General features: G+C 37.7%; 1 protein-coding gene across 1 annotated transcript; it reads left to right on the top strand.

Annotated features, from left to right (window-relative positions):
• Positions 1 to 17,258: 17,258 nt before the first annotated feature.
• Positions 17,259 to 62,278, top strand: LURAP1L (leucine rich adaptor protein 1 like). Its single transcript, XM_004313750.4, has 2 exons — positions 17,259 to 18,263; positions 61,535 to 62,278. The coding sequence occupies exons 1-2, from the start codon at positions 17,958 to 17,960 to the stop codon at positions 61,907 to 61,909; spliced, it is 681 nt and encodes a 226-aa protein (XP_004313798.1). The 5' UTR covers positions 17,259 to 17,957; the 3' UTR covers positions 61,910 to 62,278.
• Positions 62,279 to 72,089: the final 9,811 nt, after the last annotated feature.

Genomic DNA, 72,089 nt, shown 5'->3' with positions numbered 1-72,089 from the left:
AGTCTACCCCACAGTTCTGTTCTCAAAGCATTTAACATGCTTTTTAGCTTCAGATCCACGCCTGGCTCAGGAGTGAGCACAAGAATTCATATACATTTTATGGGATCATTTTCTCAGGCTGTCTCCTCCCAACTAATTTGCTCATTTAAAAAAATTTAATCTTACCAAATTAGCAAAACATCAACTAACCATTCTTGTTCTTCACTCAAGTTGAGTTCTACTGAAGCTGTCAGATAAAGACACCCAAACTTTTATATCACTGCTTCAGGGTCTTCTACTCAACTCCACCCTAAATGACTCTTAGGGATTTATTCAATATTTCCTTAGTCAACTTTCTTTTTTTTTCTTTCTCTCTCTCTCTCTCAGTGGAAATGTCCACCAGAACACACTCTCTCCTGGCCCAGTGACTACCATGTATCTATTATCTACCTCCTGGCAATAGTGAGTTTTGCCTGACTATGTCTTCATCTTACTTTCTCAGATCCAGTTCATGTGAGGAAAAGCACACCAATACCCTGTTGGACAGCCTCCCTCCTTTTCACGAGCAGTGAACTATGTTGATCTTTGTGCACACTGTCACTGGAGAGCCCACCATCTGAACACCAGAACTGGTCCTAAACCAAAGTGCTTAAGTGGGAGATGTGTCTCGAGTTGCCTGCTGCACTCTGTCTCTGCTTGCAGTTCCTTTCTTGTCCTCTCAGCACTTAGCTCAAGCTATTTAACTGGCCAGAATTCCCAGGCTTGCCTGCTCTCTGGTATAAGAGAGAAAATTATTAGGATAAATGAAATCATACTGAACTGTTCAAGTCATACTCCTTCAGGGAGCATTTGCATTTTAAATAAGCTTGTGAAGACAGGTTACTCCCTTCATTCCGGATTTTCTAGCAGGCTGACACTTGGAACAAGGGGTTAGTATGAGGCAGAGGTGCCCCTAATTTTTTTAAAAACCCTTCTGTTAATATCAAGGATTGAAAATGAGAAGAGTATTTTGTTTCATTTACTTGGAGGGAGGAGGTGTCTGTATGAGTATATGAGAAAGATAATTTGTACAATTTGTTGTCCACAATATTCTAAATTTCAAAATACCTATAAAATCAGATGGAGAAATGAGGGACAGAAATGTATTACCTTCCCTTAAAATGCATCTCTTGATTCTCCTACTCAAACTGATTGCATAAAAACTCTTCACAAGCTGTGCGTGGTGATAATGTATAATAATCTGCAATGATATGTAAAATACTTCATATTCCTCAGTCATATTAATAGGCTCACAAGTATAGAGAAAAGACCTGGTTCACCCACAAATAGCTATTATAGCTGACTACATACGTGTGTTACATATTTCTACTGAAACTTTAGAAAAGTATTTCATGAAGCGTTTTATGTAGAACAATTGCCTAACAAATGTTTCTAAGAGAAAGGGAATCCATGTAGCTATAAACCATATCCCCTCTTGGAGATTTAAAATGTATTTGACCATATGAAAGGCTCTAAGTGGCTCTGCAGTAAAGAAATCTAATTTTTTTGGCAAAACTTTTCCTAAATTGATTAGACTACTAACTCTTCTCTTACCATGACACCCATTAACATCGTGAGCCAGTGTATTGCATAGCACATTGTGGGAAACATTCCAGTACATTCTTATCATTTGGGAGAGATATATTCTGCTGCTTTTATAAATCCCCAAATTCATGAACACCACTGCAGCATATAATTTCTATCATAAATTATATGAATGTTGATCTTTATTGAAACAGTTTGTTGAACTATCTTTCCGGTTCCTATGAGGAATACATGGTAGATTCAATAATGTCATAAATCCCACTACCTTCCACTGAATTAGGCATTTATCTCTGGACTTACCCAAAAATACTCTGGTTAGAAATACCACTTCTTTTTTAACTTCTTTACTTTTTCTCCATTTCCATCATAAGGATTAGCAGAGGATAATTTGGGGAACAATTTCTGTCTCTGCCTCTGCCCCCCCCCCACATATACACACACAATTTTCACGCTTTTGTTTTGCTTTGTATTTTGTGGAGTAATAAAAAGTAAATTATGGGGCTTCCCTGGTGGCGCAGTGGTTGAGAGTCCGCCTGCCGATGCAGAGGACACGGGTTCGTGCCCCAGTTTGGGAAGATCCCACATGCTGCAGAGCGGCTGGGCCCATGAGCCATGGCTGCTGAGCCTGCGCGTCCAGAGCCTGTGCTCCACAATGGGAGAGGCCACAACAGTGAGAGACCCGCACAGCGCAAAAAAAAAAAAAAAAAAAAAAAAAAGTAAACTGTGGCCCAAGTTCTCAAGGCACTACATGCACGTAATCAGAAAAAAATACATAAGCAAATATGTATAATCAGCCTATCCCTTAACCCATAATGACCTACCCACAAAACAGGAATTTGGGGGGAATGTTGGTATATCTGAGATGGTTTTGGAGTCAAACAGAACTGGGTGGATTCTAGGTGACACTGAGTAGGTTCCTTTATCTCTCTGGGATGCGCTATCCTCATTTGTTAAATGGGATTATAATAGTTATTTGAAGACTAATTGAGATAAGGTGTAAATGCCTGGCACCTAGTAACTCATCCAAAGGCAGGAGTAATCATGTAAGCAACAGCCTCATGGCCGAAGCGTCATTAAAATCTAAGTCTTTAAAAATTACATGTGTGGGCTTCCCTGGTGGCGCAGTGGTTGGGAGTCTGCCTGCCAATGCAGGGGACGCGGGTTTATGCCCCGGTCCGGGAAGATCCCACATGCCGCGGAGCGGCTGGGCCCATGAGCCATGGCCGCTGAGCCTGCGCGTCCGGAGCCTGTGCTCTGCAACCGGAGAGGCCACAGCAGTGAGAGGCCCGCGTACCGCAAAAAAAAAAAAAAAAAAAGAAATTACATGTGTGCCCATGTGTACAGCAATCAAGGCTAAGAGTGTATTTGATTTTCTCAACAACTTTTGCAAGCTAGTTCAGACTTATGCCACATTACAATTCAATAAACATCTATTGGGACACTCTTTTCCAGCCCTACATAGAAAGAACAATATTCTTTGACCCAAATTCTAGAAGCAGATAAACTTCCTGCACCAGTCTTCTTTTCTGAGTAGAGGCAAATAGGACACTAGTTTTACATACATCTCCATATCTTATATTTCTTCAGGAATTAATAATCTTTTTCTTTGCAAAGATGCCTGGACACCAACTTTCTACCTACTTCTATTTAGGTCAACACTCAGCAATTTTTTTTTTTTTTTAGTAAAAAAAATGAGTATTAGATGAAATTATGAAGAGTAGGTATTTATAGCAATGACTGACATGGAAAGAAAAATAAAATCACACCCATATACCCATTTTCCTAAATACAAGTTATTTTTCTTACTTTTCATATCTTCTATTTGACCTCTCAAATACTCTCTATATGACCTGAAACAAAACAATGTGTGAATAAAACATAATAGTAGAAAACCTTCGTGTTGAATCTTCTTTTGTTCAACTTCCCTTCATGGCAGTGAAATGGGACAAAAATCTCTCAGATGTAATGTCACAGTGGCAGAAATACAATGCACTGTCATTTCTCTATGTCATACACACACACACACACACACACAAATGGAAACCCATAGCACAAGTAGATGGTGTTTTATACGAGGAAAATTAAACAAAACACAAACAATGGCTGGATTACTATGACAACTGAGTATATGCCATGGTTTCTGGAAACACTTGACAGCTGTTTTCAATTTTAACTGTTTGCTCTGGTACCTTATATCATGTTAGCAGCTCCATGGGGCTTACACCGTGTGCCTTGGCCATTTTTTAAAGAGTTTCACTCGTTCTGTGTGCTTCTAAGCATACAGAAATAAGGCCACAAGTGAGTCATGCTCAAGGCTGAGCCACTTCACAAGACTCACTCATAGAGAACCCAGAAGGTCTTCTCATTGTCCTGTAGGCTATGGAGAAACTGCAGTAGTGAGACTGCGCTGGTCAAACTTTTTAAAATTACCACAGAATTCTTAATTTCAGGCCACGTGAGTTTTAAGTGCTATCATCTTTTCTCCCATGGAGAAAAAATTCTGATATGAAATGAGAAGTCACCTTTCTTAAACAAGATTGTTAGGTAAAATTAATTTAACCCTCTGAACAATCCTGTGATGTAAGTACCATCGGCTTTATTTTATGCATGATGCAAGTTGAATTCAGAGAAGTAAAGCAATGCGTACCAAACCCACATTTTGAAAATAGGAAATCCTGGATTAAAACAGTTACTCTGAAATCCTATTCAATTCTTCCCAATTTGCACCTTCCTATGTCTTTTACTGCATTCATGAGCATGGTTCGGGAAATAATGTTTTGGGAACATCTTTGTCTAAGAAATATTTAATGAGGGCAAACAGTACAACTAAGAATAGTGCTATTGTTGTTAGTCTCCACTAGGTCTGTGTGTATATATGAGAAGGTTAAAAAAAAGAAGAAGAAGAAGAAGAAAAGAAAAGAAATTCAGTGAACACTTTTGAAAGTTGATAGATGCATCTGAAAAGCAAATAATTATCTTCTCTCACAGATACCTCCAAAGAATCTTAACGGAAAATGGGAAGATGTGAGTGTTTTAATCCCAGATCACATTGAGGATCTAACTTTACTGAAAGATATTGGATAGATTATTTAATCCCCTTACGCATGGGTTTTACCAACTATAAAATCAAAATTATACAACTTGGGTGAGTTGTAGAAAGAATAAGTAACTTGATGGTGATAAACTTAAATTCACAGTATTATTGCCTGTATAGTTTAATGCTTATTTACAATCAAGAGACAATCCTTTATTGCCCAGATCAGGTCTAGATGCTCTGGGAGATAAAAATAAACATACGAAAACACATGTCCTCCTGGAGGAGCTCACCAGGAAGTTGGTGAGACAGAATTCACAGACATAAAAGCATTAGAATATGCTAGAAGACAATGTAGAATCAAATGGTATAAAGTACGTTGCCCCCATCTAGCAATTACTGTTACTCACATTTATTTTTTTCCGCCCAAACCAACTAAAGACCCATTTACCCTGTAAAGTCTTCCCCGAATTTTCTGGCTCATAGCTTCCTTCCTTGATTACTTTTTATTTGAGCCACTTTTTAATCATCTTTTGTCAATTATTATATGTATCTTTGAATTTTAAATTCTGTTAATATGCAATCTGCTTTCTCTAATAGATCATAAATCTCTTGCTCAAAAGCCACATATGCTTCTTTATTATATCTTCAAAGCCAGGTGCTTTGTTTTGCACAATGGACGTATTGCTGATTATTTTTCTGATTATCATGAAAACGATGACAATTACTAGTCAAGTATGAATTCACAGGATGGAGCCACCACAGGAACAACACTTACATGAATGTGGTTACATTTCAGACACACTAGATTCACCTGACCTTGAGTTCCTTAAGCACGAGGATTGTCTTTTTCACGTGTATCCTTTGTTTTTGTCCTAGCGTGATGCCTGACATAATATCAATAGAAATGGAAGTGTCTGACAAAGGAAGGAAAGTAGGAAGGGAAGAAGAGTTGGAGGGAGAGAAGAAAGAGTCTGTTTACTGAAGAATGGACTTAAATATGAAAAAAAGTAGGAAATCCTAGACAAGAAGGACATTATCGGCAAAGGCAGAGTGGTTGAAATTGGCAGTGTGTGAGCGTGTACACATGTGTGAAACTATGTGGAAGGCATTCCAGCTGGAACAAGCAATTTTCTTTGTGAGGGCATGGGACATTGTGTTGAATAGGTAAGATGTTTTTCATGCATGGAGGTCATACTGTGAAAGTCAGAATGAATAATTTAGAACCGGGGCCACAGGCAATGGAGCCATTACAGGTTCTTAAGATGATGAAAAGCATTTTTAGGAAAAGTACTTAGGAACAGCAGCATACGAAGTAGACAAGAGAGGAAACATTAAAGGAAGAAAATCCGCTTAGACCCAATTGTGCTAATGTAATCATGGGGTGATGAACCTGAACTATAGCAGAGTCACCAAAACAGAAAATCTTTTTATTGAAAAATATCAGTAGGATTTGATGATTAACTGAATATAAGAGTAAAAGAGATAAAGACATAGTAAATATTGCCAAACTGCTAAACGATGAAAGAGGCTGAGCTCACAAACTGTGGCACCATAAATTAAAATAAGGAAGCACAGAAATAGCTGGTTTAAGGAAGATGACAAATTTAATTTTAGACATGATGATTCTATGTAGCATGAGGTAGTAGGAAGAACACTGTATTAGAGATAAATTTGCAAAGCCTCTGGCTCTGTGAAGAGCGTAAAGAAGTTACTTATGCTGTTGGGTTAATATTTTCATTAAGTCACTTAACATCTCTGGGTATTTACGTTTCCTAAGATATTAAAAGGGCACATACATTCCTGCTATAATTACCACACTGTGAGGATAAAATAAGATGGTGATGGTTAGATTTCTTGGTTATTGTCAAATCTTATGTAAGTTAAAAATCAGAGATCCGAGGCAGAGGTACAAGTTGTTGCCTGATCCATATAGAGGCGGTTTATTTGCTCTTTCTAGGATCTTACAGAGGAATGAAACTCTCCCATATCTACTGTCAAAGGGATGGAAGATAAAACTGCAGAGAACACAGGATTTATTTTCTAAGAAAACAAATCCTAGGATTGGCCAAGCTTTCTCCTGTCAACCAAGTACCTCTATTTTCCTAACTATAGAACAAGACATCCCCAACCTATTTAACTGATTTGTTCTACAAGCTTCAGCAAACACAAGAACAGGGACATTGGATGGGTGGAAGAGGGAGAAAGTGGTGCTGGGTGACAGGGATATATGGCTCTCTGAGTTACAGCAGATCTACAGAAAGCTAGAACCAAGTAGAAGGAAGGGACCTTTTGATGAAAAGGGGAGAAAGCATTCAATAATGATTAAGCTAAGTGCATGGACTCTGGAATCAGACAGAAGAGTGTTTATCTTGAGATAAAACACAGCTCCTAGCTGTGTGGCCACACACAGCTTGCTGAAGTTAGCTAAGCCACACATTTTAACATGGGCACAGTAAGAGCACCCACCCCCCAGAGTTGCGAAGCTTAGATGAAATACGAGTAAGTACCCCATAAATGCTAACATTATTAAAAGGAAACAGTGTTAGATCAACCTGAATCAGCATGAGGACACCACTAATTATTTCTAGTCTTTAAATATAAGGATAAAAAGAGACAGAGAGAAAATGGAAGAAATGAGAGCAAAAGAGAGAGAGAGGAGATAGCAGCCAGGATAGGTAAAGGAAAAATGGGATAAAAATGAGGGAAAATGGGGAGAGAAGTTGACAGGGAAGAGCTGAAAAGAGCAATGGCAAAAGGGGACAGGGGAAAGATTCTTAAAGTTAACACTTAACAGTTTGAAATTTCCACATTTTGCTCCTTGGTCATTGAAATAGAAGAACACAATAAAATATGATTATGAATGAAACTGCAAAAAAATGTTAATGAAAGACTCATAGGAAAGCTTAGTGGGAAAGCCAAAGTATAAAGGAGGAAAAAGCCTCCATGTTGTACTTGTGAGAACTGATTAAAAGACAGAGAAAAATAATTTCATCTAATTATTTTCTGTTCTTCTGTTTTACATATTTCTATAGCTACATAAAAATGCTATTTAAGTAACGTGCATTGCAAGCCTTCTGAGTCAAATACGGTTTGGCCTTTATACACTATTTTAAACAAAGTGCACCTATAATTAGGAAGGGTACCATAATACAAAGCAAAGATATTATATTAGACGAGGAAACTTAAGTTCTATAAAACAGAGCATACATTCCAGCAAACTAGCAAATCCTTCTTATAATCCCTATTCATACACAACTCAGAATGATGTAATGCCAGGTTATATATCAACTAAACCATTCTTTCAATGAATCTCTGATCCAAATGCCTAAGGAGTCTGTCTGGAGTTGATGGCCTGTTGAAAAAATGAATAAACCCTGTGGTATGACTATCTATTATGGATTACTCCAGTTCTCACACAAGAACCAAAAATAATTCAATTCACGACACTCACATTATGCTTAGGAAATGAAGATTAATGTGATGAAAATTCATTGAGTTAAGACGTTTTGCAATTTTCTTGTGAGTTGAGAAATCCTTCATATAGACTGAGATTTACAGATTTAGTGACCAAGAGACTTTGAATGTGTAAGACATGTACATTCAGGGGTGGCCATGGGAAAACTGTGTAGCACCTAGCTTCTATTTGATGACCCATCACCTCTCAACCCTCCTTCCCTCCCACACATCCAGATACACGTACCGAGAGACTCATCTATCTCTCCGGACACAGGACACCCAACCAAGTGTCTACACTCTAGTTATGGCTTTGGCTCCTTCCCATAATGTTATCCCATCTCTCAAACCTTCCTACCTAGTTATTTGCTACCCTACAAGGCACAAACAAACCAGGAAAGGGTTACTGAACATTCATAGATTGAACTCCTTTCTAGTTAACATATTTGAATGATAATGTTAAAAAAAAAAAAAGTTCAGTGGGAGTGCTGTGGGATGATAATTTTGCTAGATCATTTATTAAAAATATAGAGCACCCATTATTTTATGTCACATATAGTCTGCTTTTGACTATGATATTCCACGTTGTATCAGGTAATAATCCTACTGAATTTCTAGAGTTATTCTTTGCTCCCTACTTAAAAGTGTTATTCCAAAATCATATGCTATTCCAGAGTAAGCAGCCTCCTTCACTAGGGAAAGGTGTAACACAAGTTTGCCATGAGGTAGCCAGAGAGTGATCATATTATTGCCATTGTATAGAGTTAGGGTTTTAATATTCAGTATTAACAAAGGCTATTTAGAAAATCCCCCCGGATTCCCCTTCAAAATTATTCCACTTCATTTCTTTCTTTAGGGTTAAAAAACCCCACTTGTTTTCAAATGTATGCATAAATATTTAAGAATAAAATAGAAGGCACTAAAAAGAAATTTTAAAAACAATGTTCTGAGGGTTTTTTAATAATTAATTATAGTTAATAAAAATAGAAAAGCACAGAGATTAAATTAAAACTCCCATCATCTCACCACACAGTGATACTTTTGATAAATTTGCATACACATTTTATATGACTTTTATATACATCTAATATGTGAATGTATGTATGTGTATATACATATATGCATGGCAGCTTTTGCTTGCTTGGTTGTTTTTCTTTGGGATTTTGTATTGAACATATTTATAAATAAATTTCTCCACATATTGCTGATTACCGTTTTAGAAATAAATTCCTAGAAAATGAACTGCTGAGTCCAATGGTTTGCCTGATTTAAAACCTTGAACACCAGCTCACTCAAAACGTTATCAATTTACATGTACATCAACAGTATATTTAATTCATCCCAGATATAGTCACAACTCAAGTGTTTTGAAATCTGAGATGGTAAGTAAACAAACAAATACTTTGCCTTCTGTTTTTCTTGTAAAGCAGTTGTAACAACTTGCTTAGGAGAAATCAAAACCTGTCTTTTCAGTATCCCGTTATCCCCCTAAATCATCTCTAGCACAAAACCAAATCTGAGAATGAGAATGAGAGGTGTTTCTGCTCCCAATTTGTACATGGCTGTCTGATGAAAGCGGCTGCTGTTGCAGCAGAGTGACCTTCACCGTCTGCAGGGAACTGTTAGGTTTGCGCTTGTCAGAAGCGCTCTCTGGCTCCCTCTATCTCTCCCCCCACCCCCGACACCCATCCTTTTTTCCTCCTCCTCTCCCTCCCTCTCTCTCTTTCTGAGACCATATCTTGTCCTATGGCACCTCAGATGTTTATGATCACATTTTTCCACTGACCCCTAAGGATCAGCATTGACGCAAACTCAACTCAGATATGAAGTGTTTCTGGTACAGCATACTGAAATTTACCTATCGATAGAATTGAGCAATGTTCTTAAATCAAACCTTGACGTGTTTGAACTACCAAAGTATAGCCTAAGGTAACACGTCAAAGGTTATGGAACGGAGGGTCAGCTACTGCAAAACCAGCTACAACATGTGGGCTGGGTATAGGAAGAGTACAACAAGAGGAGATGGAGCAATGGCAGTCTCAGCTGCCTTTTATCTTCTGGAACGGCAGTGTGCCTTGGGCTTTTTCTTTCCCCTGTGAAGTTGCCTTGCCCTTGGCATTCGCCACATCAGACTGGAAAAGAGCAGTCGCCCTGGTCAAGAGGTCATGAAACCTTCCGCACAGTGCTGATTATTGCCCAAGCTTTCCTACAGCACCCTTTCACGATTGCTCTGCTCCTCCATTTCCATTATTTCTTGCAGAGCTATCTCCCTTTGAATGAAAGGACTAATTCCCACATCTATTCAGATCTGGGCTCCACCGAGTGCCAGATTCAGTCTCAAATACTGGCCCCTTGCGGGAGGAGGGAGTGATAATTCACATGAAACCAAAGGTGGAGAACAGGAACCTCCTCCTGTCCCTTAATGATGCACTGTAAATGAATCTCCCATGAAGGCACTTATTTTTTTCTAATCTATTTCACTTTTTAACTCTACCTCACTTGGAATTCGAGTTTCCCCAATAACATAGGAAGCAACTCAGTGTTGACTTCTTAAAAATATATGTGTAGCAGTGGAACCCCTGAACAGTTGTGAAGGAGGGCTAATGCCCATCTTTCAAAGAAATGGAAACAATAGGAGTTTGGGAGTAAACTCTAACTTAGGGCAAATCCCAGCTCTTCCACTTATGCTAATGAAGCATTAGGTGAGTAGTTTCACCACTTGGAGCTTCAAATTAATCTCAGGAGAGCAGGGTTAATAAAATTTGCTTCTCTGGGTTGTTATGAGGATTAAATGATACAAAATATGTAAAGAATCTGTCATAAAATGATGTTTAATATATAACACCGACCCCTTTAGCCAGTGCTTTTTCAGAGTTTCCTCCACTTTGTCACTGTGATTTGTGTTGCTCTGTTAAAAGTGCTTTTCTACTTCAAAAAATGTTCTTGCTGATTCATCAGATGGGCATTATAACCAGTAACTATCTGCCTGAATATTCTGAGGACATAATTACAGTATTTATCTTTTATATAAGGTGCATATACTCAGTATGTCTCATTATGGTCACAAAAGTATTCTCATTGAATCATACATACTGAAAGAAAATCACATTCTCTCTCTGACTCTCCAGGCAGCAAGCTTACTTAATAGCTTAAGAAGGCTAACTTTCAACTGTTGAGTAATGCTCTTAAGTCCTAAGACTAAGATCTGCAATTCTGCTATGGGGAGTTCTTGAGTTTTCACTTCCAAATAATACTAACTAATTTATGTGTGTCTTTACGTATAATCCTTATGATCTTTTCAAAATTAAAAAATGCATAAAACGTTTATTTCTCTTCCTCCCAAGACTTTTGAAAGGCACTTCTGCTTTCCCTTCTGTACCTATGATGCTAAGCATAAGGAGAAAGTGGAAGCCTCAAATACGGACAGGAATTGAGATATTCATAGGACATTACCAGAAGTGGGCATTGATCCTGAAGCCATGCCATTCAGGTGGGAATTCTATGTCGTGTGCCAAACCTCCAGGTCAAAGCTCTTGTGGAAAATCACAGTTCTCTGTAAACTTCTTGGACACCATCCTCTCTGTGAGCATTCACCATTGCTTTTTTCTACCCTGATTGGGGTTCTAGTTCAATATGCTTAGTTTCTGTGTTCCACAAAATCAGTACTTCAAATAAAATCTGTCAAATAATTTTCAAATCAGTTCATAAGTTTGCCTCTAAGCTAGGACATAGAAATAGGGTATTTCTTTAGGCCTTTTATTTTTATTTGTAATGTTTACACTATATAATGTTAGAGCCAACCTCAAATTCAATTTTAGAAATTGTCAAGGTATTTGGTGAAAGATATCAAAAGTGGATTTATGAATTATGTCCAAGATCATGTAACTGGATTTCAAGATAGGGATGTTTCTGTGATCAAAGTTTTCTAGTCTATAAAAGCATACTTTAAAAAATAAAGCTAATAGCTGTTATTAACTAACTCAGAGGTGATTATTAATAAAGGAATAAATACATTTTTACTGATTAGAAAAGAGACTGTTAACTATTTCTTTTCTGTGGCTTTAAGCCTTCAAGGTGACCTCCATACATCACTGCCAAATATAAAAAAGTACCAAATAAAACGAAGATTCCAGTTCTTTCGTATTATTTGCAGCCTCGTGTCTGAAGTGGACCTGCAAGACCTACCTACATCATTCCACAGTGTTATGGGCTGAATTGTGTCCTCCAAAAAGATATGGTGAAATCCTAACCCTATCATACCTCAGAATGTGACTTTATTTGGGGATGCAGTTGTTGCAGTTTTAATTTGCTAAGTTAAGATATACCGGAATAGGATGGGTCCCTAACCCACAATAACTGACATCCTTACAAGAAGAAAGAAGTTTAGACACAGACACAGAAGGAAGACAGCCACCTGATGATGGAGGCAGAGACTGGAGTTATGCTACCACAAACCAAGGAATGCCTGGGGCTACCAGAAGCTGGAAGAGGTGAGGAAGGATCATTCCCTAAAGTCTCCAGAGGGAGTATGGCCCTGTCAGCATCTTGATTTTGGACTTCTCATCTCCAGAACTGTAAGGCAACAAATTTATTTTGTTATAAGCCACTCCATTTGTGTAACTGTGTTATGGCAGCGCCAGGAAACTAACACAGTCTTATGAGACCCCTCATCTTTCTACTTTGACTTTGGGACTCACTTCCCCAATTATCACTTTACCCAACCTTAGACTTAAAGCTGAACTGCTTTCTCTGGCTTTGAGTTTTTAATCTCTTTTCTTAACTAGAATTAATGATCATCCCCCAAGATTTTATGAAACAGAGGTACACTGGAGCCAGCCCATACCAGTTTACAGCAGCCAACTGTTAAATTTTTAGGAATTTTGTAAGCCAGTTGCTAAACACAGCCATTATTTTTAAAATAACATTGTATAAGTTTTAAATTAGGTAAATTATACTAAGACAAATGTAATAAATATCAAAACTCATCACTTCCTAATTGTTTGACTACTTTTTACCATAATCTGTGCTTTTGAGGTTATTTATGTCAAATGTATCTGTTTGGTGGAAACAGTTGGGGAAAAATGTGCTACTGCTCATTTTTTCCCAGCTTACACTGGTAGCTTGAAATCAGCCATGGTGGGAATACTTACACCATGAAAACTGTCAAAAGCCACAAGCCAGATATTTTTATATTTTCAAAGAATTAATTGTAAACATTTACCAGCACTCCACCGAAATAACCTTTAAGTCCATTCAGTAAGCCAAACTAGGATGACTACAGAGGAAAAGCTCGTGGTTAGCTTCATTAAAGATATCTCTTTTCTGGGCCCTGCTATGCACCTCTCAGTAGAAATTCAGAGCTCAGGACAGCAAGTAAAAGGAAATAAAGGAGTCTATTACAAACAATGAAGACAGAGAGATTTGACAGGGATTATGAAGAGGGGATAAGACAGACTTAGATGCTGGTGACCTATTTTTAGTATTATCTAGAAAATCTCTCAGGAAAGTGTTTAGCTCTGATTATACATATTAATTACACTCCAATCAGAGAACTATTTAAAGGATCTGTGCTCCTTAGGGAAAGGTATTTCAGACAGATAGATAGATAGATGGATAGACAGATAGATAGATAGATGGATGATACAGGGATATATATGGCATACACATGTATAAGTTGTTCAAGTTGGTAATAAACCAGATGATTTTTCTTAGTAAAACAGACCCAACCAAGCTACAAAATTATAATTGAATTAAATGACTCTATAGACAGGCAGGGTAAAATCTTCATAGCTTTAGCAGATATATAATTCCACTATGTATGGATGGGATCAACAGTCTTTAGTTTTGCTATGACACCTTCCTTGTTAAACACATCATCAGCTGAACAAAAATATTTATAGGAACAGTACCTCTACACATTTAAAACAAAGATTTAAAGAACCTGACACCCATTACATAGTTACTTCCTAAAATTCTTAAAGGTAACTTGAGGTTGTTAACTGTTTGAAATTACTCTGCACTGTGGGGATTGGAATCTCAGGTTAGAGACTCTGCCCTAGTCCTTGAACTCTGTGCCAGCGAGAGTTGGGAATGCTGCAGACTTTCAATCCGTGCCAGAGAGAAGGTAGAAGGCCTTTTTTTTTTTCTTTTCACCGTAAGGCCAGCAGCAGATTATGGAGTGGCATTACTCACACCATACAAAGTCTTGCTGAGTCTACTTTTGCTCTAAACACTGTCTCATACCAGGAAGTGTTCTAAGGGTGGAATGTGTAAAGCTTGCACCACATCACTCCGTTTTTGTGACTGAGGCATTCTTTTAAAACCTGTCATCTGGGTCCAACAATGTTCCCACTTCATTAGCTACCAGATTTTTTTTTTTTTTTTAATGATAAATAAGAGTCTCTCTTTCCTTCTTTGTGAACACAATCCAACTGGGGAAGAAACCCAGTCTCTTAAAAGTTCTCCATAGTTTAATACCCATTCTTAGATTCCTTAGGCATTCTAAATGGAACAAAGGCAAATCCAGCTCATACAATAAGGCAGTCAGAAAAGGACGCATATAATAAGGTAGTCTGGGTCTGGAAAATTATATCACAAACACAAATAACAGAGTAACTACTTTTATGATTTTACTTTTCAGTATATTAGTCTTGGGGAAACATCCTGAGTTTAGGTTGTTGCTGGAAGATGCTATCAATTAAGGAAACAAGAGGTGGCTGGAGAGGGACAAGAAAAGCAGGAGCAGGAAGGGAGCACTGCTGAGAGAGGGGGACCAGATAAATATAAAGAATTGCTCTGCCGAGTTTTTCCCTCCTATTTCTTCTCTGTTCTCTCCATGGGCCCTCTTTTTTGCTGATGACCTCACTTCCTCCCCAGGCCTGCTACTGCAGTTCTTGTCAACTAAACCCTCAAATCAACGTATAATATAGGGCTAACAGTTAGCAATTAGTTAAACCTCTCACACATTCTTTTTCATCATAGAAAAATCTTGAAGACAAACAAAATATTCTCAAGACCCAAAAGTAAAAAAGATCCTTATTTTTGAACGTTTTGGGCAAGGAATTTTCTCACATCAGACAACATAAAGCAGTAACTGACAGGGTTAACACAGTCAATTAGAGGCCTAATAAGATTACTGTGATTCTAATATGTTTTGAAAATTATCATTTTGGCATTCAAAACATCTCTATTTTAAACTAAAATGTCATAAAGCATTAAGTTGAAAAATTTTAAAAGGCTTATCATAACTAAGCTTTTCTTAAAAAGCTCACATTTGTTTTATATTGCACCAGCACAAAATACTGATTTACATACAGATCATGTTTTTACCTTCAGAGATGGTTTCTCTGCAGAAATCTGAAATGAAAAAAATAGTTTTCTATTTTTGAATATCTTCGGTATCAAATACAATTTTACTGTCTGTGACTCACAGCAAAGGAGGTGTTCCTTTTTTGTACAGTTACACTGATGATAATTTGACAATAAACTACTTTTATGGACCAAGTTCAAGTTAGATACTGTGTTTACGCGCTACTCTTCTCAGCCAGCCCTATGCTGAACTTTGTAAGGGCTTTATGACAAAAAACAAAACAAACAAACAAAGAAAAGCAAAGTAAAAACCTCTTCTTTACTGAAATTCAGGCTTTCCATAATTACATGTTACAGTGTAATTCTTATCCAATGAGCTTGTGGTTTACCAAATTTAGGACAGAGCATGTAGTTTTATCAGTGATTTGAGATTTAGTTTTGTTCTCCTTTGCTTCCATAAATGGTTGTTCCAACTCTAAAATGGGCCACTTAATTTACAACTATTTTCTTCATTTCTTTTCTTTTTCTTTACAGGTTTTTCACCCACAATAAGCCTTTTTTTTTTTTTTTTTAAGAAGAGGTTGGGGGTAGGAGTTTATAAATTAATTAATTTATTTTTGCTGTGTTGGGTCTTCGTTTCTGTGCGAGGGCTTTTTCTAGTTGTGGCAAGCGGGGGCCACTCTTCATTGTGGTGCGCGGGCCTCTCACTATCGCGGCCTCTCTTGTTGCGGAGCACAGGCTCCAGACGCACAGGCTCAGTAGTTGTGGCTCACGGGCCTAGTTGCTCCGCGGCATGTGGGATCCTCCCAGACCAGGGCTCGAACCCGTGTCCCCTGCATTAGCAGGCAGATTCTCAACCACTGCGCCACCAGGGAAGCCCTCTTCATTTCTTTTTAAGAGAAGAAATAACGTACAATTTCTGACATGTTGACAAGAGAACTTTAGCAACTTTCTCCCTGACATGAAATAGTTCACTCAGAAGGCGTGTTTCCTATCTATCCTTAGGCTTCCTGGATGAGGCTCAGCTAAAAAAGTACTCTGAGATGCATTTGCCCATGTGCTTATAAGTGTAAAACCTGAGTGATGTCTCTGGGAAGGACCAAGAACACAAATACTTACTTGTCCCAGAAAGAGAGGGGTCCCTATTTTGAAATATCGTAATGGAACCCCAAATAGAGCTTATAGATTGAAAATAGTACCCTCTACTTGAAGATTCTTAACACGAATTCAATGTTGAATCAAACCTATAATCCATATAGCTCATAATAACTTACTTGGTAGAAGAATCTCAGATCAATAGATGGCAGGCTTTGGGTTTCTTTCAAATAGTTGAAAAATATAGATAAATTATCAAAGACAACTTTTCACTAGTTTTACCTTAATTATGGAGAAAGAATATTGAGTGTAAGTATCTCAGCAACCTTCTCCTTTTAAAATCCACCACTATCCTCAGTAGTCATAGAGATTATTCTGGCTATTTTTCACATCTGCTTGCGGTGACAATGTAGCATTTGGTAAGACAATTAGCTTTGGTTGCACATTCTCACTGAACTTTTGGTGAATTTATTACACTGTATATTAGTACAAAATTATTAGGAAAGCCTTCTAAAGCTAAATTTTTGTCATTTAGGAAGATGGGGGGTAGGGAATGACACTACATTTAAAGTCATTCTTCTGCCTCTATTGTTACCAGGCCTAAAAGTTGTAGCTACCCGGCAATTTCGTTGGGAAAACTGAAAATCTAATCCCCGTATTAGGCACTCCCAACTAAAACAGGATGTTGAAACTACTACTGGCAGCAGGGGTAGGAAATTTTCTGTTGCTCTTCTTGCCTGTGTTTTACGGTACAGGGGTTGGCCCTGGTTTGGTCCACCTGCCAGCGGAGCTTAAAGTTTCCGAGGCTTGGGGGAACACAATGACTTGGATCTAACAGCCTAAATGAGAAGAAGGGAATTTGTGCTGCCTCGAGGAAGCCGTTAAACTCCTGCTAAGCGAACTCTCTTTTTTATGCATCTATGCACACGACCGACCTCCTCTATCACTGACTAGAAATAATTTCTGACAATCCAGGATATTCCGAAAGCTTGGAGACATATGGCTGGAAAATGAAACTACCCTGGAGTGTGGCCACATCATTATTTTGTGTCGCATGGTACCAGATGGGCAGGTGGTGAATGGCGCTGGGATGTGAACGGACAGTTTAACAATGTGAATTTTTTCCCCCATAGAGCTCAGACAGACTTCATTTCCCTCTTGTCTTTCGGTCTCTAGTACTTGGAATTTCCCCCTCTCTGCAATATCAATTAACTCAACTTTGCAGTGGGGTAGCCAAAAAGAAAGAGGATGAAGGGGGCTCTATAATCTTAACAAGTATCGAGGGAGTCACTGCGCCCCGGGAACCGCGGCGGCGACCCGCCCATCCTGTGCGGATTTCAGGGCTGATACCGCGCGGGCGGTTATGGACCGGACCGTTTGATCCGCCGAGGATAGAGACCTGGGCTCGGTAGGGGTGTGCTGATCTTCAGGCAGACGTGGAGGCCCCTGCTGCCTCTCGTCCGTAGCGTTTTATAACCATTTTCATCGTTCTTCAAAAGTCATGGACGACGGCCCGCTGCCCGACCTCCGAGACATCGAGCTGAAGCTAGGGCGCAAAGTGCCCGATAGCCTAGTGCGCTCGCTCCGTGGGGAGGAGCCGGTGCCCCAGGAAAGGGACAGAGACCCCGCCGGGGGGAGCAGCGGCGGTGGCGGAGTCTGCAGTAGCAGCAGCAGCAGCTGCAGTTTCCCTCTCTCCCTGTCATCCTCCTCTTCGCCCTCCCCAACCTCTGGCTCCCCACAACCTAGCCATTCCAGTAGCGCCCTGGAGAGACTGGAAACCAAGCTTCACCTCCTCAGGCAAGACATGGTGAGTGTGGTTCTCCAGCTGTGGGAGTGGGAGCCCGCGCAGAAGCACCGGGAGATCGGAAGATGCGGTCGGGGGCAGAGAGGGCGGCCGGGGCGGCCGAGCTGAGCCATGGGTGCGTGGGAAACACGGGGAGGGGAGCGTGCAGCGGGTGCGCATCTGGAGGCAGCAGCCGGGAAGCTTGTTTACCCGAGACTTTGCTCGGTCACGGTTTGCTAAGACAGCAGAGCCTGCCCTGCTCTGTGTACTTTCTGACGTCAACTCCCTTTTCCCGGCTCTGACCATTGAGATGCCAGTCTGCAGCCTCCCAGGCACAAGCCCGCGGAGGGGGTCTGCAGTTATTGCACGCATCTGGGGCCTGCTGTGCGCCGTTCACACTTTCAGTTCAAAAGGTGGCTCGGTCCCTTGCACTTACTGCAAAAATACTTCCTGGTTTGCCGAAAGGTGGCGCGGCGGGGTCCCTGCAGCCCTTCTTCCTGGCTCACTCCTCTTCCACCACCACCGCCCCGCCCCTTGGTGCAGCAGCCGAGCAGTTCCTAGGCCACTGTGGAGCTGATTCTTCACTGCTGGTTCTGAAAACAATGGCCCACTCGTCCTTGATGTCCTTATGAATAGCTTGTCTCATGGTTGATCCAAAAGAGCAGGTGATCCCCAGGCCCAGGGATTTGCTAATGACCACTTCCTACCCTCCCCCGTCAGTCCTCAATCTGCAATTGTTTTCCGTGCTGTTTGCAAATGTTAGCCTAAGAATAGGACAATGGGACTAGGAAGGGTCCGAGAATACTTGTTATTCCGGATGTACTTAGAGGGAGACACTTATTTACTTACCATGAACTCAGGCAAGTCACTTAACCTCTGTGGACCTCGGTTTATTCGTACAATGAACTGCTTGGAGGAAATGATTCCTTCCCTAATCCTTTTAAGAAGGTGACCACAAAATAACAGCATTTTTCACCAGCTTGGAAAGGAGGAAAGTTACAACAGGGGCCTCAGCCACTTCTACATAAATGACCCTATCTACTGGGGCTTTGCATAAAAAAGAAGTAACCGGTGGTGTTACTTTAGCTCCTCTCTTTTTGCAGTTGGAACACTGGGAGGGAATAAATTCCAAGCATAAAGTAATCTTGGCAAATATACTAGTGCAAAAAGCCATTCTTCAGAGATCATGTCCTATGCTCAGAATTTTTACCACACTATCAACACAAGGGCTCTAAAAACCTCTCTCAAGATCTTTTAAGCTGGTTTACTTAAGAACTTTAGTTTTTATGTCTCAAGAATCCATTTTCCTCCCAGTTTGAATGCAAATATATAGAGACATACATATATAGGTCTATGTATGTGTGCGTATATATATGTGTGTGTGTATTCATACAACATGTGTAATGCAAATGATTTTATTACTCTATTCACGTTTCACTAAATACACACACACACCACAGGTTATACATGTTAGTTATTCAACAAGTATTGACTAAGCATTGACTATACCTGGTAATTAACTGGGTGCTCAAAATACAAAACAAAAAGTTCAAGGAGCCTATTTAGGGCTCTCAAATCTCTTGCACTCATTTGCCATTTATTATTTGTAGTATATAAAGCCTAGTGTGCTGAAGAATTTTGTAGGGTAAAAAAAGTGTGGTTATTTTCAACAAAAGACATTTTCCAGCCTTGTCTATTTTTCTTAATGAAAATGTCACAGAGTTAATAAAAATCTGTTTCCCCAAGCCAGATCTTGTTATGCATAACGATTATGGTATATACATAAATACATTTTAAAAAAGCAAGCAGAAACAACAACAGGTGGGGTAGATTATTAAACTGACTATTCATTATGTTTTCTACGTGAAGCATAGTTATCTATGAACCTAGGAGAATTTATGTCAGAACAGATGTTTTGTGTTCAACTCTGTACTCTAATAAAGGTCTCCTTTATTGAGCAAATGATAACATTGGCTATGGGAGTTTAGAGGGAAAGGATTGAAAACAGGTATATTCCCCTGCCAATGAGACAGTTTTCCCCCATTTTAACATAACTCTTACGGGTACTAAAAACCCCAGCTTCAGCATAATTGCAAAGCAACAGATTTGTTTTTATGCAGACTTGGCAGTTTAGTTATAAACATGGAACAGATGCAGTTGTGCAGTTCTTCCTGTCTCCTGGCATCCCCATGTCGAGAAGTTGGGCGATGCCCCTGTGAGTTTTATGTTCTTTTCTGCTCTCTTCTACGAGCACTGAGTCAGCCTCCTTGGTCTAACGCTTGACCACACATTTCATGCTCCTTACTTTGAGTTGTTCACAGATTTTTCTTCTGGATGGTCTGGAATTATCAGGCTTCGTTCAGTCCTGTCCTCAGAACTCCTTCGTAAGAAACACCTTAGCCATGTACAGGATTTTCTAGAGACTTTCAGGAATTAAGCCTTCCTTCTTTTCCTATTAGGATGGATGTACTTACCACTGACACAAGGCACCTTAGACTTGCAGGGACTGAGTCTCAAAACTTAAACTTATTTACATGCACCTGATCTTCTCATTGTCTCTCTCATCTCCTTTTATGAGATGAATCATTTCCTTAACTCTTCTCTGTAAATATTACAATCAATGCTCTTGAAGTCTGTGAGATACAGGTGGAAAGGAAGCAAGATGAAAGAGATTGAAGTTGGGGATGGGCGGGGGACTGTTTCTGTGGCCAGACTTCTTCACCTTGAAACCCTTATTAACAACATAAATAGCACAATACATAATAAAGGGTGTGGGAAGGAAAATATTGGAAAAGAAAACTTGCAGGCATATATTTGATACAGTAGGCCAATTCAGGAGGTTCTGGAGAGAGAGCACATTTTCCCAATGTGTAAAATATTTTTTATTTTTAATTTAAAGATAAGGAAATTTGACAATAAGCAAATGCAGGGATACACATAGGAAGTTTATAATGAAATCAGAAATAGATGTCAGACTTCTGGTACGAAGTCTGCCCAATTATATTTGTTCACTACTTTTCAATTCACAGTGTTTTACGATCTGTCATATTATTTGAGCATAAGGTCATACTGGGAAAGAAGTATCTTCATCCACATTTTGCACATGAGATCACTGTGGCTTAGAGATGGTTGAGAAATCAGGCCAAGGTCACATAGCTAATCAGTCAACAGAATCACAATTTGAACTCATATCATCTGACTCCATGTACTGTGCTTTTCCCCCATTCTCGTCTGCATCCTAATAATTTCTCTTCAAAATAGTTTTTATAAATCTGTGGTAAGTCAGCAATCCCTAGAGTACTAAGGGACCAACAAACAGAAGCCATCAGGATGCATGTCAAGGGCTGTTTCAGATATGGGTTCATTCAATAATCAGCAAATATTTATTGAGTGCCAACAATGTGCCAGGCCAGCCTGGAGACCTTGGGAATATAGTACAAAATGGCTACTTTAAAAAGTCAGTCTTCGGAAGAGGTCCTGTCCTATGATTGGACTTTTCATTCCACTGTCTATGCAGACTCCTTTTGCAAAATTTTCTTAAGACTTTAAGCATTACTTATCAACTGCTGCTCTAAGTTTTAGAACGCCTCATAACATCTGAAATATTTTTCCAGTAAATGTAAATAATCTCTGTCAAAGTCAATGTTTACCACTTAGTAATACATTTTATACTGCACTTTTCTTTTACAAGATGTTCAAAGGATTTTAGTGCTATCTCAATAATGTCCATATCATACCTCCAGTTTAAGAGTGAAAATTATTTTCATCGATTTACTCTGGAAAAAATTTGAAATGCATAAGTTTATAAAGGCAATCACTAATGAATCAGAGCCTGGAATTAGAAGGGATCTAATGGACGCTCCCAAGTTTGCCTTCCTAGATAATTACTGTTCAGTCATGAAAGTATAGTTTGAAATGAAGTATATACTACCTATTGATGCCGTATTCCAGATTTTAGTCAATTCTGTGTCACGCTGGAATGGTTAATGCGGTACCATTATGAATAACTAATTTGAAGATATTGTGTCCGGATCCCATATTTTTAGCAAGTACATATTGGCACAGCAGCTGTGTAATAGTGAGAGAGAAACAATTTCAAGCTAGTTACTTGTCTTACTATTAAAGCATTCAAATACCCTACCTGATTCCTCAACTCTTGCTTTAATAAAGTTTTCTAGGCAATACACAGGGCTAGACACAAACACACATAAATGATACCAGAAGAACATGAATCAAAATGTCAAAATTTTTGAGAAGGATACAATTGTACTTGGTTTTTATCAATATTTTCTCTTATTGATCTTTTTCATGTCCCCGCACCCCCATAATAAATGGCTTGCCTATTTTGTAATAAAAAATATACTTTATATTTCCTCAAAAAGAGATCATAATTTCATTACATTAACTTCACAACTGCTTTGGAAAAGATTCAGAGTAGGCTAGGAGCTTTCTATCATTTGTTCCATAATACTTTCAATAGTATCTTTACTATTTTATCATTTAGGTTTTTTTTTTTAATTGAACAAAACTTTAAGGAAAACCCTTAAGGAAGGCGTCTTCCTTGATGAGTTCACAAGATAGCTGAAAAGATAAAATGGGGATATAATTTTGCCAGAGAAAGATTACAAACCAGCACGTCAGCATGTACAAGATGCCATAGTGGAAATCAGACATAAGTGTTGAGATTAAAAGATAAAGCTGAGGAGATCTGTCATGGCGAATGTGCCTTGTACAAGGAATTAAAAGTGCTGATAGGGCTTCCCTGGTGGCGCAGTGGTTGAGAGTCCGCCTGCCGATGCAGGGGACATGGGTTCGTGCCCCGGTCCGGGAAGATCCCACATGCCACGGAGCGGCTGGGCCCGTGAGCCATGGCCGCTGGGCCTGCGCGTCCGGAGCCTGTGCTCCGCAACGGGAGAGGCCACAACAGTGAGAGACCCGCGTACCGCAAAAAAAAAATAAAATAAATAGAAAATAAATAAATAAATAAATAAATAAAACCCGAATAACTCTCCTTTTTAAGAAGGGGCTAAACACCGTGCTGGATGTTTATATATAGCTATTATGTTCATTTTACAGATAAGGAAACTATGGCTTACAGGGGTTAAATAATTTGAGTAGGTCACCGTAAGTGGTTTCCCAGCCATTCATTCAAACAAGAACCACTGGCAATCCGCTGGATCCAAATTACTCCCAAACCATACTATATCTCAGCACCATGAAGTGTGCCTATGTATTGTGACTGAATATTTCTACAGTGATTTCATCCCACAACTACCAGTGGATCTTTTGGTATTCTTTTAAAACTGTTATTGTTTCCTTTTCAAAATTAAATATATGCTCTCATTATAAAACTTCCAGAAATATGATATAAAGAGAAACAAAAGTCCCTTTTTACCTACTCCCAATACATCTTCCCCATATTACTCTTTACCCGAAAAGAAACCACTGCTGACAGTTTGGTGTGAATCCTCTCAGGTCTTTTTCTACGTCTTTGCCTGCATATATAGGCACATACACATTTACATAATTTTAAAATGTCTGGATTTCACTTTTCTTATTTTACATAATAATATTTTATTATGTCACCTGACATTTATTGGATGATTACAATATGTCAGTTGGCACTGTAAACAGTTTTCATGTATTATGTCATTTCATTCTCACTCCTCACCCACTTGTGAGGTAAGCACTGTGGGTTGTTAGGTAATATAAACAGATTCCTGATAGAATTTAAGAAATGTTTAGTTAATATTTATTCTGTCAATTCTCTTATATGAACCTCAGCTAGTTACTAATTAAAATGAAAATATCATTACTTTGCTTTTTATAATAAATGATTATCCAAATATTCAATAGTTCTTCTAGAATCAAATTCCATCCACAGAAATCTGACTTAATCAGAACACTTCATTCCTCTATTGAAGAAATAACCAAGTCTTCAAATTGGAATGTACTTCTCCTCCATCACATACCATTTTAACATAACCTTTTTGTTGAGTTTTTTTTTTTTCTTTTTTGATAATAATAATATCAGTAAAACCTCTAAAAGTTGGATCAGAATGCTAACATGGCACGAGATGATCCCTACCACATGGAGAAGGCAGAATGGCCACCAAGAAACTATGGCTCAAAACCATCTTAGGTTTGTTCAGACTTTAGAAGGCCCATGATGACCAAACAGATTCTGCTCCTAGAGATCTGGCATAATCAGAACACTGGATTCTTTAGTTGAAGATATAATTAATATCCTTCAAATCAACTCATAACAAAGTGATGTATAACACTGGAACTAGGGACTTCCCTGGTGGCGCAGTGGTTAAGAATCTGCCTGCCAGTGCAGGGGACACAGGTTTGATCCCTGGTCCGGGAAGATCCCACATGCCACGGAGCAACTAAGTCCGTGTGCCACAACTACTGAGCCTGCGCTCTACAGCCCTCGAGCCAGAAATACTGAGCCCAAGTGCCGCAACTACTGAAGCCCGCGTGCCTAGAGCCCATGCTCCGCAACAAGAGAAGCCACCGCAATGAGAAGCCCACGCACTGCAGCAAAGAGTAGCCCCTGCTTACCACAACTAGAGAAAGCCCGCATGTAGCAATGAAGACCCAACACGGCCAAAATAAATAAATAAATAAATTTATCTAAAAAACCCAAAAAACTGGAACTATAATATATTACTAACTCGCCCTCTCCCTGAAGGCCCATTTTATGGACAGTTGGAAGACTGGTGAAGCAGAGGATCAGCACAATAGTGAGATAGAAATTTGATGGTATCCTGGCACTACCGGACCCAGCGCTGCATTTGGCATCTCCAGGACAGCCATTTCCCTTAATTGTCTTGGTTGGGTCTGCCAGCATGTCCACTGCTGTTCAGCCTGTATTCTAACTGACACATCTTATTCTTCAAAATGTTAATCCCATCAATCAGGAGTTGGTCATTTTGGACGTCTTTAGGGTGAGTTTTCAATCTTGATCTCTGATGTCTTATTATTGATTTCAGATTTTCAGAGGATAATCAATTTCCCTCATTTCTAAGTGCTAGGGGGCACATCACATTCCCATGTATTTCCCCTCTACTATCAGCATCACATTGCTGTTGTAGAATAATTTTTAATTTTTAAAAAACATTCTGGATAACATGGCTTATTTTTATGTAAAAAATGATCAGATTATCCATTTGTAATTAAAATTACGGAATGTTCTTTTTTTCTCTGTATTTTAAATTAGGATGCCTGCAGTGAGCCAGATGTAAGTCTTCAACTTTCCATATATTTGGGAGCAGAACAAAATTGTTGCTATATTAGTACCCACCTCAGGAAACACATAGAAAGGTTTTAACACCAGCACCCCAAACAGTGAGACATATGTCACAACTCAGGGATTGATAGCCCAGGATATGATTATAATAGTTTCTCTGATTATTTATTTATTTAGTTTTTGCAAAAGACATTTAACTAAATTTACGTTGATTTTGTTGTTTTGGTGCCGACCAAACGAAGCTTGAGACCAAAACTGAGAAGGAAAGTCCTTCCTCATGGTGATAAAGTCCAACTTTCACGGCTGTGCAAGTCACAGAACTACCTGTAGTTCTTTTGCTGAGAATTTAATCATAAAGAGCTACTACTAGCTCTTTATTGGTGTGATGTTAATTTTGTTTCCAGGTTTTCCCTTAATTTCATAAAACGTTTAAATTATTATAATTGAAATGATACATGCTGTTATTAAAACATGCAAATAGTACAAAAGGATCTAAAGTAGAAAATGAAGGTTCCCCACATCCCCCTTCCCAATTTCCAATCCCTAGAGACAACTACTATGAATAATATTCTATGTATCCTCCTAGAAATTTTCTGAATATATGTAAGTATACCTATAGTTTCTTATATACCTTTAGCTATAATTATAGACATATATTCGTGGAGGCATATGTGTGTGTATAATTTTAAAATTGAGACTCTCAGAAGCTCATGTTGCAGCTAGTTTTCTAGATTCAGTAAATACTCTGGTATTGAATATATATCTATAGCTTCAAAACACAACTTACAGTGCTCCCACTTTGGATGGGTTACTGGCAAAGGACAGCAGTTAGAGTCTATTTGTATAAAAACATACTGCAGTTGGTGAGGCAAAAAGACAGAGTCAATAAACTCTAGAAATAGAAAAGACCACTGTAGAACCCTAGGGTGGGAAAGAACTTAAGAGGTTCCTTGGTGCCTTTAGACCAATTCCCCACTGGCATCCTCACCCATTGATCATCCATCCTTTGATGAATTTCTTCAGTGATGGGGACTTCACTGGCTCCCAAAGCAGACCATGCCATTTTCAGACACTTCTATTCATTATACTTGTTAACTGGCAATTCCAGTTGTTCATCAAAAAGACAAAACTATAACCGTTCATCAAGAGGTAAAAAAAAAAAAAAAATGTTCCAGCCTGTTGCCTACAAGCCATGAGTTTATAACTTAAGATGGATGCTCTATCAGGTGTAAAATACAATGAAAGCTCAGTGAGCTTCTCCTAGTTCGATATGTACATGACTAAAATAAAAGCCTTTCTTGACTTCCTTGCAAAATGAAAAAAAGAACGGCAATGTCAGGTATTGGCAAGGATGGGGAGAACTGGGCACTCTCCTGCACTGCTGCCGGAAGTGTATGTTCCAAGCACCTTTTTAAGTGGTAAACCTGACACTGTATTTAAAAGAGGGGGGACTTCCCTGGCGGCCCAGTGGTTAAGACTCCGTGCTTCCACTGTAGGGGGATGGGGTTCGATCCCTGGTCAGGGAACTAGGATCCTGCACGCCACAGCTCGGCCAAAAATATATAAATAAAAATAAAAAAGGGGAAAAAAAAGATACTCAACACAGCAATTCTGGTATCAGTAATATTTAAGATAAATATAAAAATTTACTCTAAGAAAATAATAATGAATTTGTACAAAAATATAGTTTGTGTGTACCTTTGGTATTATGTATGATTGAAAAAAAATGGAATAATCTAAATGACCAATAATGGTAGGTAGGCTATTTATCTGCATATGATAGAAATTTGTGTAGCTATTAAAATTATACTGTAAGATTATTTATGGAAGAGAGAAAATGGTTATAGATATTTACATGCTTAGAACAAAAGGCTGGAATCAAATACTACTGTTAACATTATAGGGTATCATTGGATGGTGGGGTTATGAATGACATTTTAAATTTTTTCTGTTGTGCTCTGTTGTTCTATTTACTTTATCTGCACTAAGTATACATTGTATTTTGATAAGAAAAAGTATAAATAGGCAGAATTTTAGAAAATAAAAGAGTATGGGCTTTAGAATAGGTAAAGGTGAATTCAAGGCATCACAGCCCTGCCTTTTACCAGCTATGTGTCTTTAAGCACATAATGAGTTTAATATACATAAAGTAGCTGGGAGTCTGCCTACTAAATAGTAAGCACTCATTAAGCATTAGTTTTTTTTGTCTTTCTCATTTGATTAATGGCTTAACTATTTCATACTTATAGGAAAAGATGAGATTAGAAGTTGTCCTATTATCTTTCTCTTCTGTCCTTTTATTGTATTTCATAGAAGAAGGGGGAGGGGCATGGCTACATGTAAAATAACTTCTTATCCTGCACAAACTACATCTGGGTTGCTAAATTTGGCATTGAGCACAAAAGCAACACCAGGAATGATTAGTGCCCAAGTAAGAAATGACCACTTCAACTCTGGCAAGTCCTTTCCGTTGAAAAAGGTGAATTAAAAACCAACTGACAGGGCTTCCCTGGTGGCGCAGTGGTTGAGAGTCCACCTGCCGATTCAGGGGACACGGGTTCGTGTCCCGGTCCGGCAGGATCCCACATGCCACGGAACAGCTGGGCCCGGAGCCTGTGCTCCGCAACGGGAGAGGCCACAACAGTGAGAGGCCCGCGTACCGCAAAACAAACAAACAAAAACCAACTGACCCATCAGGATCTTGGAGTGGCTGATGCTAATCACGGGCAAGACCACCACAAGAAGGTAATGGAATGGACGACTGCACTCAGAAACATTTGCCAAGCATTCCACAGTCTCCTCCTATGGGCCTTATGCCTCCTGCCAGAAACAGATGGGTAGAAAATATGAAGACTCTGATAGATGTTCACATAGGTTTTAAGAGAGAAAAGTAGTCACTGCTCAGAATACAGAAAAGGATAAGAAATAGTTGATTACAGACAAAGCTCTTTTTTGGATTTCATGGGTAAGAATCTGAAACCATAGTCCAGCCTTCTACCATCTTACAAGGTGATGATAACACAGTAGTGCAAAAAATAATACACAGAGCCACCAATGTAATCACTTAGATCAGTGATTTTATAGTCACACTATAAAACTTAATGATTTCATGGTATTTTAAATATTGTTCATTGACACAATCTTTCTGCAGTAAAAGCACATGATTATTTAAGTTATACTTATAAGTCTCTGGAGCTACAGATTTCCACAAGGTGAAAGTCTGACAAAATCCTGTGTACCTGACTTCATTTGTCACTTTATTATTGGGCCAAATGTTCAGCTGTATATTTCAACTTGGTTAATAAAACTGCTGTCTTTTTCTCCCTCCCTATAATCACCCTGAGGGCTGAAGCTATGATTAATCAATGCTGTGTTTCTCTAACACCCAATCATTTAGGGACTCAGCATTTGTTTAATGTGTAAATTAAAGTACACCTTAGTCCTAATTCTAATTTTTGGGTTTGGAATGCATTAGCAATATTGCTTTTTTGGACAGGAACACAGAACCCCAATCCGTCCTCTGCTTCCCACTGGCCAATTCCACTCACCTGGAATTTAGGTTCTTGGTTAAGAAAGACTAAAACATGTTTCTTCCTATTACCTGTTACTGTGACATTTGACTTAGAAAGAGAGAGGGAGAGAAAAAGAAGAAGCAGGGGGCGGGGGGGAGGTGAGGGAGGAAGGGAGGAAGGAGAAGAGAAAAGAGAAGAGAAGAGAAGAGAAAGGAACCTTTCTTCCGCTGTGAAGTGATACAACAGAATTTCTTCTTGGTTGCAGGACCTACTCTATCCTCAGATATGGTCAGCTGCAGAAACCATTGCTGTCAGGGGTACTGGCAACACATAGAAACGGAAGAGTTGTTTTGCTACTCTGTTAGGTGCACAAAGAAAAGGCACATTTTATTGATAGTTTTTGCCATCCTCTCTTCCTACTCAGGAATGAGGTTTTGAAGTTCCAGAGTGAAAAGAAAGAACTTACAAGAAAAAAGACATCATTTATAATTGTGTATGTATTGATATATGGTACAGTCTATGTGGTTTGGGTTGAAAAGAAATAATAGTCTATTTTGGCAGCCTACGTTAGTACCCAGATAGCATTGATTGTTTGGGCATTCCTTCTCTCACTATCCTTAGCACATCCTCAGTATAGACTTCGGAACTTAGGACTACGACGTCACTTGGGCACATTGTATCTGACGTGTTTGAGACAGTTAGCAAACTTGTAGTGAACCTCATCAGTGATGACCAGATGGTAAGTTAGATTGACAGAATGAAAAAAGCTAGGTTTCTTGAGTATTCATAAGATTCCAGAAGTGGAGACAGTTGCAAGGAATCAACCTATTTTTCTGTTTTTAATTAGTAACTAGATTTGAAAGATGAAAAATGGCTATCAAATACTCTAGTATTGCTACTAAAGCAGCAACTGCATGGGTTTCCTTCTGAATTTTTTTGTCCTTACATGAGCTTTTACATACCATTCACTTTCCCAAAGGCACTGGTTTTACCACCTTGCAAGAAGCTATACTACATGGACTTTTGCTGCTTTTAATCTTCATATTTCTTATTTATATTATCTGCAGGAAAAATTTACAAATATGTGGAGAAATATTTTTTAAAACCTGTATTTTAAAATAATTTTGGACTTTACATAACAAAAACAGTACCAAACTCACTATATACCCCACCCAGACTCTCCCACATGTTACCTTTACCTTCTCATTCTCTTCCCTCCCCCTCCTCTCTCTCTCTCTTCTTTCTTCCCCCCCGCAAACACACACACTTTTCCTTAAACATGCTTCAAATTAAAAGCTGCAGACATGATATTACTTTACCTCTAGATAAATACTTCAGTGAGCATGTCTCAAAAACAAGAACAGTCATAAATGTTGTCCTTCCTCTCTCCTATATACAGTACAGTCATAATTAATGACTTACATCATTTTTTCCTGCTGAGTTTAGACCTGTCCTAAGAATATTTTTCAACAGAGCACTACAGGTGGCCACCTTGCATCAATCAGAAGCCTACCTCAGGCCAGCATTCAGTTAAATAAAACAAGTGGGCCTACCTGAAGCATAGAAGGGGCAATTAGAAGAACATGCCCTCAATTTCCCACCTTCCTATTGACTTAATGTCAGAAATCCTGTTCTCACAAAATCATCTTTTGAGCCAGAGCTTGTGATCCATATGAAAAAATGAAAGAGTAACTGGAAGATTTTGGACCGTGGGTGGTATTCAGGAAATGCACTTTGAACGTTGGCTACACTAACAACACTATCACCTTCTACCATGTAAGCTGTATGGGGGCAAGGATGCTGGAAGCCAGTTTTGTTAAGTGAGGAAGAAGAGAGAAGAGGACATAGGAAAAGGAAATATCTTTTAGCATTTTTGTCTAAGAAAAGATTTCTCCTAGGAGTCAGTATTCCGCACTGTACACAATAGTTTACAAAGCATTTTCTCATATGCTACCTTCTTTCCTCAGTCCTGGGGTTATGAGGTTACAACAATTAGGCAATGAATATAACATTTGCAGCATATGCTGTTATACCATGTTTACAGCATGTATTTGCTAGAATATAGTATTTGCCCAGTAAATGTGACCAATAATAATAGGCTTCTGCCTGATATTATACTTGCTTGGCCAAGGAAGTAATAAATCAAGCTATGCTATGACCGTCACTATGTGCTACATTCAATTCAGTTCTTAAAATTCAGACAAACTCTTTTTGGGGATCATATTGAATAGTAAAATCCATTTGTTGAATTAACTCTTGAAAATTATCCGCTTGTTTTTCCTTTAATCTGGCTACGTTCAGAGTTTGCCAGGAACTATGGCCCCGACAAGCCTGATGAAATGAAACAGAATTTTAACTTTTATATTGTGCTTCTTAATTTTGAGTTTATTAGTTCAATTTCTAAATTAGTTTTGTGTTTGCTTTATAAAGTAATACTTGTTCCAATTATTCCTTATTTGAAAGTTTTTAAAAGTTAGTTTGGGAACGCCAGAATAAATATGCGAGAAGAAAGTCAGGATAACGAAGAGATGAGGTTTAGGGTCTTCTCTCTATGTGTGTTTCTGTCAGTGGGGAAAAATGAACTAGAATATGACAAGGATTCTTTTGGTGAATATTGGACTCATGATGATGAGCCCACGTGGTTTTTATGGGGCCCAAACTTACATAAGGACTTAGAAATGGATCTTGAAATTTCCCCCACTCAGTCCAGTTCCCCTCCCTCCAACCACCATCCTTCAGTAGCCTGGGAAATTATACCAGTATCTGCCATGTCTACCAACATGCATCCTACTTCAAGATAATTTGGTACCATAGGGAAATGCAATCTGGATTCTCCTTATCAGTATGCTTAATGTAAAATGAAACTATTTTCTTAGATGTCCATATTGGTATGATTTCTTTGGCTTATCATTTGAGTTGATTTTTATCAGCACAGTATTGTCCATGACCTTGATCTGTACTTTGGAGTGGAGTTTGATGAACATCCTGTGTGCCCTGCTAAGCATTTTTTGGACTTGTTCAGTTACTCACTGGCAGTAATTTTTAATTGCCCTCCTTTCCAACCATGTAACGATTTACATTTATAAGTGGGATTAAAAGAGACCAATTTCATAGAAGATGGGAAACTTGTTCAGTGAAACAACTGACTACTTCTACACTGTTGCAGTTGAAGTCTCATATGGATTCATACATGATAAGATCAGGAATTTTGAGATCTTAATGGTTGTCATGTATTATATTAACGTGTACTATAACTTTAAAGGGAAGTTAAGAGGACACAGTGAAAACATTTCTTTCAACAGTATTCCTCCCAGGCACAAACAAAGCAATCTTTTTAGTGAACCATAACTTTACTTGGCACTAGATGTGGAAAATCAACATGATTTGAAGGATGGTGCCAGCACAAAATGGAATTCCCCAAACATTTTGATTTAATTAATAAACGAAATGAGTTCAGAATATTGTCATTAGCAGTCAATAAATAAAAAAAAAACAAGGCTAAAGTCACAAATGCATACTACTTTTTGTGCTGGAGACTTTTAAATAATCACAGCACAACCATATTATCTTATTGGCATTAATAAGCAAGTGGGTTAAAATGATTATTGTTAGAGTCTGTAATACTTTTATTTAAAACCACTAACCATTAATTAAGTCTCCTAGGAGCACTATCAAATGATCACATTGCTGAGTTGGACGTGGAGATACGGAGACAGAGTGATTTACAGTAGATTAAGACAAGCCCAGATTTCCCACTTTCCAAACTGATTGTTCAGGATGCGTGGAACAGCCAATACAAATAGAGGAGACGCATTTCCATTTACACTTTAATTCCAAAAGTCCAGACATCATTACTCGGACTGCTCAGTAATTTCCTAACATTAAGTGTTGCGTTATTTTTGTTTGCTTTCAGTCTTAAGATAAACTGATTCTATTTGGATTTCACCCAATATTCTTTAAGGAGAAATGTACTGTTCCTTTTTTTTTTTACATCTTTGATTTGATTTTGTGTCGACAGGATCAAATAACTTGAAAATTTTATCTACATGAAAACCAGTGCCTTTTTGTAAGCAAAATTTGGTGCTACTCAAAGGCACTAACACTTCTGAGAACAAATAAAGTAAGTTAAGTACACACTAAGAATGTCAAATTGATTCACGCACTTAGAAATGAGTCTAACAAGAATCTATTTTCCATCTCTTGACCTCACACATGATATTAATTTTGCTCCAGCCAAAAATCTTAGTTGTTCCAATTAAACACTGATGATGCATATCTATAGTAAATATACATATTTCCAAATCCTCACTCTTTGTTGGGCCTTAAAGACAGATGGAAACTCTCAGTTGCACACCATTTAACTATGTAAATGTCCACCCTGGACACTGTTCCCCATCTCTGCTTATAGAAATGTTTCTATAATAGAAATCAAGTAAATACAACACATTTTAAAGCATCAACTATATCCCACTCTTGTATAAACCCCAGAAGAAATACAAATGAATTTGAAGACATGAATTTCACGGAACTTGCAAATCAATCAGGTAAGTAAGGCATGAGGTTACTACTAAAACAATAGCAATATTTAACTTCCATAGTATTGAAAATTCTGATCTAATACCAAAGGTTCATGATCCATAATAAAATGCAATTTTTATTTGAAACAAATTATACCATAACCATCTAATGCTGTGCCTAAGTGCTTGTCTTTTACATCATAATGTATGACCCCACCTCAGCTCCTGAAATGTGCTGTGTATATACTCTTGTCTCTGGACATTTGTACGTGCCATTCCTTTTGCCTGGCTCTTTCTTCCTCTCCCACCCTTATCCCTCACACCTCATCCAGTTAACTCTGACTTTTTATCCTTCAAGTCATACCATTGATAATATTGTATTTTGTTTTGTTTTTTATGTCCCTCATGAGACTATAAGTTCTCTCATAGCTAGAACCTTGTTCAATTATTTCATTTCTAGAATTTAGCAGACTGTAAGAGCTCAGTATTGGAGGAATAAATGAATAAAGCTCTCTAAAAAGTTATTACAGAGGAGGGTAACAGTAGGTAGAAGTAAGAGTAACAAGTTTGGGGTTATAAGCATTGACTGCCCAGGCAACAGTAATGATTGTGAGAGTGATTGAAGTAGATGGGAAGGTTATGTTGGAGCTAATGAAAAGAAGATTGGAATGGTAAAATATTCCCAATGAATAGAAAATACTATTCTAAGAAGTTTGAATACAATTAGATAGGCAATAAGGACCAACAGTAGTTGTTATTTTAGAGAATTTATATAATGAAAGCTGTGTTATATTTTTTAATACTCTAATTTTTTCTTATAGTTGTCTTCTTGAGAACTAAATGGTTCCATGTGTTTTATAGTATGGGAACCTTAAAGTATGCTGTCCTTTTGAAATACTCATTAACAAGAAAGCATACTGTTTATTACTGAGGAATGAAAGTGCGCAACAGAATAAAAAATGACAAAAATATTTTTGGAACAAGGAAAGAGAAAAGGTTATATTCATTCAAGATACAAATATGTCAAAATTGTGTGTTTTCTTCCTACTAGATATAATTTCATAAGTACACAGATTTTGATTATATGTCCTCAATAAATTTAAGTTGCCTTTATTAGTTATGTTGACACTTTCTAAACAACAACAACAAAATAAGTATGTTTTAATCATCCAAATGACATTTACCTATGAACATCTATTTATACAATTCTCTATGCTTAGGATTGTTTGATTTATTTTGAAATTAAGGGTTTTTCTGATTAAAATGTAATATACTTTCCTGATATATATTTCAGGGAGTACATAAAATATAAGGAAAGGAGGGAGGGACCAAAAAAACATGATTACATTACCCTGAAGCCACTGTTGTAACATTTTTATCTTATTAAAGTATTTTTCTTCTGTACTTTTTCCTTTGCGTTGTTGAAGTTATAATATATATCTTATATCTTACTTTTTGTAGATCCTGGTTTTTTGTTCAACATCATATCATAAACCTTTTCCTATATGATTTTTCTAAACTTAATTTGTATTACCTGAAAAATATTCAATTTTCTGTGCATTTCTCTAATATTGGATAGTTAACTTGCTTCTTGTATTTTTGTTGATGATGTAACATTTCAGATTATTTCCCTAATAATTCCTAGGCAGGGAGAATAAATGTCATTCCTTTTGTAACATGATTTTCCAACTCTTGATTCCTTTTTCTTTTGTCAGACTGAATATTGAGTAGTTTGTTTTTTTAAAGGGTGCATGAATCCTGTTTTCTTATCTCTTGCAAAGGAGAAAAGAAGCAGGTAAGCACAAGGGCTTCAGAGCCTGATAGATCTCAGTCTGAATCCCAACTCCATCACTTATTGTGTGAAGCTGACAAGTTACAGATCCTTTTTGAGGTACAGTTTGAAGACAGTAATATCTATCATTTAAAGTTTTGTGAAGATTAGGTGATACTCATCATAGTGCTTGGAACTAGTGCTTTATTAAAGAGTAGCCATTATTTTGTATGCTATTATTATTGTTGGAATTCTTTGTTGTCACTATGGAAGTTACCTTTGGTTAATTAAAAATCTCTGTGTGGGATTACAAAAACAATAAGACAAAAATCAAAACAGCGAATACTTTATCAAAACAAAAACCTCCACTACCTTTAAAATGCATTGCTACCAGGATTCCTCCTATTTCTGACATCAATCACAGGGCTTTATTTAAGGTACCTATGCTTATTTCCCAGAATTCAATATACAACCTCCAGCTGCTCTTTATCTGAGCAGTAAATTCTGATCATTGCAAAACCAGCCTAGAAAGATGCTATTATTACTATTGAAGAGTGGCAATGAGACTCACTGTGATTAGTTTATAAAAGCCGTACATACAGACTGTTAGGAGGGAGCCATGTCAAGTTTTAGCTGATTACAAGAATTACATTTCTGAATCAGGAGATAGACAGTGGGAAAAGAAAATAGGCTTTTTTCTACTTTTAGAGGAACCTAGGCACATCACTGATTATGTTTTAAATTGCATCCACCAGGATTTTAATTAGCAGACAATAATCTCAAACTCTAGTGATATCTGAGTGAAACTCTGAGCTGTTATTATGGTAGTTTTGTCTTTTATTCTGTATTATAAGATAAGCTTTCAAGTTTTAAATTCAGAAAATTCTTCAAGGATTTTATTTCAGTTAGACTTATATATTTTCTTTAATAGAGAGAGATGAAATCAACCCAAATAGAGCCTTATTTAGAAAATTCACACCCAAGGAAAAATATATGATTTGGCATCATCTTTGCCAATTATATGGCAAACACTTGTATAAAATCCAGCTATTATTTACTATAACATGTGTGAATATAAATACTTTGGGTTTTTTTATCATCTGAGTTGACGAATGGTATTTATGGAGCCAACTCCATAGATGATGGACTATTTCTTAAAAATGAACAGTAGTTTAGAAGCAAGCATCCCATCCTGGGGTATCTCTGTATTGTTTTATAGGTATTAAGTCAAAGTTTTATCATAAGCATCATTCTTATTTCAAATTTATAAAAAACGGCACATATAATTATAAAACTATAAATACTTCATAGATGAAACTTTCAGTGTAATGTTAGGATAAGGCATCATCTGAGTAAAAATAGTACAATTTGGTATTACTACGAAGCCGGGTGTCTGGACATGTCCTGATGAATTCATCATGTGCCATCTGTTCCAATATTTCTTGCCACCAGCAACCATTTTTTTTTGGCCAGTAGCTATTGTAGGTTTCTACCTGTATTTGTTTGACTCTATTATGGATTTTTCTACATGGTTATGGAGAAAAATATACTCCATACTATGACATACATTTATACTATGACATAAAAGTCCTATATGTTAATAGGACATTTTAAAACTATAGGAAAATTAGGACCCAATTAAGACTGCATTGCCTTGATTTTTTTTTTTTCTTTTCCATCCTTCTCACCTTATGTGATAAGAATTAAGAAAAGTGAACCATCCTATTCCCAGTAGCTCTTTTTAAATGTGGTGACCCATCTGTTGCCATATGCCAGGCATCTGTTTTTATCACCCTCATTTGTGGTCCTTCAAAGCTAAAAATGATGAATTAACATTGAATTTATGCTAATTTTTACTGCAAGAGAACAGCTATTTGCAAACCATTTAAGCTGGCAGCAGTGATTTTCAGGTGTAAGAGAATATTAAGAATAGAAATCAGCAATGTATTTTTATTCTCAGCTACCTTTTTGAATAGGTGTACAACTTTTAGGTAATTGTAATAACTGCGTGGCTCCATTCTTCAAGAGCAAAATGTGAGAAGTGATTCTTGCTTGTAAAATATCTGTTGAATTTAGATCAAAGGAAATATGACATTAAATGTAATAGGATCGAACTGTTCATGAATGCTTATTCAGGTGAGTGCCAGTTTAATCCAAGTAGAAGAATTGTTTCTTTTTTGAAAAGATGATTCATTTTTATCCAATCCTAAACTATCATCAGAAAGTGTTGATGGACTATTAAAGGCTAATACTATTCTGATCAGAACATAATGTAATATTTCTCAACTTTTTAGTACTGTGGAAATATCAATGAATTGGAACCAGAAGATAGAAGTCTCAGTACTATTTCTGCCACTAAGTGGTGATACAATTTGGGGCGAGTCATCAATCTTGAGTCCACATATAAGTCTCATAGCATATGGTAACCTGACTTGATTATTAACTGTGGTTTCTTTTACCACTAGCAATCTGAGATTCTTATGCCTGTCTTTAAGGTATATACTTTTTGGTTGCATGGAATTAATCATGTATGCATTTATCAATTAATCTAATTTTTCAATGTATACATGTAATTCTGAAGTACAATTGACATCAATGATATTAGATATTTAGATTGAAATAGCACTGACTTTAAAAATGAAAATTAAGGGGGAAAGTGGGTGGGGGGAAAAAAAAATGAAAATTAAAATGTCTTAAATAATGTGTATTATGCAGATTTTCTATCCTGAAGCCAATGTATAAATAATCTTTTTGAGCAAGGGAACAACCAGATTTTTATTGGAAACATATTCAGTCAGCTTCATTGACCTGCTTAATTACCTTGAATTTCAGCATCCTCAAATGTGGCAGACGTTATTTTAAAAATTCAGGTCATTTTGGGCTTCCCTGGTGGCGCAGTGGTTGAGAGTCCGCCTGCCGATGTAGGGGACACGGGTTTGTGACCCGGTCTGGGAAGATCCCAAATGCCGCGGAGCGGCTGGGCCCGTGAGCCATGGCCACTGAGCCTGCGCGTCCGGAGCCTGTGCTCCGCAACGGGAGAGGCCACAGCAGTGAGAGGCCCGCGTACCGAAAAAAAAAATAAATAAATAAAAATTCAGGTCATGTTAAAAGTAAAGGAGGTAACTGAAATTTTTTATTGTGGTAAAAAACACGTAACATAAAATTTGCCGTCTTAAGTATAAAGTACAGAGGTGTTAAGTTCATGTACCTTGTTGTACTACAGATCTCTAGAACATTTTCATCTTGGAAAACAGAAACTCTATACTCATTGAACAACTCCCCTCTTCCCCCTTCCCCCAGCCCCTAGCAACTACCATTTTACTTTTTGCTTCTAAGAGTTTGACTACTTTAAATACCTCATGTAAGTTAAAATTTTGCAGTACGGTTGACCCTTGATCAACAGGGGGTTTGAACTGCACAGGTCCACTTATACATGGGTTTTTTTCAATAAATACCAGAGTACTATGCCATCTGCAGTTGGTTGAATCTGCAGATACAGAACCATGGATAAAGAGGGTCAACTATGGGACTTGAGCACCCTCTGATTTTGGTATCCTTAGTGGGTCATGGAACCGATCCCCAGGGGATATAGAGGGACAACTGTATTTGTGTTTTTCTGCCTTGCTTGTTTCACTTAGCATAATGTCCTCAAGATTTATCCATGTTGTAGCCAATGACAAAATTTCCTTTTTTTTTAATGGCTGAATAATATTACACTGTATGTGTATCACATACACACATTTCACACATCACATTTTTTTTATCCATTCATCTCTTGTTGGACATTTAGGCTGATTCCATCTCTTGGCTATTGTGAATACAGGTATCCCACATTTTTCAAAAGTTTGCTTTATGCCACTTCGCTTTTACAAAAGACCTACACTAGTACTGTACCTGTTTTTGCTAACCAAAGACATATGGAAAGTGTTTTTCCTTCCACAAAAAAAGGCAATTGCTTCTACCATTTATGACATTTCAGCTTAGAAAAGGTTTCATAGGAATGTTCTACTTTTGGATAGCTGAGGAAAGCTGTAATGCTGCAATGAACATACGTCATTCTTTCAGATTCTATTTTCAATTCTATTGGATATATACCCAGAAGTGGGATTGCTGGATCACACGGTAATCCTGTTTTTAATTTTTTTGAGGACCCGCCGTACTGTTTTCCATAATAACCACCGTTTTACATTCCTACCAATAGTGCCAAGGGTTCCAGTTCTCCACATCCTCACCCACACTTCTTATTGAATGATTTTTTTGGATAGTGGCCATCCTAACAAGTCTGAAATGATACTTCATTGTGGTTTTGATTAACATTTCCCTGAGGATTAGTGATACTGGGCATCTTTTCATATGATTATTTGCCATTTGTATATCTTCTTTGGAGAAATGTCTGTTCAAGTCCTTTACCTATTTTAAATCCCATTATTTGTTTTTTTGTTTTTATGCTGCAGGAGTTCTTTGTGTGCTCTGGATATTAACCCCTTTTCAGATATGTGGTTTACAAATATACTCCCATTCCATAGGTTTCCTTTTCATTCTGTTGATTGTTTCCTTTGCTCCACAGAAGTTTTAAAGTTCGATGTAGTCCCATTTGTCTATTTTTTGCTTTTGTTGTCTGATCTTTTGGTGTCATATCCAAAAAAACAAAACATTGCCAATCCAATGCCATGAAGCCTTTCCCTCAGGTTTTCTTCTAGGATTTTTATACTTTTGAGTCTCATGTTTAAGTGCTTAATCAGTTTTGAGTTTATTTTTGTAAATAGTTTAAGGTAAGAATTCAACTTCATTCTTTTGTATGCATATATCCAGTTTTTCCAACACCATTTGTTGAAGAGCCTATCCTTCCTGCATTGTGTAGCCTTGGCACCCTTGTTAAAGATAATGTGACCACATACAGAAGGTTTTATTTCTGGCTCTCTATTCTGTTCCGTTTGCCTCTATGCCTGTCTTTGTGCCAGTACCATACTATTTTGATTACTGTAGCTTTGTAACATGTTTTCACTTCAGGAAAAGTGAGGTTTCCAGTTTTTTTTTTTCTTTCTGAAGATTGTTTTGGCTCTTTAGGGTCCTCTGAGATTCCGTATGAATCTTAGGATTTTTTTCTATTTCTGCAAACAATGCCACTGGGATTTTTATAGGGATTGCATTGAATCTGCAGATCACTTAGGGTAGTATGAACATTTTAACACTATTAAACCTTCCAATTCATAAATACAGAATGTCTTCCCATTTATTTGTTTCCTCTTTAATTTATTTCAGCAACATTTTGTACTTTTCAGCATACAAGTCTTTCACTCTCTGGTTAAGTTTATTCCATTTTATTCTTTTTGATGCTTTTATAATGGAATTATTTTCTTAATTTCCTTTTCAGATTGTTCATTGTTACTGTATAGAAATGCAACTGGTTTTTGCACGCTGCTTTTATATCCTGCAACTTTGCTGAATTTGTTTGTTCTAACAGTTTTGTCTGTGTGTGTGTGTGTATGATTTAGGGTTTTCTAGATATAAGATGAATTCATCTATGACCAGAGATATTTTACTTCTTCATTTCTGATTTGAATGCCTTTTATTTATTTCTCTTACCTAACTGTTCTGTCTAGTACTTCCAGTATTGTTGAATAGAAGTGGTGAGAGAGGGCATTCTTGCCTTGTCCTTGACCTGAAAGGTAAAGCTTTCAGCTTTTCACCATTGGGTATCATATCAGATGTGGGCTTTTAATACATATCTTTTATTTTGTTGAGGTAATTTCCTTCTATTCCTAGTTTGTTGAGTGTTCTTATCAGGGAAGGATGCCAAATTTTGTCAAATGCTTTTTCTGCATCAATTGAGATGATCATGTGTTTTTTTGTCCTTCAGTCTGTTAGTGTGGTATATTTGGTTGATTTTCCTATGTTGAATCATCTTTGCATTCCAAGAATAAGTCCTACTTGGTCATAGCATATAATCCTTTAAATTTATTTTTTTTAATTCTATCTGCTAGTATTTTGTTGAGGATTTTTGCATCAGTGTTAATCAGGGCTATCTGTTTACAGTTTTCTTATTGTATGGTATCTTTGATTTTGGTGTCAGGGTAATGCTGCCTCATAAAATGACTTAGGAAGTACTCCCTCCTCTTCAAGTCTTTGGAAGAGTTTGAGAGGGATTGTTCTTAATTCTTCTTTAAATGTTTGGTAGAATTCTCCAGTGAAGCTTTCTGTTTCTGGTCTTTTCCTTGTAGGGAGGTTTTTGACTGATGATTCAACCTTCCTACTAATTATAGGTATAGGGGAGAAAAAAGTTTTCCTTGACCCTCTTAGGCCCGCAGCTGGGTCTGAAAATTAAACCGACAAAGGCATAGTAACAGGAGAAAAGCATACAAATTTGTTTATTTAATATAAAGTTTATGTGACATGGGAGCCTGCATAAGGAAATGAAGACATGAAGAAATGATTAAAACTGAGTACTTTTATGTTAGGTTTGCTGAAAAGTGGACAATCATGGAGAAATATCATAGGTCGAAGAGTATGAGCTCAGTATAATAAACTGGAGGAAACTTAGCAAGGCCTGTTGGTTCAGATTCTTTTCAGCGAGGGCAAGAGCAAAGGCAAGGGCCTTTGAAGATAAGGATGCTTCTTTCCTCTGAAGATAGGGAAGGCACCTCTCACCTGAGAGTTTCGGGACCTGTTTCAGGAGAAGAGTGGGGAAAGGTGGTCAGAGTGACCTTCCTGCTTCTGCTGTCTTCTCAAGCTCCTTCAGCTTAAGATATTCAGTATACCAAGGTTCCTTTTTTGGAGGTAGCCTGTCATGAATGTCATCATAGGCCTGTTTAGGTTTTATTTATATATGATTCAGTCTTGGTAGGTTTTATGTTTCTAGAAATGTATCCATTTCAACTAGGTTATCCAATTTGTTGGTGTATAATTGTTCACAGTAGTCTCTTATAACCCTTTTTATTTCTTCTGTGGCATCAGTTTTAATGCTTCCTATTTTATTTCTGATTTTTGTTACTTAAACCTGCTCTCTTTTTTCCTTAGTTTAGCCAAGGGTTTGTCAATTTTGTTAATCTTTTTAAAAAGCAACTCAGTTTCACTTATTTTTTTATCACTTTTCTATTTTCTATTCTGTTTACTTCTGTTCTAATTTTTTTTTAATTTCCTTCTTTCTGCTAATTTTGAGTTTAGTTTGTTCTCCTTTTTATAGTTCCTTTAAGTGTAAAGTCAGATTGTTGATTTGTGATTTTTTTTTTTTTCTTTTCCCAATGTAGGCATTTACTGCTATAAAGTCCAGGAGTTAACTAAGTTTTATTGAACACCATTGGGCCAGGCTCTATGCTATGTGTATACATTATTCCATGCAGTTCTTCCAACCATACTAATATAGTAATCCAGTAGGTAACATATGCCATCTTCTGGGTGAAAACATTGGTATAGAGAAAATACTAAGTAACATGTCTCATTGACCAAAATCTAAGAGCTAATTAGTGGAATAATTGTATTTTATCCCTGATCTTTCAAGATCCAAACCCAAGTTCTTTCTAGGATACCAGTCTGCCTGGGACACCATTTTCCTACACTGTTTAAGTCTGGAACTTCATAAAGATGTAGCAAAGAAATGCCCAAATATACTGAATCAAAAAGGAAAAAACAAAATAAAACAAAAAAATCTATTGTTCCTTAGTTTATTTAGAAAAAACGGTTAGGTAAAGTGTTTCTGTAAAGTGATATTACCAATGTATGAGCAAGATTCTGTTAAGATTATTTGAACGTCGAATAACTTTGTAGTTTTCACAGTGAAAAAGAAATAGTGTCTGGATGGTAGTCTTTTCTTGACAAGCTTAAACAGAAACTGATACCTCTTAATTTTGACTAAGCATAAAGTTAAGGTGCAAAAGCAACTGAAAATATTTAGGGCTTTTACATAATGATACAGATCAAATTCTTAGCCTTGGTACAAAAATATTTTCCCATGAGTTGCAAAAGCTGAGAATGAGATCTCCTAATCATGATAATCATACTGCAATTCCACATAGTACCTTTTATCCAAGAACATCTAACCACTCCACAAACTGTAATGAACTGAGTCTAGCTGCATCTCTCTGAAGTAGCATGAGATATTATTTTGAAAGTGGTTAAGTATATTAAAGATGTCTAAAGCTGTCAAGAAAGTTGCTCAGAGTGAAATGAATCAGGAATCACCATATATCTTAGGAATCTATATCCCTGTTCCACAGAATGGAGCACCAGGCTATTTATTTTTCTTCTTAAGGAAAACGAGATTCTCATATCATCATTCATTTAAAGAAATTATTACTACATTAACTTCTTAAACTGCTATAAGGATATAATTTAAAAAGGAAATCTTGCCTTAAGAACTTTTTTAAATGCACTCATTTAAAACATAAAGTGTGTTTAGCAATTAAGTTGAAAGGCATGTAACAAACTTCTTTTGTGTTCATTAAAAAAAAAAAAAAAAAAAAGGCAGCATAAACATAGACTTCAGAGAAATTTAAGTATGTCCCTAAATAGGAAGCCAAAACTCAAGAGGAAGAACATATTTGTCATGAGAATTTTAAGAACAGTAAGACTGCGTTTATGGGGAGGAAATGGGAGATCAGAATAAGAATTTGGAGTCAAGACCTCTGGGCCTTTCTGTGTCATATGCTTGAAAAGCATTTTACCCACATCTTTGCTCCTGATTAAAAAATGGAAAACAGCCTTGTTTCACATGTACAAATAGACGTTTTCTGAATGCTCAGCCCGATTCCTCCTAAGAAAGAATCTATCACTTTGGATTCAGGAGCGTGAAGTAGTAGGTTATTTACAGTTTGGCAAAACTCTAGAAAAAGATGCACAAGATAAAGGTGGCCTGGTGTTAGTCTAAGCTCTAGTCCTTAGCTAACTTCTCTACACAGCCAAATTGTTTTCTTTAATATCTTTTGTTGTTGCAATTAGCAAAATTTTGTCCACCCTGAAAATAGGCCTGAGATACTAATGAAGCCCTGTGAAGCTCTTCTGAGGGCAGCTTAGAGTCAGTAACCCGCAGCATAGCAGTGTGGTGATATCCTAATCAAGAGCTTCTGTTTAACATAATATGGTGAGCTTTTCTACAGCATGGACTCTCACAGCATTTCTTACCCTTGCTCAGCACTCCACACTCTCCATAACATGCCTCCAAATTACATTCTCACCTTCACCTCCAAAAACATTCTTGATCCTCGGCACCTCTGGTTGGCTTGCCACTTCCCTGATCAGGAAGTGAACTTTTACATCTCTAGTCTTTGCCTATTTTCTTCATTACAGGCTCAAATTATAATGTCCTTCTTGACATAAGCCACCCATATTCATCTCTCTCTATCCAAATCCATCTTGTTCGTCATTATGCAACTGACATAAGTCTTCTTTTCCCAAAGAAAATTAATCCATACTTATTCTCTGCTACATTACCATATACATATGGACCAGTTCTTTTTCTCCCTCACCTGTTTCTTCATTCAACATACCTTTGTTGATTTGCCATGGATTGAATACTAATAATCCCAGTCAGAAACTAGGATTAATGGATAGGATAGACCCATTGCACTGGAGGAGTCCCTGCTTACCACTTCTTTGTCATTTGTCTTTGCCTTTGATTGTTATCACTATATCTGTTTCTGCCATGTCTCGAAAAATTCTCTGCCTTATAAGATCCCTTAATCATGCGTAAACTCTTTCTACCAATGCAGTCATGTCCCAGAATGAAACTCTGGGATCATTCCAACAGTGTTCTATTGGACACATGGGGGAAATTTCACTTTTCTTTGTGAACTGTATATTGATCATATACTATTAATGTGATATTTTGGAGAATCAAGACATTTTAGGCCTGGAAGGAATCTTAAAGATAATCTCCAATATTCTTACCTAACAACAGGAAAATGTAGGCATGGGAAGATTAGGTGACTTATTACAAGTCATAGGTTAAGTTACTAATGGAACCAAAACTAGAATCAAAGTTTTAGGTTTCCTTGTTGTTCTCAACAAACTACCCCATCAGTGGGTAATTGAGTCACAGGACATCACTGATATAAATAAATAATAAGTCAGCCATCACCTCTGTTTTAAAAGTATTGTATGTTTTTAAACATACAGAAATAGAAATAGAGAATATATCTACACAGAAATAGATCAGTGTAGACATAAACATGACAAACTACATCACATTCAAAGAAGAGCAAACTCTTACACATCCAGGTGAAATCATCTAATTAGAGTAAAATTCTAGGAGAATACTAAATTGGAAAAATAAATATAGTTTTTGAGGCAATGTCATTTAAAGGGCTAAATAAGTTCATTTAAAATAAATCAAACACAGTAATTTTTTAAGATGGTATCATGCAAAGGGGCAGTTTAAACACTTTAATTTCTAGAAGACTAAAGATAGAAGCATATAAGTTTAGTTATTGATAATCTTCAGTGCCAGAGGCATCATTAAGCTATCTGCAGAAAATGGAAAGGGCTCAATAAGATTATGAGCACTGGATCATCACAGTACTAGATATATGCTGAATCACAGATAATCAGAGAGAGAAAGCCATTGGAAATAAAGAACACAGGTGTGTCCAGTCATTTGTTGTGGCTGCTGTCTAGCAAATGGGTGCCTTTGCAGAGACCCTAAAGACTAGCTTGGGTGTAAAAGATATATAAAAAATTCACCCCTGAATTTGGGGTCTTATCTTGAGAAGGTAAAATTAAAAGGGTTAAAGTATTATTAGAATAGATTTAGTTGTTTGATTAAAACACAAGCATATGTGCCTGGAAATAATGAATGGTCATAGTTTGGAGTTAAGAATACAACACAATTTTTAAGTCACTCAATAACTCTTTAAGCAACTTTTTTTTTTTTTTTTTAATCAAGGACATGCCAAAGTCAACACAAAGAATGGAAACTTTTCAGGTTAGATAAGGAATCTCTGCTATCTGGGCAGATTACACAGAAGAATAGCCTTTTACTTCCTCTTGTTAAGAGCAAACTAAATTCTTCTACACCAATTTTTCATTCCAACAGAGGGAAAAAGAAAAACAAGTTCTAGCTTTGCATTAATAATAGTAGTAATTTATCCACAAACTCCTTTATAAAATTGTCTCCTAACATATTGTCTAAATATCTTTGATAACTAAACTGTTTAATATTTAATGAAATTTGTTGTTATTCATTGTTTTAAACCTATTTGTTTTTTTCTTCTAATAAAGATTTAGATTTTTAAAAAATTATCTCCTAATTAATCCATCAAAACTGAGCAAATTTTACCAACATTTTGACACATTTTATTGCTTTTTTTCCAGAATCATTCTTTGCAGATATGATAATTCAAGGCAAATATAGTTTGCGTTTGTTGGCATATTTACTCAGTTTCTATTTCAATTCAAGCTCTGTTCTTTACTATCTCCTTTCACATTCTGGAACAAATCGTATTAACTGAGAACAAAAATACTCTCCTCTTTGATAAGCAAAAACACTTAGTTATAGTTCTTTGCCATGTTTATTTCTAGTTTAATCTCAACACATATAAGCCATATTTTTTAATCAAACTTACTATTCGTTCGGAGAAAAACTGGAAAGTAATCACTGTCTGTCATACATAAGCATTCTAGGAGACCAGCAAAGCTTACACCACTACACTGTAAGATCTCCACAGCCAAAGGTATACCTTTAACACTTTTGTAGATGGAAAAATATGTTCATTAAAATGACCCAAAGATATAGTCACGTTATTACTGTTAAAATTAAAAGCAAAGATATACATAACAAATTGGTGTCCCATGTTTCAATATTCTATTTTCCTTAGAAATTAGATATCCATAGATTTTTAGTTATTAACTTGATTTATATTAAAGTTCTAAAATTAATAAATATCTTGCAAATTATGTTTAAACTGACACAGTACAGAACATAATTACAGTTGAATCAAAAAGATTAAGAGTTATAATGCAATATAGTTGAATACATAATTGCATGTTTTCTTAATCTCAGTATATGGAAGAAACATTAGCTTATCTCACAGTAAACCAGTATAAGAAATTTAGGAATTTAGTATTAACTGGTCTCTTCATTAGAAAATAAATCCAAATCTTAAAAAATAAAATAAAGTTGTATGTTTAGTCTCCATACTGAAAAAAGCTGAAAAAAGGAAAAGGTATTCTGTGATTATAACCTAAAATTACCAAACCAATTCATGTCTAAAGATTCACTTTGATGCTTCTGCGATAACACTGTGAGGATTTTTTTTTCCTTAAAATGTCAGTGCATTCAATATACTAGAGTTCGATATTTTTATTTTCTTGAAATTCTGGGAATATTAAAATTTTGCAAGTATTTATTATGTCTCTAATTAGAAAATTCTCTTTTTGCCTAAGAGACTTTATAATTTATTAGTATACTCTAGAAGTAGGGAAATATTTCGTTTTCTTATCGGTGAGCAGTAAAAGGTTTTTCTCAATTAAATAGCCACCAACAGGACTTGAAACTTTAGTTCTACCACCCCAGACACAGGGCACTAGAAAATTCAAAGCACACATTCTCAAAGAGTTACTCTACTAATCAATGGAAATAATATTTTATACATGGATTTGAGCACACCAAAAGACAAACAGTATAGAACGACTAACCATATTCCTTGTCATCTCTCACCCAACAGAGAATAGATTTCCATCATCCTAATAGAGATCCCCAAGTGAACACATCATGAAACCAGATTGCCAATTAGAGCTACCCCAAATAGGGAATAATTTATAGATTATATGACCTTGAGTGGCCTAGGGGTTCAGTACCCAAGCCCTTGGAATTGGCTATTTCACACATATTTTTTATACAGGAGAGTTCAGTACCCAGTTGTGGAAGTGGATATTACCTAAACAGTAAGTTAAGCAAAACGATTAGCCAAAAATCCAGAACAACAACAAAGCAAACAAACCAGAATAAAAAGCACCAAGTCAGAAGAAAACTGAGTCAGAGAAGATAAAGTTCAATTGCTATTTGTGATTTCACTCCAGAGGCCACTTCCTGGGCAACTCTGTTTAACTAGTTCCAGCAGGTGAGCACACTAGTCATCTTGACGGCAACCTCCAACCCTATCAAAGTGTAATTATTAAGTAGTTGGAAATATGGCTCTCGTACAAACAGAGGGAGCACGTGTTGAAGATTTATTTAGCTCATTTAATGAGAGAAGCATCAAGATGATATAGCTGGTCCAAAAGAGAGGAATAGTTTATATATTTTCTCAGGAAAGACATATGAAATTATTTGGTTAGAGACAAAACTGTTTAATGTGGAGTGGGACAGTAAAACCATAACTTTGAGATTTATTTTTTTTCACTGGACAGAAATCATTTTCATGTCTTCCAAACACAAATCTACAAGTCAACTTACAACTTCATAAATCTGGGCCAAATTAGTAAATTATGGGTCACACAAAGGTATCTCCCCATAGATAGTTAAATTATGCTTTGGGAGGCCTCTTAGGTTATGCCCCAGCACATCACTGAAGAGACATTTAAACTTGAGCTCACTGATCCTTTCCTTGGCTGTGTCCAGTCTACTGATACATTCATCAAAAGCATTCTTCACTTATATTTTAGTGTTTTTGACTTATAGCATTTCCTTTTGATCCTTTCTGCAAATTATCTCTCTGCTCACATTACCCACCTGTCCTTGCATGTTGCCTTTCTTCATTAGATCCCTTAGCATATTAATCATAGTTATTTTAAATTCCCAGTCTAAGAATTCCAAAATGTGTGCCATATCTGAGTCTGGTTCTGATGCTTGCTCTATCTCTTCAGACTTTTTTGCTTTTTAGCATGTCTTATAATTCCTGGCTGAAAGCTGTGTATGATATAAAAGGAACTGGGATAAATAGGTCTTTGATGTGAGGTTTTATATTTATCTGACTAAGAGTTAGATTGTGTTTACTGTATGCTGTAGCTGTAGTTATCAGAGAATAATATTTCCTCTAGGATCTTTTTTATGTCTATTCTGTTGTCTTTGGGTTTTCCTAGAGACTCCTTAAATAGAGCCTGAGGCCTGTAGTACTTTTAGCTGTAATCCCTTTTCTTATGCAGAAGCCCTTTCGATGTGATGTTAGGTGTAGGGAAGGAGAGGCATTCTGTAGTCCATGATTAGGTCTCAGTCTTTTCCGGAGCCTGAGTTGGGCATTTCCCTTCCCCCAGGTTAGTTAGGCTTTGGTAAAACCCCAATCAGTGAGGCTCTGGTAAAACCGTTTCCCTTGACAGCAGGCCTTGTGCAGGAGAACGGAGAGCTCTGGGCATATTTGAGAGGGCTCACTTTCCCCCTGTCTGTGCCAGCAGCATCGGGGATAGTGAGAACCTGGTGGGGTTGCAGGAGGAAAAACTCATGAAAGTGTGGGGTTCTCCCTGAAGTTTTTAACTCTCAAGGTAGTCCACACTGAATCTCCAGCACTCATCAATTAACAACTTTAAGTCTTCCTACTGATAACTGGCTCCAGATGGGCCTCCTGCTTCTGGGCATCTGTTTTCGGTTAGCTATGATCCTCTGTAGCCACCTCTTTGTCTCCTGGGGACAGCAGTTTACCCTGTGACATCAAGTCTCTGAGGGATCTAAGAAAAGTTGTTGATTTTCAGTTTAAGTTTCTTTCTTGTTGGGAAGATAGGAGTGGTAACTTCCAAGCTCTTTATGTATCAGATTGGAACCACAATGAGAATAATCATCAGCTTCCCAGATTTGTTGTGACAATGACATTAACTGTATTAGATAAGTTAATATTTAAGGTATGCATATAAGTAGCAGTTAATCAATGACAGATATGTTTACTAATATCCCTAAAGCTGTTCTTTTTTTTTTTAAATGAGACAAAATCACTCGATAAAAAAAAGTCAGCGTATGATCAACGGATGTTGGAATATGGCAGGTGTTTCTCACTGGCCGCTCTTCAGGGTGTGAGATCACTGCTCCAACTTGTGTCATCTGGAGAGCCCCACCCAAATTTTCCCAAATGAAAATATTTAGTCAGTGTTTAGGCATCATATGAAAAAGAAAACTAATCTTCATCATTAAGTGAAATATTCCAAATATTACCAAATTATCAACATTACGTAAAAAAATGAATGGTTCTAAAAAAATGCCAGCGCCTCAGTTACATTTCCTATGCAAAAGGACCATTCTACAGAAGGCCCTTTCTAAAGAAAATGGGTTAATATAGGAAATACAAGTCTGGCTCGTAGGAGGCACTCAGTAAATACAGGTTTTATCCTTAACCTAATCTCCTCCTTCCTTTCTCCTAGTGAGGCCAAATTAAAGTGAATTCTTCGAATTAAATGAAGAATTTTGAAAAGCAAGAGTGTAATTTAGTCAATTTGTCAATATTGGAAATTCAAAGATATTAGTATAGTTAATCTTAGTGTATTCTAATTTCTTAAACTATATCTGAATGTTATTATTTACATTTATTATCTTATACCCTCCATTTTATGACCATCAAATTATAAGGAGTATTATTTATAAGTGGTATCTATTGAAAGCATCATCTGTGTCACTAAATACCAGAGATATCATTTGTCATTTCTCCTTGAGGGTAATAAGCCATCTTTTCTTAGGGAGAAGAAAGGTGGTCCTATGGGAGATACAGATGGTGCCTCAATGAAGACCTTGAGTCCCTTGAACATTTCTTGTCTTCATCAATAAACATTTAACTAGTTACTCAATTTTTTACCTTTTTCAAAATATAAAACAATGTATCAATAGTGTAGCATTCCACAGACATGGTGGTCCATCATCTATCATTCAAAATTATCCACAAGTAGAAAGATATCTAGATCCTTGCTACTCATAGTGTAACCCATATACCAACAGCATTGGTGTATTAGTTATCCCCACTGCATAACAAATACTCCAAAACTTAACAAGGTAAACAACAAACGTGTTATCTCACAGTGTCTATGAGTCAGAAGTCTGGGCACAGATAAACTGAGTGACTCTGGATTAGGGTCTCTTCCAAGTCTGCAATCAGCACGTCAGTGGGGGCTGCTGTCACATCAAGGCCCTATTCAGGGAGCATCTGCTTCCAAGCTCACTCACATAGCCAGTAGCACATGGCAGCCCTAGCGCCTTGCTAGCTGTTGTCCTGAGATATCAGTTCCTTACCATGGAGATCTCACAATAGGACAGTTCACAGCCTGGCAGATGGCTCTCCTCAGAGCAAGTGGGAGAGTATACCCAAGACAGAAAGCACAGTATTTTTGTAACCTTTTCTCAGAAGTGACATCCCATCATCTTTGCCATATTCTATTCCTGAGAAACTAGTCAGTAGGTCCAGTCTGCACTCAAGGGCAGGGAACTACACAAGGGTGTAGATCCCAGGAGAGAGGGGGTTTATTGGGAGATATCTTAGAGGCTGCCCACCTGTACTGGCATCCACTGGGAACTTGTTAGAAATGCAGGATCACAGAACTAGTGAAGAGAATCTGAATTTTAACAGGATTCCAAGGTGATCCATATGTCAAGAAGCACTGCTCTAAGGAGCAAGGGCCAGGTGCTTTATTCTGTTGCAGAGGCTGCTTCCTCACTTAATTTTACTCACTGGTGAATGTTACTTTCTAACAGTTGCAAAGATTAATTTTCCTTGCAACTCAGTTCTCTCATACTCAAGAAAAAGGAAAAAATGTAGGGTTCCTGAAGGACTACTGGGCTGCAGATAGCAGATCAGAAAGAGTTGAGGGACTGAGGAAGAAAAAGGGAGCAAAAGGACTGTGACAAACAGATCTAATATCAATATCCAGTAATTACTGAAAGAGAAGATTGAGCATTTGTACGAGTAGGGATGTTCAGGACCATGGGGAAAAAGGACTAATGCTCTATTCCCTCAACAGCCCTTAAGTGCACTGCTGAATAATTCTGAATTAGAAATACTCTGTTTATGGTGGTGGCCTCTTACTACTTGATTCTGCTTGGGTCTACTTCCTTCTGTTTACCAAGATAGAGAAGTTCACAGCATATTTTAGAAATAAACTATCAAAAATTATAATATAGAAATGCAAATACTTAAGTGAGTTTTAGGCATCTTGATTATTCCCTTTCCAAATACATTTTATATCTCAATGATGCTTAAAGAATAATCTACATTCAGTATGTGAAACCTTTCCATAAAAAAACACTAATAACTTTGGTATAAATATTTTATATCTCCCTCAAATTCTTCTTAGGGGAAAAGATAAAATTCCGTTGAGCTTGTAATCCTCCATTAAAAAATGGCCTAAGGGGAAAAATGAAAAATCTCTAAATCTACTTATCACAAACATAGTAGATTAGGGAAAGCCTCTATTCTATACCTTCACTGGTAGACTGGAGCCGACTCCTACTTGGGTGTGGGAGATGTTTGTTAAATTTTTAGTAGTTTTACATACTAGTTTTTAACCACAGTCACAATTAAAACTTAAAGTATGTATATAAACCTACAAATTAATAATTTATATGAAAAAACAAAGGTAACAGATACTCAAAATCATCACTTTGTAATTATTTTCTACACTTTACGTTTAATCTTTTTTTTAGGTTATTTAAAACATCTGTTGTATCTACAGGGTTTTCACACTACATAATGCTGTACTACCGAACATCTCTTACGAACCCTGTTTGGTGACATCACATTGGTAGCTTGAAACTGGCCATGGTAGGAGTATTTACAGCACAGAAATTGGAAAATGCTATAAATCAGAACTTGACTTAATTTTGCTGATTGTCCTCAAGACAGGGAAATGTTAATACTACAGATTCAGCTTAAAAGTGTGTCATGTCCTTAGCTATTACATTATCAATAACACAAAAAAAATTGGTAAATACTCTTCATGCAGTCAAAAACTATTATCCGGTTCAGCAAAATTGCTCCCATCACTGACAAACCAGTAAAGTTCAGACGTAACTCGTGCTAAGGCTGAAACAGGCTTCAGTTTAATGAATATAATTTGTACTAGGGTGAAAAATACTTTAACAACAGATCACGTATCAGATTTAAGGATGAAAACTATTTAGAAAAGAGTAGGTGGATTGGGATCAATTCTATTTGTTAAATTATGGTTGAAACTGAAACCACAAGTTGCTGTACATACAAGAATTCAACAAAAATGAACAAAAACAGTCTCTGAGAATCAATTAGTTACAGTATATGGAATTTATAATAAAAGGTACTGTATATTTTAGTGTTATTTGTGAAGAGTGTGCTACACATCTTTTGTATCAGAACAGTTTCTACTACATGCATGTATGCATGTTTGTGTGTGTGTACGTGTGTGCATAGTTTTGCCAGGGAGCCAATTATTCAACATCTACCAGCACACCACCCTGTCTCCTTCCCTCCCAAGGGAAACATGGCCACTACAAATCACAGAGGGGTACATTACCATATCCTAGTCTTCCATGTAAAAATATCATTTTAAGTTCTAAATTAAAAAAATGCACATGCAGAGAGAACATTTATTATAAGTTAGTGGAAACACTTCTTGGCTGGTCTGTGTTCTGCTACAAATGTGGGGAGTCCATGTTTTAGTGACATCATTCCAAATGCATTTCAGCTCAGGTGATTTACAGTCTCTTACATTAGCCAAAATTACACTTTGCATATACATATTAAAAGCTCTCAGGAAAACAATTTTCACTGTACTAGGATGTGGAAAAGGAAATGACGTCATAGGCATCTAAGTATCAACTGGACCTAAAACCTGACCGAATAAGGCTGAAAAGCTCTCTGTCTTACTTTGGTAATCAGAGGACTCGCCAGCAGACACTATACAGATCTCATGAGCAGGCCTGGTGGCAGGAATTTATGTTCAAGATTCAGGGGAGTCACACGTGCCCCTTTCAAATAAACCAGATGCAACTTTCTAATTTATCAAAACAACATCAACCGGTCAGCTGTGCTGATGATAGTGTTTTTATGTAGTAATTTAGTCTTTGGGGAAATTACTCTTCTGTGAGGTTTTAAAGAAAAAAGTGAACTGTTTTAGTTAATGTTCAACTCCACATAAAAACAACTCAAATGGAGGAAGACGAAGCCGACTGATATAAAAATGGAATCCTTTGTTGCCCAGTTCAAAACAAATTCTGTTGTAAATTTTGAACTGGCTAAGAAGGCAGAGGAAAGCTTTGGCAGAATAACACTGACTTGTAAATGCTACAGGCTCTTCTCCTAAAGCATTCTAAACCAAAAGCAGTGGGTGCAAATACTGTAGAGTGTCTTCTCAGACTGTAAAGAGACAGTGATATCCTTATGGGTCCTCTGAGAGAACAGTTAGAGGAGTGCTTTAGAATTACAGCTATTAATAAAACTGCTGGAAATTTTAAGGATGAGTAGGCAGAAAATCTTCTGTATTCATCAAACTGAGGATGAGAATTTGGCAAATGTGAAGAGGGAGCAAATTTAGACATGAGGAGGTTATATAAAGGGAATATCCAGATAAACTGGGATAAACTGCTGGAAAAACAATATTCTAAGCACCTTTACAAAAGCTCTTTAAATGAGTACACATAGATGCTTTTGAATTTTTTTTTTTGTATATTTAGAAATAAATATGGCTAGAAAAGAGGCCTCCCCCTAACTACAAATTTGAAAAAAAATGCCGATTGGTTTCTTCTACTTGCACACTAGGATTAGAGCATCACATTACAAGGTAAATCTTATTTATTTTCCTTTCTTCATGTGCATGATTATGAACTTGCTTGCAAAGTAGTCTTTCTTCTAATTCATGTAACAGCTTTCTGGACATTTGGGATTTGGGTCATGGATACTGTGGATTTTAGAGTAGGGATTTATAACTGGGAGATGGCTTGCTTTCATCTGATTAGTCGATTCCCATAAATAAAAGGATAAAAATGGCGCAGGAGAGCTTTGTGAGAGAGATGAACACAGGGCGCTGTGCAAGCCTGCACGATGACAAGGTGGAGGGAGCAACGTCCCTATTTGGCAGATACAGCCAGCAGCTCATGTGCACATTTCCGTTAATATACAGACCTATTGAAGATGATATGTATGTTTATCCTGGAGCAGACACAAATACGATTTTTAGTGAAACTCAAATGGCAAAAGCTAAAATTACTGTTACCACACAATTTCTGATAAGGTGATTAAAATTCACATGGAGAGCTCAAACTTTAGCCATGAGTTTTTTACTAGCTAAGTAATTTGCCAGAGACAGAGCAGCAAATTGACTGGTCTGTCTCCTGTAGAACTTGCATGGTTCTCTAGTCGTAGAAACAATTTTGTAATCAAATGGCCACAGGAATGACAATCAGAGACTATGTTAGAATGAAGAGTAATCCTGAGACAATCTGATCTACAGAATCTTCTTAGCAAATAACATTTTCAATGAAACCTCAATATAAAAGGCAAACAAAAGTGACAGGTGGACTCCTCAGTTGAATTAAATCTTCATTAGTGGGCAGAAATTAGTCTTTGTTCACAGACTGCTTTCCTACGTTCACTGGATCCTGTGGCTCACTGGAGCTCAGAATAAACCCCCAGGATTCTTCTTCATGTATACAAAAGTTGTATATACCAAGCCACCTTGCCCAAAGGTCAAACAGGTAGACGGTGGCAGTGGCAGGCCAGAGCCCTGTCCTGTGTTCCTCACACCATCACCAAAGAAGTCAACTTAGTTGGCAACTCCCTGATTAAATGAAAATGTGACCACCTTCTCTCTTTCTTGGATTCCACTGAGCCAATTCATAACCTTTGTATCCTTGCAGTATTAAAATGATAGTCTGGACAAAAACATAGATCTGGAAAAGTTTATTATTAAGAATATTTGCAAGATCTTTTCTGACCCACCTCCTAGAGTAATGAAAATAAAAACAGAAATAAACAAACGGGTCCTAATGAAACTTCAAAGCTTTTGCACAGCAAAGGAAACCATAAAAAAGATAAAAAAACAACCCTCAGAATGGGAGAAAATATTTGCAAACAAAGCAGCAAAGGATTAATCTCCAAAATATACAAACAGCTCACGGAGCTCAATATCAAAAAAACAATCCAATTAAAAATTGGGCAGAAGACCTAAATAGACATTTCACCAAAGAAGACATACAGATGGCCAAGAGGCCCATGAAAAGATGCTCAACATCACTAATTATTAGAGAAATGCAAATCAAAACTACAATGAGGTATCACCTTACACCAGTCAGAATGGCCATCATCACAAAATCTACAAACAATAAATGCCGGAGAGGGTGTGGAGAAAAGGGAACCCTCTTGCACTGTTGGTGGGAATGTAAATTGATGCAGCCACTATGGAGAACAGTATGGAGGTTCCTTAAAAAACTAAACATAGAACTACCATATGACCCAGCAATCCCAAAGTACTGGGCATATACCCTGAGAAAACCATAACTCAAAAGGACACATGTAACCCAATGTTCATTGCAGCACTATTTACAATAGCCGGGACATGGAAACAACCTAAATGCCCAATGATAGATGAATGGATAAAGAAGAGGTGGTACATATATACAATGGAATATTACTCAGCCATAAAAAGGAATGAAATTGGGTCATTTGTAGAGATGTGGATGGACCCTGAATCTGTCATACAAAGTGAAGTAAGCCAGAAAGAGAAAAACAAATATCGTATACTAACGCATATATGTGGAATCTAGAAAAATGGTACAGATGAACCTATTTGTAGGGTAGGAATAGAGACACAGATGTAGAGAACGGACATGTGGACACAGAGGGGTAAGGGGAGGGTGGGACGAATTGGGAGATTAGGTTTGACATAAGTACACTACCATGTGTAATATAGATAGCAGTGGGAACCTGCTATATAGCACAGGGAGCTCAGCTCGGGAGGGAGGTCCAAGAGGACGGGGATACAGGTATACATATAGCTGATTCATTTCACTGTACAGCAGAGACTAACAACACTGTAAAGCGATTTTACTCCAATTAAAAAAAAAAGAATATTTGCTCTTTCAAGACCCCCCATTTCAATTTCTACCCTAGACCCAGTTCATTGCTTGTTCAAAAATGGTATGAAACTTCAGGCTTCATTCAGTCTAGAGTTGAGAGACCTGTTAGGATACAATCCTAAAGCATGAGAGACTTATGAAGTACAAAGATGGATTGCATTGCAATAACTGTAATGGCCAAAGTGGACAAGTGAAGAGGAAAACAGGAAAGGACATTGACATTTCTTTGGATCAATGAATGAAAACCTTCCAAACAAATTTTTTTGGTAATGTTCTATTTGTTTGTTCCCTTAAACTTTTTTCACCAAGTGTTCACAGAACAACTGTGCTGTGCTAGTATCAGTTATTACCTCGGAACAAACAGAGTAATGTTTGGAGTGTGATTCACCCCATGAAGTCCACGTCCTTTCAGAGATACTATCTTGTGATCTGTACATTTAAGCTAGGAATAACCTTGCCCCAGTTATTCAGTGTTTGAATTCTGTGAATGAATGGGAATGGGATTTCATGCTGGATTTGCTTCAATACTGCAAAGCTCTTTCCTGAAGTTACCTTATTCTTTCCCTTCAAGTATCATATCACAGCAAAACCCAAGGGAGGGGCATTCCTGACAGATGGTTCAACCTGAAGCAATCATTCAGCCCTTGGACAAATACTAATTGTATGCCTACTATGTGTCAAGCACTCTTGTAGGTCTTGGGCACAGAGTGGTGAACAGGACAGACCAAGTCCCCTTCACTGTGATGCTTACAAGCTCATGTGGGATACAGAAAATAATAAGTAAACAATAATAAGCAAGATGATTTCCACTAGTCATAAGTATTATGAGAGAACATAAAAACATAGAAATGTTGTGTACAACTAAGCGTGGAGACTGGATACCATGATTGATCAGACAGGCGCTCTCCAAGGAGGAGTCACTTAACCTCAGACAATGAGGAGGGCCTCCCAACTCCCAATATCTTCAGAGTAAAGCCCTGGGATCTTATATGACCTCAAGTGAGAAAACCACACATATTTCTGCCCAAGGGGCAAGTCTACCGTCTTTTTAATGGATGGCCAGACTTCCTAAGGACTGACATACTAACAGTGAGGAAAGGCAGGGCAGCTACTGGAGACAGAAGCCACACTGTGATTTAGTCCTGTGGTGAACTGTTCCTACTTTGAAGGTTCATCCGCAGTAGCATAATCGCACGTTAGTTCCAGGAGAAAGCAGTGTGAAGTGGCCTGGAGCGCCAGGTAATGGGCAGGAAGCCAGCCGTGGGCTCCCACGGTGGGAAGCTGTTTACTCTCTCCCCAGGAGGACACAGGGTTAGACACAGTTAAGTCTGTAATCATTACCAGCCAGATCAACACGTTCTAAGTGACTTGCTTTTGTCATTTTTCCCCTAACAGTGGTTCAATGGCCTGTGAATGTTTGCTTTCAGAAGAAAAGATTTTTTTTAATTTCAATAAATCATTCATGGTCAAAGGAAGCTTTTGTTACTTCAGCGTCTACTCCCCTCTCATTCATATTGCTCAACAAAACTGAACAATTTTTATGTGATGCAGCCGCTGTTTAGCTCAGACAAAAACTGCTGGAAAAAAACTATCCTAAGTATGTTTTAACCCCCAGTTGATACAGTTGCTGGGAATGTGTATTATTGTTGTCTCAAGAGCTGAACTTTCTCAGATCCTAAAATTATGACTATTTCCAAAAAAAAAAAATCAATCCATGCTTAAGACAGACCTTAAGAGATGTACGAAATGTAAGACACAGCTTCTTTAAGGAACTGAAAGCTTACCTGAAGAACCAGTGAGAAGACACAATCATAGGTAGCAACATAAGTGTACAAAATTAAGGTATACTGTTAGATACAAACTAAAAGGACTGAGAGGTTAAGCGGGCCAGCAGAAGAGGCTAGAATCAGCAAGTGGTGCTTGATGGGAGAAGTAGGACCTCAAGAAAGGGGAGGATCTGGACAGCAAGAGAGTCAAGTATTTCAAGTGAGGGGAGTAACAAGGAACACGCCCAGAGCTGGGCACGTGTGGGAACAATTTCACAGGACAGGGTGGGGATGTGAACAAATGCAGCTGTGTTTCGTTTGCGGAGCTGTCGGGAAATGGTCACACCTCTGTTGCACCACGCCTACAGTGGGCACAGCAAGTTTTATCAGCTACAGATGACTAACTGAAGAATTTTGTAAGACTACGGCTCCAATTTATTTTCTAGGCTCCTTAGTGGATGTAAGCAAATTGTGGATGATTTGTACATATGGGTTGTATTGCTTGTAATTTGAACAGTATCTTGATGACTCATGGAGTATGGGGAGTATTTGAATATGAAGATTGCCAAAAAAACATCCTGCCCCCACACAACATTACTGCAAGGTCATTGAGACACCACCACAAATAGAAAAGCATCTCAAGACTTACTAAGTTCTGCTCATGAATACCTCAGAGAGAAATGATTGTCATTGCTGACCCCCTATGCATTTTTGGTGCATTTCTCAGAGAAGACAAGGCAGTCACCCAAGTTACTTTATTTAATATCCTTGCAAAATTAAGGGTTCTTAAATTGTACTTCATGCTTTTTATATTTATACATACGTATGTGTGTGCATACACATGCACACACATTTCAACCTATAATCTTACATCTTTGAAGTCACTGTAGAAATTCCATCTGTCCCAATATCTGTTTATCATATTCACTCAATCCAAAGTTCCCCTTCAGTTACAGATTAACTCCTACCCAGGAAATATTTTTACAATATGAATGCATACATCTGAAGACAATAGGCTTCTTTCTCCCTTATGGCTTGAGTCACTCACGACTGAGTGCCTTTGAGAATTCTAGAAACCCACAAATCTGAATTAGTCCTGGGTCTTAAAGAGAGAATTAGCAAAGTCCAGCCTCTTGGGTTAAAGACCCCAACAGAAGAAACTGGAATCCCTTTCAAACCATAATGAGTGTGACTAGGACCTCTGGTGGCCAAATTTGTCTCTGCCTCCCTGTCCAGGCCCTGGCATTTTTGTAGGAGCCTTATTTCTGCAGTTCCAACAAGAACAAGGGCTATCATGAGACTTCTTGCAGCCTCCCTTTCCCCACCTTCCCCAGAACAACCACACCCTTGATGTTAACATATATTCCCATTGAACTGTAGGGCCTACAAAGAAATTCTGCTTTGTGGCTGAGAAGACAGATTTCTCTGAAGTAACTTAAGACCATCAAAAACACTATACACCTAGAAAGCACTATGGGGAGTTCTAGAACCTCCCCAGAGTCTCATATCCAATTTTGATTGGGACTTCCCTAGACAAATTTGAAGGAAATAATCAGATCTACAGAACACATCTGTACATTCATTGTGTAGAGTGGATTGGCCTCGTTTATCAGCACACTTCTGGATTCAGGGAATATTAAAACACTTTGGTTCTTCTTAAAAATAAAAGCATTATTCAGCATTATATATTTGTCAATGTAATCATAAAAAGTGCAGACCTTGGGGCTTCCCTGGTGGCACAGTGGTTGAGAGTCCGCCTGCCGGTGCAGGGGACACGGGTTCGTGCACCTGTCCGGGAAGATCCCACATGCTGTGGAGCGGCTGGGCCCGTGAGCCATGGCCACTGAGCCTGCGCGTCCAGAGCCTGTGCTCCGCAACGGGAGAGGCCACAACAGTGAGAGGCCCGCGTACCGCAAAAATAAATAAATAAATAAAAAGTGCAGACCTTTTCTGTACTCTGAACTTCTTTTTTCTAGATTTCAGTTTCTTCATCTAAAAAACGGGGATAAAAATAATAATACCTACGGCACAGGGTTACTGTTATAATGTAATGAGTGTTAGGTTTTGTAATGGTGCTTGCCACATCATCACTCAAAAAATAGGAGCTGCTGCAATGACGATGATGATTCCTTAATTTATACATTCCTCTTCTCCCCACCTCTCAATGTCCACACACATGTTCTCAATTAACATGGATAAACTATTAATCTGGCCAGAGAGAGAACAAGATTCTTGACAGAATCTGCCATTCAATAGGTTACTTCCAGGCAGCTTGGTCAGGGTCAGGGATGCAGTTGGAGTTTTACGTGCTTTTGGCGCCTGATGGGGCTGACAGGAAGTGAGTTCTTTGATTAAGACGTCTACCATTTGTCAGCAGTTTTCAAAAAGATCCTGCACTCAAGTGAATTTGTATTTTATTCTATGGATTTAAAATCATGGACTGCAGAAGACAGAATTTAAATGCCTTTTGGGTCTTTCAAGAACACAGAGTAACTGGCAGGTCTCTCCTCTCTCCTTGTCCTCCGTAGGTTAACCTCAGAGCCACAGACGGCAGGCTCATGCGCCAGTTGCTCCTCATTAACGAGAGCATTGAGTCCATCAAGTGGATGATTGAAGAGAAAGCCACCATCACCAGCCGAGGCAGCAGTCTCAGTGGCAGCCTGTGCAGCTTACTGGAGAGTCAGAGCACCTCCTTATATGGCAGCTACAACAGCCTCCATGATGGCAGCGACGGGCTCGATGGCATCTCCGTGGGGAGCTACCTGGACACTTTGGCAGACGATGTCCCAGGCCATCAGACCCCGTCAGACTTGGACCAGTTCAGTGACAACTCAGTCATAGGGGACTCACATGCACTGCACAAGCGTCCCAAATTGGATTCTGAATACTACTGCTTTGGCTAATGACCCAGTTTTTTGCATGGGATTGGTGTGCAATTAACTTGTATTTATCCTTCTTCTCCGCTGCTATATTTTTGGTGTGATTTTTTAAAAATATGACAACCTTTTAAAAAGAAGCTTATTTTGGACGGCTTGATGGTATTTCTGTTGCTCCTAGTATTTCTCACCTGGACTGATTAATCTTTGTCTCTCTTACGTCTCTATTTTTATTTATTACAGTGATTTTTCTCCCTTCTTTCACAGTGGCACAAATGAGGTAGGGGGAAAAGAATAAGCAATAATTATGTTTTTGCTTCTGTTTTCAGGGCAAGGGGTCAGGGATTACAAGATAAACTTTGCTAAATTTTACAATAAACCAAAGTCTGATAGTAACTAATTTTGTTGCTTGCATTCTTAAATGTTTCAGAGATTCATTTTCCAGAAGACACTGAGGTTTATTTTACTGTTTGTATGTTAGGTTGAACAAAATGCTCGGGACAAAGCTAGGCATTATTTCTAGGCCACAATGTCCTAGCGTGAAGTCAACAATACTGTTAGTCACACACTTCTCATGACAATCACTTGGAAGCCCCAACTCTGTGCAATCTGTTCAGTTAAATTTGCTGTTCATAGATCAGCATTTTGTCATCAGTGATTCTAACTCAAGCTGTAGACTAAGTCGTGTAATTATATATATGATTCTCCCAAATTTCAAAGAATAATTGAGATTAGGTATGGAGGTGATTAGAGGTTAAGGTGCCCTAAATTTAATTGTATTTTAGATTTTGTTGATGCTTACTGCATGCATTTTACAATTCTAGGATATATAAAGACATAGATGCACACAATGAATGGATGGATGGATGGATGGATGGATGGATAGAGTGGGAAGTAGAATCACTATTCCCTTAAGAAGTCTAATAGTCTAATAGATCCTTTCATCCTGGGATGGGTAAATAATCTCTTAATTTTCTGAAATGACATCTGAAAATATCACTCATACTGAACATTTAGTTTTGATGTAATATTATTAATCCTCTACATTTCTTTTACCTTGATGATTCCTAGTGAGTTAATCTTATTGAGATTTCAAGCTGTTCTTTGTAATGATATAGGTTTCTGCACTGAACACTTGACAATATGAATCAAAAAGTCTTTCTACTTGTAACTTTAAAATGCCTATACTCAAGAAATGATTTCCCCCAGATTTCCTTTATTATACGTATTGCATACTTGTCAAATTTGTTCTTTCCAGGTTATATATTATTCAATTTCCAATTAATATAGACCCTGTAGGTTTTTTACAGTAGTCCTTTTTTCATAAATTGCTGATAAAATCCTCATCAACAACAACCTCATGATGTCAGGATTGTCTCCGTTCTGTGTTTGAGGAAAATGAAACACGTAGAAAGTAGGTAACTGGGTCAAATCTCCCAGTAAGTGTCAAAGCTGGCACTTAAACATGAGCCTGTCTTATTCTAACAGTAAAACTTGGTACCTATAGTAGTAAAATAATAACGTATGGATGAGAATGCAAATTTAACCCCTGACAAAAATAAAGTGAGCAATCATTTTTCTTCCAAATCAGTAGGACCTACATTTTTGAATATGAGCTTTTTGAGCCCTTTCTTGAAATCACATGTCCAGTCAGTGATGTGCTTATAGGTAAATCAGGGAGTTGGCCACATGCCAGCTATTCCTCATCTATTTCCCCCTTTCTACTTTCTTTCATTTTAAACTTAGTAAAGGCTGCTGGGTTGGCTATTTTATTTGTTTAGTTTTAATCTGGAATTAAGCCAAGCAATTTGTAGCACAGGTTTTTTTTTTACCATATTAAAATCCAAGAGCATGCATTATGATCTAGTAGATAAAACATCCTTAGAACCAAGACTGAAGAATTTCAAACAGAGGGTAATGACATATGTAACTGTATGTCTATAGCACTGCAAGGAGAACATTTCCAACAGGAGAGAAGTGAGCAGACAGCAAGACTACACGAGGCTTCGAGGCTAAATTCTAACCTCTTCAAACCCTGAGATTTGTCTAGAACAAGCCAGGCACAGGAAAGATGATTTCTGTCCTCAGATCACTGTTTCAGATTGTAAATTCAATCCGGCCAATTTCTTTCACACCCTCCTTTTACCAATCAGCTTCCCCTGCTATCTGTCCATCCTACGCCCGCTATAAATTTCTTCCCTATACAAAGGAAATGAACAAGCATGAATGAAATGTGTAGAATAGTTTTCATTTATGCATCTTATTTTAAGGGACCTATAATGAACATTGGAAGAACACTTGAGAACTTTTTTTTTTGGCTCTATAAATTTCACTGTTGCATGTGCTTTACAGCTATTCCTATTTTTTTTTTGTAAAAGATACCAAATATAGAGTCTATAATTTAGACATATGGAGTAACATATAAGCCAACAATGTTTTGATAGTTGATTTTACTAAGAGAAGGGGAATATGCAACTAAACACTAATTATTGACATATTCATTGGTCTCAAGAGAATGAATGCATTTTCAACTAAAAAATTCCCATAACAAATCTATGACCTGGAGCGTTTGATATTTGATCTCTGTCAGTACCACGAGGAAATGGGGTAAAAAGTTGAAGTGCCTTCAAACTATTCTGCCTGCACTGAGTTGTGTTCTCCCAGAAAAATGGAATTTTCCTCAGCTGCAGTAACCTCTCCGTTTTATGGATTTGTCTGTTTTATACTGGGGAGAAGATAAGATAATTGGAGGTAAGGAATTTAGACAATTTAAAGCTATTACATTTTTGGAGTTTTGAAAATAAAGGAACTCAAAATAACCAACTTAGAAGTTTTAACTTCAAAGAAACTTCAGTATTTATACTATGTCAGCCCCAAATTGCATAGCATCAAGTTCTAGGTATTTGCCAACCTTTAGAAATGCAATATGATCCTTCGCTGCCGGGTGAATTGTAAAGACACTTGGAGCTCCGCGAATAATGTCAATCAGGCATTTTGATCCCCAATCCCATCAAAATACAATCACCACCATGATGCCCAAATAAATGGTTATTTTGAGGTCCTCATCTCATTGATATCTCAGCAGCAGTTGACACATTTGATCACTGCTTTCTTTCTTTCTTTTTTTTTTCTTATTTTATTTCTTTATTTTTTGGCTGCGTTGGGTCTTTGTTGCTGCACGCGGGCCTTCTCTAGCTGTGGCGAGAGATGGCTACTCTTCGTTGCAGTGCGCGGGCTTCTCATTGCAGTGGCTTCTCTTATTGCGGAGCACGGGCTCTAGGTGCACAGGCTTCAGTAGTTGTGGCTCGCGGGCTCTAGAGCGCAGGTTCAGTAGTTGTGGCGCATGGGCTTGGTTGCTCCGTAGGCATGTGGGATCCTCCCAGGCCAGGGCTCGAACCCATGTCCCCTGCACTGGCAGGCAGATTCTTAACCACTGCGCCACCAGGGAAGCCCCGATCACTGCTTTCTTGAAAGACTGTCTCATTTGGCTTCCAAGGCATCCCTCTCTCTTGGATTCCCTCATTCCCCACTGCCTGCTTGTTAGCATAACTCTGTTGCGGCTTCTCTTCATACTCCTGACCTCCACACACAAGAGTGTCTCTTGGTTCAATTCTGGTACCACTTCTTTTCTGAAATTATTCCCCTGGGGATTTCATCCAGTTCCACAGCTTTAAATGTCATCTACAGGCTGAGATTCCTCAAAGTATATCTCTAGGCTCAGTCTCTCCCCTGCACTCTAGCCTCCTGCATCTATCTGACCCCACGGCATCTCTACTTGATGTCTGATAAGCATCTCAATCTAAACATAACCAAAATTGAAATTTTGCTCTTGTTCTGTAATCTTCCCCAGTTCGGTGAAGGATGGCTCTAATTATCAAATGCTCAGTCCAAATCCTTGAAGTCATTTCTTAAGTGCTCTCTCTCACACCATATCTACCATATCCAATCTGTCATGTAAATCATATGTGTTCTACCTTAGAAATATATCCAGAATGAGCTATAGATTTTCATAGTACCCCTGTTACCACTCTAATCGAGTCAGTGTCACTTCTTCCTGGGACTATTTCAATAGCCCTGTCTTGTTTCCTGGCTTCCACCCTTACTTTCCCACAGTTAATATTCAACATAGCAAACAGTAATCTTTTAAGAAACAAGTAGATTTTTTGCCAGCCTCTGTACCAACCCTTTAATGTACTTCCATCTCTAAGCATAAACTAACTCTTTAGCACAGACTACAAAATCCTATGCAATCTGTAATCTTTCTACCTGTCTGACTTCATCTCATACCATTCTCCACCCTCTCTCATTGTGAGCCTCATTTACATCTTTACTATTCTTTAAAAATCTCAAAGTCTGCGCTTCCCTGGTGGCACAGTGGTTGAGAGTCCGCCTGCCGATGCAGGGGACACGGGTTCGTGCCCCGGTCCAGGAAAATCCCACATGCCGCGGAGCGGCTGGGCCCGTGAGCCATGGCCGCTGAGCCTGCGCGTCCGATCTCAAAGTCTATGCAAGTCCTTACCTCAGAATCTTTGCACTTCCCATTTCCTCTTTCTGAAATGTTCATCTCCTGAATGTTCTTAAGTTTTGATTCCCCAGTTCTTTTTGGTCTCCAACCAAATGGCAAGAGGACTCCTTACATAGCACACCTGGAACATGCTGCCCTTACCCTGGTTTATTTCTCCTCATATCATCACTTGATACATAATTTTTGCATGTACTCTCTGCTTCCCCACACTAGAATGTAAGGTCTTTGAGAACAAGACCTGTGTTTTGTCCACCACCATATGCTTCCAGACTCCTATTACTCCCCGAGACACGTGCATATACACACACACACACACACACACACACACACACACCCCACCCCACACCCCCCCCAGTCAGCTCTGGGGCTGCAGTATGTATGACCAGTCCTATGAAATCACCTGGATAAAGTGAGGACTCAACAAGTATTTGTCAAATGAATGAATGAATGAGGGAATGGGTGACTGAGTGGCTGCATGAACAGGCAGACATATCCTTAGAGACTGCTTCTTAATCCAGGATGCTGAATGCTTCCAAAGAAAGTCATTTGGGACTTTCCTACTGAGCGCTCCATGACAGAGCCACACCCTCTAATTTTCCTCTAAAGTGTCTTACAGTAGACACAAAATAAATTTTTTTTTGACTAAAGCAATTATTAGTTTTCTGAGTGCCTTCTAGGTACAGGCAATAACTGTGCTAGGATCAGGTGATAAAAAATGGAAGAAGGTACCAACCATGCTCTCCAGGAACTCATTTGTGTAGCACATTCTTTGGTAGGAAAAAATAATGGCCCACCCCCTCCATCTCCCAAAGATGTCGTATCCTAATTCCTGTAACCTGTGAATGCCTTACGTGGCAAAAGTGACTTTACAGATGTGATTAAGGTAAGGATCTTGAGACGGGAAGATGTCCCTAGATAAGGAAGGGGGGAAGAGCTTAATCAAAAGGGAACTGGGACTTGATGAAATAGGAAATTCTTAGCTATCTAGATTGCAAAAGACACTACAATTAGGAGATTCACTGTTGAGAAAGAGTGTTCTGGTGGGAAAACCAAGAGTGTGTCTGGACAACCTTTTTCTAATGCCTCAAAAAAATCCAAAGGTCAGAGTATTCAGTCACAGTGAGGACTCTTTGAAGAGATCAGGCATGTGACTCATGGATCCCCTCAACCATGCCAGCAGAAGCCAAAAACAGAGATGAAATTCTCTAAGAAAGGCCTGTGGAGGGGCTTCTTATCTAAGGTATTGAATTCCTGTGACATACACAGGAGACTCATAACGTCCTTGATAATTTTATACCAGCAAAACCATTGCCATCTTGGACTGAAAGGGATAGAGAAGTCAAAATGAAAGAGCTATAGGAACCCCAAAATTCCATAGGGAGGAGACAGGCTGATAAAGCTATTCAGCTGCAAATACATGTTACCCTTGGTGGAAAAGGGAGGATGGCTCCAAGGGCGGAACCTCAACCTCAGAGGGAGGAGTCACAAGCCCAGAGGACAGAGCTGACGACCACAGAGGATATTCTCAGGCCTTGAAACCTAACACTCATGTTTCAGCTGCATTTTAAAATTGCTTGAGAATGGTGACCCCTATTTTTCTTTCCCTTCTTTTTCCCCCCTTTTGAATTGAAATGTCTCTGACTGTTATTCTATACCTGCCCCACCACTCTATTTTGGGAGCAAGTAATTTGTTTCTTGAGTTTCACAGGTTTGCACATGGAGAATTGTGCCTTGGGAATGGATGATACCCAAGCCACACCCATATCTGATTTAGATGATTTAGCTGAAGAAATGTGGGACTTTTGAGGTGATGAGATGCTGTGTTGAGTTGAGGCATTTGGGAATGTTGAGATGGAGTGAATGTAATTTACATATGAGATGGACACACACTGCAGGGGGCCAGAGAGCAAACTTTGTTATGCAGTGTGATGACCCCCAACAAAGCTGTCTACCTCCTCATCTTCAAAACCTGTGAATATGTTACTTAACTAATACAATGCCTCTACCTAAGTCTTTCTCTGCTGTAGTTCTGCACTTGTTTTTATTACCCAATAAGAAAGTAGATACCTCAACAAGAAAGTTCTGGGCTAAATTATAAGAGAGGGTACAATAGGATTTGGCCAGCTACCCAGAATTTTCACAAACCATGTCTTAAGACAATTCATGTGGGACCAAACTCCCATTCCTTTTGACTTCATGAATAAATATGATGAGTGCTAATAAATATGCTTGGGCTCCTAACAGCTAAAGTGACACCACTTGAAACCTCCACTCTGGGAAGAAGCCCTAAATGTCAGATCTTCCTAAGAAGCACTTGGGACACTTTGGGGGGGGGGGGTGACTTGAACCATATTACATGAACCGGTCAGCATGTGCTCTGTAATCTCCCTACCACACTGGTAAACGGGAGATCAGCCATCTTTTAAAACTGGGTTTTTAATTTCAACAAGATAATTCTCATTTGCTTATTTCCTCAGTGACTCTTATGACTCATTCAGAGCTACCCTTCATCTTGAAGTGTTTGTCATTAGATGGCCATTTGTTTGAAGAGTGGTTGAGTTTCAAATACATTTTCTGTACTGTCAAAATGGATATTATAACAATACTTATAATTATTAGTTTCAATAAAATGCATTTGTAGCCAATAATATTGCCTCCGTTTCTCCATATTTTAAACACCACCTGAACCACAGCCAAAAAATTTTAAAAATCTCTAAAATATTTTTAGCTTTTTGTCTTGCTCATATAAGAGCTTATAATCTAAGGAGGAATGAAGACAATTACAATACAGTATGATAGTTGCTGAATAAGAAGCATGCTCTAACGTGGAAAGTGGTATTGTTGAATTAATGTAAAATCTGTAAAATATATCCTTGGGAAATATCAAAAGTATTATTTTAGGGAGATTTATTTTATTCGTTTTCTCATTACAAAGGGAGACATAGTATAATTCAATTATCTGTGCATAAATCTTTCCACTATTAAATCGTGTTTAATCTTGGACCATTTTCCAAGAGAACTATTTAAGATAATGCTAATAAATTGGTGGTTTGGAGTTTGTCAATAGATTCCTTGCTAACACAGCATCTATTTGTTACTTGTTCCAAGGGGATAGGTTTATTTAACAGAATCAGAATAAAAACTAAAGAGAATGAGAATACCTATTTCCATGATTACTACCAGATGCTGAATACCAGAAACTGCATCTCATGGAATTGAGAATATTCTTCTGCTGAGGGCTGTCTAATGACCATGGGTACAGTAGCAAATCCATGCTATTTCGAACCCAGCTAAATCTCTAAATAAATTACTGAAGTTCATTCAAATAGTAATGGTCAGATCTAAGATTCTAACTTAAGCATTACAGACTCCAAAACTTACAGCATGCAGATTATAGCACAAAAATATTATGCTTAACTCAAAGTACCTCTTCTTGGCCTGAGATGTACCAAAATAAGATTTTTTTGCATATAGTTATATTTATAGCTAACATGTATTGTTATGGTCCAATATCATGCTATCTATGTTTTCCAAAGCAGAAGAAGGATTTCTCAGAGTAAATATGGAAATATAATAGTGGTATGAAGCAAGGAGAGAAAAGGAATTAGAATTAGATTTGCACAGGGTTTTAATTCCTTGCACAGCAGGATATAGTTTCTGTTTGGATTTGGCTGACTGGTACATCCATCTCACACTATTTCTAGGCAACCACAGTTACCATTGCTTAAATGTTTAGCAGAGCATTCCCATAAATGCTAAACAACACTCTTTCAAATCTTGTCACCTATTATTCTGGATTATTGTGTAGCATGCTTAACCTAAGGCCTGGCCAAGCCAAACCAGAGCCAGTGCTGGGATCCTATGACATCCACCTGTATTTATGAGTGCTAGTTAAATTCCAAACATTGCCTCAAGTTGGCATTCCTTCAAGTCATTAACATCATGCCTGTTTGTCTGACATGGGAGAAAGAATTGTCAAAGCCTGTGTTATTTCACTCTTTACTAATGAGGGATCGTGTACCAATAAAGAAATGCTTCATTCTTGATGTTTTTAGATTATTCTCAGAGTAATTTACTACAATTATTTTTACATCAGCCAAATCCACCTATAAATCAAACATGGTTTTAGCTATTAACTCTGCATTTTTCCCCTCTCATGCAAAGGAATATACGTGAGAAGTCAGGAGACCTCCTACTCCTTAATAGCTGATGCATTCCAGCTCCTTATCACTTTCCCTCCCCTCAAAGCATTATCTTTGTGTTTTTTAATTGAAGATTCTTTGCAAATTTACTAGTGATGACTCTCAAACCATCTGAAAATTTTGTCCCTCACAAAAAACGAACTGAGGTGACTATATTCTTCTGGACCCTCAAAGATCTGATATTTTTTTTAATTCAGAGATTATATGATGATGGATCTTGAAGGGCTGCTAGAGGGCATGAAGAATAATCTATCATTTTGCAAATAAGAAAAATGAAGCATTCCTGGGTAGCTTGTACCACATGACAGACAGTGTGGCCAAGTTGTCTTTCTGAATTATGTTTTAGAAAATGATCTGATCTACACTTGCTGCAAAGAATGAATGGCTTAAGGTTTTTTGAGGCAAAACAAATAAAAATAATGAATTCTACTTAAAACATGAATAATGTAATACAAAAGGGGAAAAGAAAGACATTTAAGAAGCAAAATGGCACAGTCACTAACCTACAATTAAGGAGTGGTATAAAGTGTAAAGACTCTGGTTTCAGAGTGTTTTCCTTCTGCCAATTACTAGATGTATGAACTTTGAAATAACTAACTTTACTTCTCTGTGCTTCAGTTTTCTCATTTGTAAAATGGGCATAATGAAATCTGCCTCAGAATTGTTTGGAAAGGGCTTGAAATATGACCTAGCGCACAGAAATGCTTGATAAATTATGTTATTACCATTACAATAACTAGTTAAGAAAAGAAATATGTTTATAATGAAGAAAGAAGAAATTAAGGATGACCTATTAATGGGCATATAATATAGGTACATATACTGTTGTATGACCAATCCAATAATCATTCCCAACTAACTTCTCTAATGACGACCCCTCCTGCAGAAGTTAAATAACCACGCTTGTAGCTAGGCATGGCCATGGGACAAAATTTTGGCCAATAAGTTGTGAGCAGAAATCTGACAAGTGTTTCTGGAAACCCTTTTGCTGACTTTCAGTTGTTTATATAAACCACTCCTGAACTCAGAACATTTTGAGCTTCTCATATCCTTATTTCCTATGGCAATTGTAAAACTCTTGCAAGAAAATGCATTAAAAGTGCAACTTGCATGTTAGGACTGTTAACACAAAATGCCAGCAGTGAATTAGACAAACTGAACACAGTTGTTTTTCTTTTGTCCTCAGGGTCACAGTAATACAGCTAATAATTCTGTTTTTTTTTTTTTTTTTTTTAAAGCAAAACAAGCTTTTGCCTTTATAATACATGCTTTAGAGTAAGAGTCAAGTCTTCAGAATGATGGAAAGGTGCTAAATTCAGATTCTGCTTTTTTTTTAAATTTAGTTTTTGGAAACCAATCAAGGTACACAGAGAATTATTTAGACATCAATATTTTCTGAAACATTGTTAATTTGCTGTCTCAAATTTCACTTGGAGCTATGTTTAAAAAACTGGAAAAGGAATATTTATATGTCACTTTT

Source organism: Tursiops truncatus, chromosome 6 (assembly GCF_011762595.2).
Source record: "Tursiops truncatus isolate mTurTru1 chromosome 6, mTurTru1.mat.Y, whole genome shotgun sequence".
NCBI classification, from domain to species: domain Eukaryota; kingdom Metazoa; phylum Chordata; class Mammalia; order Artiodactyla; family Delphinidae; genus Tursiops; species Tursiops truncatus.
Note: the sequence above shows the minus strand (reverse complement) of the source record. Positions and strands in the feature narration are given on the sequence as shown.

What these genes read in the sequence shown, in the direction of transcription:
- LURAP1L (XM_004313750.4), top strand. Translation starts at nt 17,958, where the DNA reads ATGGACGACGGCCCGCTGCCCGACCTCCGAGACATCGAGCTGAAGCTA. An exon ending in ACCTCCTCAGGCAAGACATG is followed by an intron (nt 18,264 to 61,534) that starts GTGAGTGTGGTT and finishes TGTCCTCCGTAG; the next exon opens with GTTAACCTCAGAGCCACAGA.